Source organism: Chionomys nivalis, chromosome 8 (assembly GCF_950005125.1).
Source record: "Chionomys nivalis chromosome 8, mChiNiv1.1, whole genome shotgun sequence".
Classification (NCBI taxonomy): domain Eukaryota; kingdom Metazoa; phylum Chordata; class Mammalia; order Rodentia; family Cricetidae; genus Chionomys; species Chionomys nivalis.
The window spans coordinates 20,435,517-20,507,285 of NC_080093.1; the positions used below are offsets into that span (position 1 = coordinate 20,435,517).

The window sequence follows — 71,769 nt, forward strand, 5'->3', positions numbered from 1 at the left end:
CTCCTTGCAGATGTCTTTACCTCACAACCCATCCAAATCTATACACTTTCTTTTTCTCTCTCATTAGATAATAAACTCATTAGATAAAACCAAAAGCAAGCTGTGCGGTGGTGGCACACAGCTTTAATTCTGGCACTCAGGAGGCAGAGGGAGGTGGATCTCTGTGAGTTTGAGGCCAGCCTAGTCTACAGACCAAGTTCCAGAACAAGCACCAAAGTTAGACAGAGAAACCCTGTCAAAAAATCAAATCAAAACAAAAACCAAAAAAGCAACCCCCCAAAAACAAACAAAAGCAAACAACAACAACAACAATAACAAGAAAAATTCAAACAAGTAGCAACAAAAACAAACAAACCAGAATAGAACAGAGAAAAAAAGTTCCAAATGAAAAGCACATGGAACACATACAGATGGACGCACAAATTCACGTGCACAGAAACCACTTGAAAACAAAATCAAATACCATACTATATACACCAAAGACCTGAAAATAAAAAAAAGAATTCCCAGGGAAAGCATTAAAAAACAAACAAACAAACAAACAAACAAACAAACAAACAGAAAAGCCTTCCACAAACACTTGAGTTCTTCTTGTGTTGGGCATCTACTGCTTGACATTGGTCCTGCCTGAAGTGCGGTTTGTTTCCCTACTGAGACTGTTGGAGGAAACTAATTTTTCCTAAGTCAATAGCTGTTCATTTAAGATAGTTTCTGGGTTAGGGATTGGGACTTATGTCTGCTTATCCCTTCAGTGCCAAGAACTCACCTGGCTTAGACCTGTTAAAGTACTGTTCATGCTGCTATGGTCTCTGTGACTTCATATAACTTGCCAGTTCTGTTGTGTCTAGAAGGCCTTGTTTCCTTGGTGTCCTCCATCCCCACTGGATCTTACGATCTTTCTCTCTACTCCTCCACCAAGTTCAAATGAATTTTCAATGGCGTTGCCCTGTGGGATGACACTGTTGAATGTGTCAAGACGGATGCACTTCAGGGAGCTTCTTCAATTCTGTAGATTCCTGGCATCAGAGCACAAACTAGAGATATTGGTTGTGATGAGGTCAATGCACAAAGTCCCTGAATGAGAATTATTGGATACAAAATCTGTTAGTACTGGTATTGATGTTTTTTGACAAGAAAAAATGACTTCTCTTTCTTTCCCTCTTTGCCTCAATCTGCTCATCATCCACAGAACAAAGAGATCAAATGAGAGACAATTAATTTTTTTTTCAGGTTCCAAGGCCTCCTCCATAAATTACTTTTGTTCTTTTTCTTTCAGGGCACAAGTGTAATGACATGTCTGACTTCTGTCCTACATGATGACAAAGAATTTCCCCACCCGGAGAAGTTTGACCCTGGTCACTTTCTGGATGAAAAAGGCAACTTCAAGAAGAGTGACTACTTCTTGGCTTTTTCAGCAGGCAAGTGAGCTTTGTTTCCATGTGTGTTAGGACCCATGTGAGGTGAGAAGGGTCACGTATGGAGGCTTCTGTGGGTGGCGTGAAGAGCCATTTCCATGAGGCCAGAGGCGGCAACCCCAAGATGAAGGCTGCTTCTCATTGGATTACAGACTCCACCTACTGACCCTGCTTCTGAACCTATAGCTGAGTTTCTCAAGAGCTCTTTCTGAAAGAAATGCTGTTCTTCTGAGGCATTTCTCTCTACCCAGAGGAGTCAGGCCACTGTAGACCCAAGAAACACTTTACATGTAGCAACTCAGTGCTCAGATCCAGGGGTTCAGTTTTGGAAAGAAACAAAGAGGATAAACGAATAGGAGAAGACAGTACCCTGTGAAAATGTGCTTTTCTCAAGTCCTCCAGGGGAGTCCAGGGAGAGTAGTTGGCAGAGTTGGTGTTTTTGAAGGACACCAGGCTGAATGGTCAGACTGCAGAAGTTGCTCAGAGGAAGTACCATTTAAGTGCCTTCTTTCAATTTGAAAGGGTCTAAAAAAAAGAAACATTGATCCACTCTAAGGTATGATTAAAATGTTAAAATGATGATTAAAGTGATTAAAAAGGAAGAGACTATTTCCTTGGGAACAGAGGAAACAACAAGTCCGACACAAGCAAGTAGGCTTCAATAGACCAAGAACCAGGCGGGGCTGGAACCTGTCCTGCTGAGGCCGAATTTCATATTCTAGGAGAGCCAGGGCTATTACATAGGGAAACACTGTCTCAAAAAAAATAATAAAGTTTTGTATTTGAGAGTGAGTGAGGTGGGGTACATAAAAACTTGGAGTGGGAAAGGAAGGCTTAAAAATGATGTAAATATATTAATTTATGAAATATAAAAATTTAAAATTACCTCCCCAAAAAGAAATAGCTGAAAAGAATAGAAAAGCAAAGCAAAGAAAAAAGAAAAGAAAAAAGAGATTTGTCCCGAGGAATGGAAGGACGGGAAAGAAAACAGAACAGTACAAAAATACAGTCAGTTGTCTGGTAATTAGTCTGGGTTAATTAGTTATCATTATCATCTGTTCTACGTGTGTTAACTCAAAATCAGAACTAAATGACTTACCAGTTGTTATGTCTTTTTTAGGAAAAAGAGCTTGTATTGGAGAAGGTCTGGCCCGCATGGAGATGTTTTTAATCCTGACTAGCATTTTACAGAATTTTACTTTAAAACCTCTCGTGGATCCAGAGGACATCGACACCACCCCAGTTCAAAATGGCTTATTGTCTTTGCCTCCATCTTATGAGCTCTGTTTCATTCCAGTCTGAAGTGGGTGGTCTTTCTCATTGATGACTGAGACTCTGCTTTTACTTGTCAGCAAACAGGGTTTTTGTGTCCTATGTGCCTGCATTCTGTAGTTCTTCTTAGTGGCAGACCTAAATATTCTGAAATATTCTAAAATTTCTTCGTAAAATTCTTTATGAACAAGTTCCAGTTTCCACATATGAAAAAAGCCTCACCGATTCAGTAATAATAAATTTTTTGTTGTAGTGTGTGTCAGATCATTAGTTACATTTTCATTTGAGTACATTCCAGATTGGAAGTGCATCATCAAATCATGTCGTTCTAGTAAGAGTTAGCAAGCAGACTTATTCTGTGATTTTACAAGAAAACTAATGGACAATGGAACTGAGCCATCATTCATTCCTGTGTCATTATCTATGAGAATATCTTTTGACAGTGTGTCATGTATATACTTTGTCTTTTCTCCATAAATTATAAAAGTGATGTGCATGGTTATGTAAACATATAGGCAGATAAATATGTATGTACATAAGGAGATGACAATGGAAAATCATGCTCACCAAGGGAAGTAGCATGAGATAAATTTAAATTTCCCAGTTTCCATGGATACCCTTTTCTTATCTTCTTCCAGAGCTACCTCTACACACTTGATGTATGAGTCCATATAACCTCATATATACAAACAGAAATATCTGCATATGTGGGTTTTAAGTGAACTATGATTTAGAAGTGCTATTTGTATAACAACATATCATAGATGTTTTTATAAACACATAAACATAATTCATAATATCTTACTCTTTGTCTATTATGTAATTTTCAAACTTATTTCCCATTTAAATACACATCCATATTTAATAATTTTTAGACTAGTTTTGAAATATTACCTTCATATGTTACAATAGCCACATATCTTTAATGACTTCAATACTATTTCTAAGTGGCTTGCTAGCTGTGCAATGGCCCCTCAACAGTTAATATAAATTGTTATTTTTGAGATACTGAATATTATTACATTAAAATTATGTAATTATTCATCTAACTTACAGACCTAGTTAAAAACTACTTGATCAAACATGTGAACATGCTAAAAATTGAATTCTTTGATATATTTTTAATGTTGGTTGCCTTGCAGTGACATTTTCTAGTACAAAAATCCTGTCATATGCAAATGATAATTTATTTAAAGTTTTAGAAATTGTTTTACATGTATGTCTGTATATGTTCTGCCTCTGTGAACACTTATATGTACATGTATACACATACTGCCCCTTATGCATTCTTACATACCTCTGCCCCCACACCATTGCTTGTGTACATACATCAGTGATAGAAATTGTAAGTCCTTGTGAAGACAAATAGAAGAGAGTGATTGGGAAATTCTTCTTGGGAAACCTAATCTTAGTCTAAATTTTAGATCTAAATGACTGGATTTGAGATCAGGAGATGAGAAGCTGAAAAAAAATGACTGTAAAATGGCATTTTGGGATGTTAGGACAGAAATAATGTTTGTTAGTGTGGTAGCTTGAATGTAATTGGCCCCCATATTCTCATAGGAAGTGGTACTATTAGGAGGTGTGACTTTGTTGTGATATCACCACAAATCAGTTTTTTATTAGTCCAATTAGGTGCTTTAAGCAGCCACAGAAAATATCTTTACACAGGAACTGCCAAATGACAGATTTCTCCGAGGCTATACAAGAGTTAAATGGACTCCTGTGGAAATACTAGATTTAGGAAGATTCAAGGAGGTGATAGTCTCATATGGCACACATTCACCTTTTGTGAAACAGATGTTAAACTTGTGATAGACTTATCCCTAGAGACTGGAGAGACTTGATTAAAGTGGTCTTGGAGTTTGGTCCTCAATAGAGTAGACTACACTGTAGAAAGAAGAGGCTAAGACCATTGGACAATGTAGTAGGGCTAGAGGTATGGAAATCTCCCAAAACCAACTTCTTGGAGAATGATATTGTACTGATGTACAAAGGCAATCTCTATACGATGGCCACATTCTAGATTCATGTCACACAGCAGCTTTGAATGCTTGGTACAGAACTGGAGAAGTAGGAAAGAAAATTGAGTCCCTTACTGAATTTATCCAGGGCTCAAAGGAAACTTTCATAGATTTCTTACAAAGACTAATTTTAGCAGAAAATAGAATGATACCAGATTATGAAGCTAGAAAAATAATAATTGAATCTCTGGCATTGAAAATAATAATTCTCAATGCATAAATGGTAATTAGAACGTTAATGGAAAGATCAGTGTCCTGGAGAAATGAATTCAAGATACAGTCAATATTGATCTCATGACCATGGTGATGCTTGGATAGGAGAGGTGATTTCCTCTCCAAAATGTCAAGTGTTTCAGTTGTGGCAAACATGGGATTTTTAAACAGAGTGTTCCTAGAAACAATCTGCCTTGGCCTGTGATAGGATAGAGTAGAGCTGGGTGGGGAAAACTAAACTGAATGCTGGGTGGGGGAAAACTAAACTGAATGCTGGGAGAAATAGAGACAGACAGGTTAAAAATTTGCAGGTAAGCCACAGCCATGTGATGATACACAGACTAGTGGAGATGGATTAGGTTAGGATATGAGTTAGCTGGAAATACACTTAAGCTATTGGCCAAACAGTATTGCAAATAATATAGTTTCTGTGTGGTTATTTCGGGAGTCTGGGCAGCTGGGAATACACAAGCAGACTCTCCTACAACAGGGAGAGTGAGCTTTAGATGCTTTGTTGGCTTATGGGCAACAACAAGAGTATTTTTTCTTTTTCTGAGCACGTTTTAAAGGATTCTGTACTTTCCTTTGCCCTCCCTGGCTACATATACAGTCTCTCAGGTTTCTCTCATTACTACTGGGTCCTCTCACACTGGGACCAGATATCCATCTGACAACCCATGGGAGGGAGCAAGGTTTAGACATCATCTATAGATGAGCTTGGGGAAGGCTCAGCATGCCCTCATCTTGATGGTCCTGCACTCCAAATCACAGGAGACATTCTTTCTTTGGAAGAAGTCTACAGTCTAAGCTTCTGTAATTGCATTATATTAATTTACTTATTTATTAAAATGCTTCATTAAAATGTTTGCATGCTTAAAAACTTTTGATGGCTTAGTGCTTGAGAACAAAATTGCTCTTCTAAACGACCCAAGTTCAATTGCTAGCATCCTCATGGTAGCTCGAAACTGCCTGTAAATCCAGTTCTAGGGAATCTGATGACTTCTACTTCTTTGGGCACCATGCTCACACGTATCCATAGACACAAAAGCAATTTTAAGTTTAATTTCAAAAGTTACATGTATTTAGTGTGTATGTGTGCACCCATGTATGTACAGGTATGTGCATGTTGTGCTATGCTGAGGGAAGGAAGTTCAAAGGACAACTTGTAAGACTTGGTTTTCTTCTTCTATCATGTATGTTGTGGGGTTCAAACTCCGGTTTGGCAACAAGTTCCTTTGCCTGATGAGCCATCTCACCAGCCCTAAAATGTTTGGAATTGAACTCAAGACCTCACATATGCTAAGAAAGTGCACTACAGCTGAGCTAAATTTCCAGCCCATAATTGAGTATTTTAATGGTTCTTTTAGTTTGATTTTTGGATTGGTTTTGATTTGATGTTTTCTGTTTGTTTGCTTGCTTGCTTGGTTTATTGATTGATTGATTGACTGATTTTTGAGACACGGTCTCTCCATGTTGCCCTGACTGTCCTGGAACTCACTATGTAGAACTCTCAGAACTCCACCTGCCTCTGCCTCCCAGGCGCTGGGATTAAAGGTGTGTGCCACCACACTGGCCCCTTTAGCTTTCTATCAAAGGCAATCAATCTCTTCACCCCATCCAACCTCAGCCCTACACGAAGGCATCTCAGAAGGGCCAGAGTGAGCAGCTGCTCCAGGCATTCTGCCCCAAGCATAGCAAACAGACTCCCTCACTTCCTGACTGAAGGGGAAGAGCAGTACCTCTGCACTCGTGGACAGGGTGGAAGAGGCTAACTGACCACAGAAGGGACCAACACAGCAAAGGCTGGGGTCTCAAATATAAGATAACCTCCTCCCATAGCTCACTCGGTCAACAGGAAAACCACCAAGAAATAAGAGAAAGTGCAGAATGGTAAAAATTAGACTGAAAGAGACCAGAGTCAGGATCCCTGGAGTCCTCATTCTCAACCCTACAGCGACACCTGCTGGCTCTAGGTTGTTAGGAGACCGCTTGAGAAAGCGACCTCGGTTCAGCACTCCCTGCCATATTCCCACCGCCATACACAGTACGCTGCCTGGCAGACTTAGCTTAAAAAAAAAAAAAAAAAACAAAAAAAAAAAACAAAAACAAAGTTTATCTTTTCTCATTTTGCATACCAATCCCAGTTCCCACTCCCTGTCTCCCTCCCATTCCCCTGACTTTTTCCCCTACCCCAACACAATCTACATCCACTCCTCCGAGAGGGTAAGGTTTTTCTGTCCTTTCCCCATTTTGACCATCCGGATCCCTCAAGTTCTTCTCCACCTCTTTTCTTCCCTCCTCCCCTCCCATTGTCCCTTCTTTCCCCACCCTCATGATCTCAATTTTCTCAGGAGATCTTGTCTATTTCCCCTTCCCGGGGGATTCATTTATGCTTCTCTTAGGGTTCTCCCTGTTACCTAGCTTCTCTGGGATTGTGGATTATAGGCTCATTATTCATTGCCTTATGTCTAATATCCACTTATGAGTGAGTACATATGATGTTTGTCTTTCTGGGTCTGGGTTACTTCACTCAGAATTTTTTTTCTAGTTCCATCCATTTGCCTGCAAATTTCAAGATGTCATTGCTATTTTTACCATCAAGTAGTACCCCTGTTTAAAAGATATTTTCTTTATCCATTCTTTGGTGAGGGAAATTTAGGCTGTTTCCAGGTTCTGGCTTGCCTGCTATCTGGCTAATGAAGATAAGGTAGGTGCAGGGAGGGGCCTGGGGTTGTGCCCCAGGACCTAGGGCCTAGAGACTGGGCTGCCCTGCTCCAGAACTGATCACTCAACTCTTGGTTTGCTGTGTGCAGTCACAGCCTGTACCTTAGAGTTCCTCTGACATTGCGGGTGATGGGTGGTTTTGGGGGTGGAGTGGGACTTGTAGCTTACAGGGTCCAATTGATGGGGGGTGGGTTGAGCAGCCTACCTGCAGGAGACTTGCTTGATGGCTGGCTAGCTAGTGAACCTGAGGCAGGTGGGTGGTGCCCAAGGTTTTTACCCAGGACCTAGGGCCTAGAGATTTGGTTGTCTAGCTGGAGAGTTGGTCACTCTCCTCTTGGTCTGTGGATTTTCTTCATCCATTCCTTGGTTGAGAGGCATCTAGGTTGTTTCCATGTTCTGGCTGTTATGAATAAAGCTGCTATGAACACAGTTGTGCAAGGGTCTCTGTGGTATGATTGGGCATGTTTTGGGTCTATTCTATGCCCAAGAGTGGTAATGCTGGGTCTTGAGGTAGATTGATTTTCAATTTACTCAGAAACCACTATGTTGATTTCCAAAATGACTGTGCAAGTTTGCACTCCCACTAACAGTGGAGGAGTGTCCCCTTATGCCATATCCTCTCCAACATAGGCTGTCAACAGTGCTTTTGATTTTAGTCATTTTGACAGGTGTAAGATGATATTTCAGAGTCATTTTGATTTGCATTTCCCCGATGACCTATGATGTTAAGCAATTCCTTAAATTTCTTTCAGCCATTTGAGATTCTTTTGTTGAGAATTCTCTGTTTAGATCTGTACCCTATCTTCTAATGGTATTTTGATGTCTAGTTTCTTGAGTTCTTGATATATTTTGGAGATCAGTTCTCTGTCAGATGTGGGGTTTATAAGGATCTTTTCCCATTCTGTAGTCTAGTATTTTGTCTTATTGACCATGTCCTTTGCCTTATGGGAGCTTTTCAGTCTCAGGGGGTCTCATTTATTAATAATCACTCTTAGTGTCTGTGTTACTGGTGTTATATTTAGGACTGGAGTGATAGCTGAGCTATTAAAGGCTAGGCTCACAATCAAAAATAAACTTTCAACCTTGACTGTTATAACCTGCCTAAGCCAGGGCTCAGTGTGGCATCATCTTGGTTGGGTACCATAAAATCTTTAATTCCTGTTTCCCTGAGTAAATAGAATCTGTCTAAGGGCTCTACTCCTTTTACGGCTATTGTTGCTTCTTGACAACCCTGAGACCTCTCACTTGAAGATAAGATAACACATGTCCACTTGGGTTTGGTCTCCACCCTGACTATTAGGACAACATATAAGAAATTAATATAACAGCCCAGCCATGGACACATTGGACTTGATCAGAGAAACAGCTTATACCCATAAGTCATTATAGGATCAAACAACATACACTAGTTACAAGGAAACTTGGATCCGAATCTGAAGTTGCTGAATTAACGAGAACCAAACAAAAATGATGGGCCTCTAGAGATAGTACAGATATGGAGTTAGCATGGCTCTTAGGATAATGGAAAGGGAAATGACCCAGACCTTATAAGACAGAGAGAAATCCATATTTGATGTGTCAGAAGTAGAAGCAGGGATTACATGTTTCAGAGATTAGGTGTGCTGAGAGGGATGTGGTAGGCAGGAGAAATTCCCTAATGACTGTTCTGTGGGAAGGACTGGAAGATGTGTGACTTCCCATAATGGTACACTGTGGTGCAATATTAGAGCAAGTGTTTTCATGGCTTTTGTTTTGCTTATTTTCCTGTCCTCTGAATATAATTGGCATAAGCGTTCTTGGTGATGGATACAGCATCTACTTAGTCCCTTGGCCAATGTGGCTTACTGCTTCTTGGCGAGAAGTATGAGTAAAGAAACTGTTCAGAATTGACCTTCCTCTGCAGCTTGGGCAGATGGCTTAAGCTGCAAATACAGAAGCAGGCTCTCTAATGGCATCAGGGATGCTGATGCCTGGAATAATAAAGAACTGGAAATGCTTTGGGTTCCAGATGAAGGTTTGTGCATTAGTCAGAAGAAACGGAAAGGTTAGATTGGCTGTTGGAGCCACCTGTGCTGGTTGAGAAGATAGGGATGGCTAACAAGACAAGGCAAAACTAACAGCAAATGGGTGAAACCCACAAAGGTACTGCACAAAGCGAATAGCCAATGAAGGCAAGAGTGAGTCAGTAGGAAAGCAAGGACTCTCCACAGCAAAAATTGTTCTTTATCTACTGTCCAGTTTCCATAGCTCTCAGTTATTAGAACTGAAACTTAGCACTGAACGACAGTCCAAATTTTTTATTATTTATTTATTTGAATTCTTTTTTAATCACTTTGCTTCAATATCAGGGTAAGTGGTTTTTCTTTGTTTCCTTTATCATAAGTGTGTGCGTGTTTTGTCTGTATGTACATGCACCGAAGAACATAGAGTGACTGCAGAGGTTAGAAGCGGGCATTAGATCTCCTGGAGCTGGAGCTGCAGATGGTTATGAGCTGCCATGTGGATTCTGGGAACTGAACCCAGGTCCTCTGGAAGAACAGCAAGTGCTTATAGCTGCCGAGCCACCTCTTCAATCCCAAGGCAAGTGTTTATATCAAGAAGTCCCCTGCCTTTTTCCAAAGAGATCTGTGTTAGTTAGGGTTTCTCTTGCTGTGATAAAGCACCATGGTGAAAAGCGGCTTGGGGAAGAGTTTATTTCACTTCCACTTCCACATCACAGTTCATCATGGAAGGCAGTCGGGGCAGGAATTTCAACAAGGTGGGAACATGGAGGCAGGTCACGGAGGAGTGAGTGCTGCTTACAGGATTGCTTGCTGTGTTATTGTTATCAGGACTTGTAGCCGAGGTTGTCTCCACCCTTATGGGCTGATTACTTCTACATTAATCAATAACTAATAAAGAAAATACAGTGAAGATTTGCCATGAGGCTAATTTTATGGAGGCATAGTCTCACCTGTGATTCCCTCTTCTCGTATAATTCTAGCTTGACAAGAAAAGTAGTAGCCAGCACAGGGTCCTTAGCCATTTTCTCAGACAACCATATAGTTGAGGCAGGGGGAGTCAGAAAGATATTTCTGAAGACTGTTGCTGGATACAGGTTGACAGCTGTTGATATTCATCAACTCAAAACATCAGCATGGCTTCTGCGTTATATTGAGGGAGTACAGGGACCAGTATAATTGACATTTGCATACTTGGTGACTGACACAGAATCTTCTCAGTTCCTTGACCAATGAGGCAAGTACTGTGCGGTTAGTAAGCAAGTTTTAAATTTCTCATCTTCCCTTGTATAATAAAATGCCCTCCAAAAGCCCAATCCCATCAAATAAAGAAATATTCTCCAAAATCCTTAAGGATCACAGTTCCCAAAACACCTTGCATCTCAGGGAAGGGGTTGGATTGGAATGCCGTAATTATTACCACTCTTCAAAAATTCAAGGCTCTGGAGGTAATGGTCTTCAACAATACGTTTATTTATTTTTAGTGTTTGGGTTAAACTCAGGGCTTTGGGCTTGTTAGGCAAGTGCACCATCACTAGTCTCTACTCTCAGACAACACTTTCATCTAATTCATTTAATTCCTCTGATCCATGTGACTATCCAAGACAGGTCCTGGAAAATGGCAGTGAACTCCTGAGACATCCACCGAGAGCTTGCAGCAACTGTAGCTTCTGTATCAGATGTTGTGTCCCTGCGGACAGATGATCAAGATAATCTCAAGTACAGAGTATTTGAGTACTTGGTTTGAGAAATGAAGAGGATCCCTAAAGGGAAAAATGATTGCATCTTTTAATTATTTCATCTTATCCCACAGGGAAGGCCTCATTAGGTCGTGGGTTTGTAATATTCCTAGCTTGGAACACTGTCAGTATTCACACACTGGGGTGTTGTAGAACATTCTAGGCAAAGATGTGTTACATTTGTGTGTGCCGCAGAATACTACTTTAACTGTGTAAAGGCGTGTTACATTTGTTTAACAGTGTAAGGATGCTGACTTCAATTATTTAAAGATGTGTTGCGTCTCTTTCACCTTGGCTTCCGAAGGCACCCAATTAGCATAATAAGAAACTAAACAGACAGTGACTGAGGAGAGGAATAGGTGGGGCTATCAGGGAGGTGTAGTAAATAGGAGGAGAAATCTAGCTTTGAGAAGGGAAGAGAGAAGAGAATTAGGAACACACCCGGGGTTAGCCCCAGGCCATTGCCAGCCTGCTAGACAGAGAGATGGAAAGAAAGAAAAAGTAAAAAGAACCGAGGTAAAACATAAAGAGAAACAGTTTAAGTTAAAAGAGCTAGGCAGAAATGAACCTAAGCTAGGATGAATATTCAAAACTAATAATCCTAGTTCTCTGTGACTTGATTTGGGAGCTGGTTGATAGTCCTAAAAGAGAAAACCTTGGTACACTGGGGTAACAACTTGGATGAGGCCCAGTGTGGGAAAATATCCTTAAGCAGGTTCAGGCTGTGCTGCTACTGCCCAGCTGCTTGTGACATATGCCCTCACATTATACCCTCTGACCTCAGAGTTTCGAGAATAGGATACCAATGGGAGAATCGAAAGGCAGCTTTCTTAGGTTCCTGACCAAGGAGATTCAAAGAATTTTATACTTTTTGTAAGACAGCTCCTGGCAAGATTCAACACAGGGACTGGAGACACAGACCCTGACTGAGATACGGCAAGTGTCAGAATGGTCAATTATGACCTGAATTCTGTTATCTCATCAGTCAAGTCAGGCATCTGCAAGATCAATCCTTCATGAGGTGGAAAGGCTGAGAATATATGCAGCTACCTTAGCCCGAGCCCTTCTGTCACTTACGTCTGCTAGATTTGTGCCTTCATCTTGGCTCTTTCCGGTGTCTGCTAAGCATCTCTTGTGACCTTATGGAGGTGGAGGAAGCAGACCAAACTTGACTCATGGATGATTTAGTTTGGTATTTGGGTACATGGTGTAATGGTGGCTGCTTGCAAGTCAGTTGGGTTAACCCTATAAGGGTAAATCTTCTTCCTTGGCAGAGCTTTCAGTGGTGCACTAATGTGAATGCTCTACCTTGTGTGGGAAGAGGAACAGCTCTCATTTAAGTGTGTCTGGACTTGTAGACACTGGTAAACACATTTTCTATTAAATGTCTAAAAAGTTCAAAGTAAGAGAAGTGTGCAGTAGAGAAATAGGAGTTGACATTTGGTAATGCTCATTTTGAGGCAATCAGTGGACAAGAGGGTTGAATGACCAGGTTGACCAGATGAACCTGGTAACAACCGGGTTGACAAAGAGTCTGCAGTGTTGAAATCCCTGTAGATGAAAGTTCCAGGAACGCAAAATCCTTTGGCAGTATTTTCAGGGAAACAGCTACAAATACAAAGTTACTTACTCACTGTTTGCAAAAAACAGGCTAAAGTTCAGTTTTAGACTGTAGCAGAAAGTTTGTCAGGACAAAATTTGATCCCATAAGACATTTAAAGTCACATTTGTGCATTTCTCTTTCTTGTCTACATCCCTGGGAAAGCACAAATGCCTGCCATGCAGGGAACCACAAGCAACAGGAGAGTGATTCCATCCTTCTGCTTCTAGCACAACAGGCAGAATCTAAGGCAACAAACTGAGGACGAGGAGCAATGAGCTGAGGTGGTGTTTCTGGTTGTTGGAGGAGAGAGCCGCTTGTTCTTCCTGGCCGCCCGGCTAGCTTAGCCCTGAAATAATCACACAGAAACTGTATTAATTAAATCACTGCTTGGCCCATTAGCTCTAACTTCTTATTGGCTAACTCTTACAACTTAATTTAACCCATTTCTAGTAATTTGTATGTCACCATGAGGTTGTGGCCTATCAGCAAAGTTTCAGCACGTCTATCTCTATGGCTCCATGGCATCCGTATGACTCCGCTCTTCTTCCTCCCAGCATTCAGCCTAGCTTTTCCTGCCCACCTAAGTTCTGCCTTGCTATAGGTCCAAAGCAGTTTCTTTATTCATTAATGGTAATCTCAGCACACAGAGGGGAATCCCACATCAGTTTCTGGGATTTTTTCTTTGTTTTGTTTTGTATATTTTGAGATATGTTCTCACTATATAGTTCTGACTGTCCCAGAACTAACTATGTGGAGAAGGCTGGTATGAAACCCAGAAAGATTCACCTGCCTTTGCCTCCCTAGGAGCAGGCACTAAAGTCATGTGCCTCTATAACCCTCAAAAACAGTGTAGACCATTGCCATTGCCTTGGATGCCTCTTAATTTTGAAGGTAAGATTCTTTCTGAAGACACCACTCCCTTTGGATGCAGGACTTGGAGGAATCATGATGGGCCTGACCTGGAAGCCTCATACTTGAGGACCAGTTCCTTTACAGAGGGTGTAGGCTTGTAAGGGCATTTGTCTTTGGACTCCATTCACTTGAACATGTCTATGACTAGAGCTGTGACAACAACTGCCACAGTTCCTAGTGCCCTTTAAGTAAGCAATACCAATGGCCATGTGAGGAAGAAGTTCCCCACAATTCTCAGAATGGGTGTGTGAGATAACTGTGCCTATGGTACCAGAATACACGGTCTGCAACCACAGATCTGTATAGGATACTTTCCAAGCCCCACTATATAATGACAGGTATGTTTGGCATCTGTGGCACCAATAACTGGTGACTTGAAATTTTGGGATAAAATGGATGCATTCCCTACATCCATTAGGGATTGGTTACAGTGGTTTCTAAGGTTTTCAGAATAGAGAACAGCTTTGTGGAGCCTAAAGATTCAGAAGGGATATAGTCTAGGTACCAGGGAAAGAGACAATGACACAAGGTTTTTGGAACTGATATCTGTAGCCCAAAATTGTTAAGCTATGTGGATATTGTGCAGGTCATTCAGGGAATGTGAAAGTAATGTTTGGGCTTGTGCCCGGATACACCAATGAGGGGTAGAAGAGGGAGACAGACCTTCACTAGGTCAGCCACACTGAGCATAGGTGATTCTGGGGAATATGAGCTTGCTACCTGAGTGTCTGGGTTTAAGGACTTGAGAAGGGGTGTCCTTAGGTTAGGAGAGAAATGCTTTGGTGGCATGAGGCCCTAGTCATTCTGGGCCTGAGGAATATGAAGGGACTTCCCTCTGATTCCAGGGATAAGCCTGGGTGGCCCTAGGCTTTTTGCGCCAGCAGTTGTAGTCACAACGTTGTGGGCAGAGAAAAAATTTGCTATGTGTCATGGAATATTCCTTATGCTTTGTGAAGATGTGTCACTGTGATTGCTTTAATAAAGGGCTAAATGGCTAACAACCAGACAGATAGAGGTTAGGTTGAACAACTGGGGACAGAGAGCTCTCGGGGAAGAAGAAAGGTGGAGTCTCCAGCTGGATACAGAGGGAGGAAGTCATGCAGGAGGAGAGCTAAAAGCCACAAGTTATGTGGCAATTTAAGTGGGTTAATTTAAGTAATAGGAGTTAGTGGAATAAGCCTAAGCTATATGCTAAGTTTTCATAACTAATAATAAGTCTGTGTCATTTTTGTGATCTGTCAGTCCAAAGGAAAATCCACCTACAGCTAGATCTTGCTGTTCACATGAGAGAGCTTTGCTGTGGGGCTGGGGAGTGGGTCAAATGCATTCCTGGAGCTAGAGGGCTCAGCTGGAACACAGAGTTGGTTGAAACTGGAATTTTGTGAGTATAGAATCTCAAGGTGGGAAGCTGGAAAAGGGACCTCTTGATCTTTCTGGATCAATGTAGGTATTTGCTAGAGCTGGAGTGGGGCTACTGAAAGCATTTCTGGTGACACATGGCTCATGTGGGAGCTTTCTCAGCTCTTGATCAGAGCCATCAGTGAAACTAGGATTTTGTCACTGTGGTTCGTGATTCCAGGGTTTGTGAGCAGGAAGACAAGCCCCCTTTAGACTAGGGGAAAGTGCAAGTGTTTACCTACTTGGGAGAATTTGAGCTGCTTCCTGGAGATGAGGAGAGGGGCTTGGTTTAGTCTTCCCAGTTCTTGAAGCACAGCCACATGAAGCTGGCTTTTCCAACAGAGGCTGCAATAGGAAAGCTGTGGTCCAGACAGGAGCTCTTTCCCACTTCTTCAGGTGAGGGTAGGGGCGAGGGTGGTCCTTAGACTTGCGGCTTTGGCAGCTTTGGATTCTACAGATGCAGGATGCTAGGCAGTTGTCTTCTGCCCAATAGGTTGTGCACCTTTTAAGTCTCCTGGCATGGTTATCAGTTTAGCTGCCTTCTCTATGCCAAGAGGGCATAGAACAGGGCTTTTGTGGTAATACGAATTTTGAGGGTTGTGGGAATTCCAAAGTAAGCCTCCCTCCTGCAACTGGATTGAAAGCTTGGGAGCTGCTGATTTCCACACTTGGGAGCGCTGCTCTGCTGCTATGATGTGGACTGCTAGTGCTTGCTTCCTTTAGAAGTTGTTAATGGCTTTCTTTTTTCTAGGCTGAGTTTCTAAACTCTCCAGCTCCATGTACTGCCATATCTTCTGTCATATATCAGGAAATTTGAATTGTTATCCCCCCTTTTATTATAATACTTGTTTTTCCTTAATGCCCCAACTCCTTTCTGTGTTCAGAGTTGTCCAAAGAGTTCTATTCAGCCTTTTGACTTCTTCCACATCTTTTCCAGTTTTGGAGTTTTCTTAATCTTAGAGAGTTTCTAGACAGTTTTACACATCCACAGTGTTTCATGCTGGCTGGGAAGGGGCAGAACAGGATCCTCACAGGAACCATGTGCAAGAGGGGCAGCAAGCACAAAGCCAAGAGATTTATTCTTCTGGGTCTCACTAGAGTTTTTGACATCGTGGGATCCTGTCAGTTGTCCATTGACCCTGAATTCCCTTTGGGAATATTTATTTTTTATTTCCTTTTGATGTAATAAGGCCCTTTGGAGAGAGTTGGGACACTTCTAAGACAAGTCTGACTCCCTACCCCTAGTCCTTTTGTCCTGGTCTTTTCCCTGGTACCTGCTTATGTGATTGTTGATCTCCCCACCCCCAAGGAATGTTCTTTCTAAATCAGTTGTCGAGATCATGGAGTTCAGCTATCCCATTGAAAATTGGATAGTTTTCAACTTTACTGTTCAAATATTGTCTCACTGTCTTTGAAGAAGAAAGAATCACATGTTAACTCCCGCTCCAGTTAAGAGAATTTTTTGGCAAAAAGGCACAACATTTGTTCAGCAGACCAAAGTGTACTGATGATAAATATTTGTTTTTTAACTCAAAGTTCCTAGACTTTGAACTTTTTTGAAGCTGCATGTATAGACTCTCGGAGTGTAAGCTTCACAGTGCACTTGCACAACATGTATGGCTCTTTTCATGATCCTGGGGGCTTGCTTTTCTTGTTTGATTCTTCTTTCCTTATGGAACCAGTGCCATGACAAAGAAAAGCTCCCACCTGGACCACCCCCTTACTAATTGTTGGAAATACAGATACTGAGCAAATACTAAGTATCCACTAGCAAGCTGTTATGAGAATATCATCAAGTGTTTGGGCAATTGTTTTTGGTGAATGGATAAGACAACCCTAGAGTTATATAAAATATACTTTTGGATATTACGTCTTAAAGAGAAGTGTTCTTAGGCCACTGAAACTTGATGGTAAAATATAACAATATGAAAAGAATGTGACTTCTAAGATGATTGTTGCAATGATCAAAAGCAGAAATTCTCTGTCCACCTTCTAACATTTTATAGGGTATTAATTATTCTTGATAATCTCTAATGGACATGAAACCTTTAGTAAAAACAATTATTGTTTAACATGTCATGACACTATTTTTTTTCAAGTTTCAAAGATTTATTCATCAGTTTAATAAACTCCAAAAAATTAACGTGATTTCATGCAATCAGAGGAGCATTTCCTGGTCAAGTGGAAAATTGTGCGGATGCTTCTGAAAGACCTTCATTATAAGAAGCTTTATCGTGAGCTTCACGGTTTAGAAGTCAGGGCCTTCTTTCTTCAGTTTGCTGTAGTCCACATTCACTGAGTAGAACTTATATTGTTCATTGGGACCCAGTTTGTTCCAAGGCTCTGGGTTATTTTTCCTGTCCCAGCTGACATCTGGATTGAACAATGCCAGGTACATCACATACAGTGCTGCTCCAGTACCTCCTGCTCCAATAAATACGAAGTGAGGAATAAAGCTGGGATGCTTCTTGGCTTGCCTGATGATCTGACGGAGCATGTTTGCGGCAGAGGCCTACCTCCACGGAGACAGGAGATCGAGCGCGGGACACACACCAAGCAGCTTCTGCCATGACACTAATTTTTATGAAGCACCCATTGACATGATGTCAAGGACAAAACAATATTCAGGATTTTATTTTTATTATTATATTTTCTGAATGAATGAATCAGTATCCTCTCTTCTCCATTTATTCACATGACAGTCATTCTCTGTGTCCTGAAGGAATGACCAGAAATCTCTCTTTTTCCTGGGACAGTCAGTCAGTCGGTCACCAGAGTTCTCACTGCCCCTAGGAGCCTCTTTTCCCTGATCTTTGAGCTCTGAGCTAACCCACAGCTACCAGTAAGATTCAAAGTCTCCCCAGGCTTCAATTTCTGCTTTTTTTTTTTTTTTCATGCTGTTAAGATTGTCCACAGTTTGTTTGAATGTGTTTACATTTCAATAGCAGTGAATGACTGCTTGGCATCAGTGCACACAGCTAATTTTGAGGGTGATTGGATTGTGTAAAGACAGTAGACTTATAAAAGAGACACTTTGTAAGCATGTAAGAGTAAGCATGTACTGTGTCCGTCCTGCTGTGTTCTCAGTGCTGCTAAGTCAGAGTCCTCAGTGTGAAGGACAATATGGAGAATGGGCAATGAGTGACAACTCTTAGTGTACAGGTGGTGTGACTGGGAGAAACATCCCTTAATTAGGAGGAGAAACACACTGCAAGAACAGGAAGGCCCAGCACTTGGGAGGCAGAGGCAGGCGGATCTCTGTGAGTTCGAGACCAGCCTGGTCTACAAGAGCTAGTTCCAGGACAGGCTCCAAAACCACAGAGAAACCCTGTCTCGAAAAACCAAAAAAAAAAAAAAAAAAAAAAAAAAAAAGAACAGGAAGGGGAAATCTCATGCAAATACTAGTTTGGCAAGACTGGTTCCTTAATCCTTAGATTTCCTGTTAAAGTTAATAAAAGCATGCGTAAAAATACATAATATAATTCGCTATAACTTAAGAGAAGAATAAAAATGCTAGTGATGGCAACTTACTAATTTTTTAATTATAATTACCATTTAAATGTAGTTTCTTAAAATTACTGGTTCAAAATGTTGTTTTTTAATAATGAATGGATAAGTACTAAAATATCTCTTCAGAAAGAATGAAAATATTTCCCTCATTTACCACCATCCAAGTTTTGAGGTTCTAACTTTTTTTCCATCTCCTGTTCCAGTTCCAGCTATCAAAAGAGTATGTTCTTGTGTTTACTCTGTATTTTGGCATGAAACCTACTGTGTTGCTGAAGGGATATGAATGTAGGAGGAGGCCACTTGTTTGTCCCGGCCACCGGGAGCCAAAATAACCACACAGAAACTGTATTAATTAAAACACTGTTTGACCCATTAGCCCTAGCTTCTTATTGGCTCTTACATCTTAATTTAACCCATTTATATTAATCTGTATATCGCCATGTGGCTGTGGCTTACCAGCTAAAGCTTCGGCACATCTATCTCTGGCGGCGGCTCCATGGTGTCTCTCTCTGCCTCCCCTCTCCTAGCATTTGTCCTGTTTTCCCCGCCTACCTAGGTTCTGCCCTATCAACAGGACAAGACAATTCCTTTATTCATTAACCAATAAAAGCAACACATAGACAGAAAGTCCTCCCACACCGTATGAAACAGCGTAAGAAGCTCTGATTGACCCGGGAGAAGAGTTTGCTGGCAGAGGGATTTGCTCTGTCGCGAATGAAATAATCCGAAGCTTAGTTTTGGCTCTGGTTTGAGGAAATGGTCATTGATTTACAAGATGCAAAGAACGTGATAGGCCCAGAAATTGAGAAAGATCTAGAGAATCAAATCAAGTACACTAAAATAAGCCCAAAACACTCATTGAAAAACTAATAAAGAAACTTTTAATTTGGGTTACTGGTCTATTTTAGAACCATTTAGCAGACTTTTGATATCAACCCAAGGCCTATCACTCTCTAAATATTGTCCAGTTATGAATCTCTGTGTTAATTTCCATCTATTTCAAAAATAAGCTTCACTGACAAGAGTTCAGAGATATACTGATCTATAGATATAGCAGTATGTCATTAGGAGTAATTTTATCTCTATGTTAATTTATCATAATTATAGTAGCTTTTCCCTTAAGACCCACAAACTTTCTAATTTCAGGTTCTTAGCCTCAATAATAGTGTCAGGTAGGGTTTCACTGCAAGGAATCAGCCTTAAATCCACTGAAAATGTGATTGGTTTCTCCCATAACATTTGTGTCACTTCAAAGCAAGTTGTTATTGTAGGTTTCAGGGTTTGTAGATGGGTGAGATTAATGATCACTTTTCTTTTTAAAATTTCTTCTTTTTTCTTTTATTCTTATCTTATACATTATATCCCGAATACAGTCCTCTCTTCCTCAAAGTCCCCACATCCCAACACCCCTCGCCCCCAGATCCACTCCTCCTCCTTTCACTTTCAAATAAAAGAGCAACTCTACCAGGGATAGCCGCTGAACATGGCCTAACAAGTTACAAAAAGACTAGGCACAAACACTCATATAAAGGCTGAATGAGGCAATCCAGAAGGAGGAAAAGGGTCCCAAATCCAGGCAAAGCAGTCAGAGACACCCATTGTTGGGAGTCCCACAAGAATATCAAACTACATAACTAAAAGATATATGTAAGAAGTCCTGGGATGTTATATAAAGCAAACTGAGAGAGACATGGAGAACAAACCAGGAAGCAGCATTCCTCCATAGTCTCTGCTTTAGTTCCTGCTTCCAGTTTCCTGTCTTGGCTTCCTTCTCTAACTTCTTTAAGAGATGGAGTGTGACTTGAGAATTGTGAGATATGATAAACTATTTTCTTCCCAAGTTGTTTTTGGTCAGTTCTATATCACAGCCATAGAAAACAAACTAATTCAGTTATCTACTGTAAAAAGAAACTTCTCTGATGAGGCTTGACAGGTGTATTAATCTATGGGTATAAAGATAAGAACTTACGAAGAAGTTTATTACTACGTCCAGTTAGCAGCATAGTAATAACAAATTTTCACATAGGGCTTATGGCATTGTCACTCATGGGTTTTAAGTCCATTCAGAAGGTGGTTGGTACCCATACAACATTTATACCAGTATTGTGCCAGTAGGCATATCTTGCCAGGTACATTGTTAGTATACCTTGTAGAATTCACAGCTGTGTTGCTGGGGTTTTCTGTCCTGCTGGGGTTTTCTGTCCTGCATGGTTCCTGCAGTAGTTAAGCCCTAAAGAAATCACACAGAAGTATACATTTGTTATAAACTGATTGGCCCATTAGCTCAGGCTTCTCATTTACTAATTCTTTTAACTTATATTAGTCCATAATTCTTGTCTGAGTTAGCCACATGGTTCGGTACCTTTTTTGGCAAAGCAGTCACATCTTGCTTCTTCTGTGGCTGGGTCAGGACTGCAGACTAGGATGTCCTTCTTCCCAGAATTCTTCTGTTCTCATTGACCCACCTCTACTTCCTGTCTGGTTGTCTGACCTACACTTTCTGCCTGGCTACTAGCCAATCAGTGTTTTAATAAAATACAGTTGTCCCACAGCACAGCTGGATAAAGCTGTTGATGATTTTTCTCTTCCAGTAGCTTGTTCTGTAGAACCTTTTAGAATGCTGAAAACTAGTCACTAAAGATGAAGCTTTTAGGTCAGTATCACCTTCATTTCTTCAATGTTTTATGACTCAATTGTTTGGTCATAATTCAATTCAACAATAGGGCTTACAATCAAGTTCTTGAGGGTAAGCAAGAGCAATAGAAATAGCCTGCAATGTGTGTGATCTATGGTCATGGACTTATCTTTTAAAAACTGTTCAAGAGTCTCATATTACAATGTTCATTTCTACCTCTGATTAAGATACTTATACATTGTTTACATTTTGAGGTCATTGTCCTCATTTGTTGTACAGTTGTTTATTGTATAATATTCTAATATGAGGTCTTAGTCTTTAAGTTATATAGGCATTAAGAATTGTAGATCAATAGTCATCTATGTTTGTCATACTTAGAGTTAAACTAATCAGGTTCTTTAGATACACAGAGATTATATTCTACATAGATAGGTAATCTTCAATCACTTCAAAGAGCTGTAGAAAATGGCATTTAAATAACTTAGGGTTCTGTTGAACTGAGACATGATTGCTTCTGGCATCACCAGTCTATTCCCGAGAGAATGTTGAGCACCAGAGACACTCCACTTGGAGCTTGTTTTCTTCTTGGAAAAACTGGCCTTTAGGCAAAGAAATGCCTATTCCTCAACCACTGACAAGATACATGCTATCCAAAAATGGATACGCAGGACTGTCAAATCTTGCCAAGACAGGGTAAGATGGTTCTGAAAAAATTTTCTGCCTCTGAAAATAATCTGTCAGTTATTCTAGGTCTTAACCAAAGTCGGTTGCTTCAATGTTGCAAATGAGACTTTAGGTGATTGCCCAGGTAGCCAGTTGTCTCTGTCATTTGTTGTACATTTTGGAAGTTGCTTGATTGCACTTCCTGCTTAATATTATTTCCCTTCTCGGATCTTCGATGGGAATTGAAGATTAGATAGTTGTAGTTACTTTCTTCTCATGACTTGGCCAAGTTGTTCATTATACAAGACTTAAACTAGTTAGGATAGGATAATTATTAAATATATTTGTTCTTATTGTATATAATTTTGTATTAGGCTTAGAACTCTCTTATTTAAATAAAAGGGGGAAGTGCTGTAGGAAGTCTTACAGCCAGTGGTTACCCACCCACTGTGGTGTGTTCTCTTATACTATATAAGCCGATATAGAGCATGTGTCTGCTTCCTTTTTCCAGCTGCAGGATTCAGTTTCTGGTCTCTGTTCAAGCAGAGGATTCTGATTTGTGAGTCTACCCCTAAATAAATAACCATCTAATTCTCAGTTCTGAGCTAGTGTGGGATATCTTTTAAGTGTCTTTCTTCATTCTTCAATTCCTTTCTTCAAAGACTTAAAGAGTTTATTGTACAAATCTTTCACTTGGTTAAAGTTACTTCAAGATTTTTTTTTATTTTTTGTGGCTATTGTGAAGGGTTCTATTTCTTTGATTTCTTTATCAGCCTGTTTGTCATTTGTGTATAAGAGGGTTACTTTTTAAAATTTAATCTTTTTTACATAAAATTCCTTTTTTAAATTTCTTGTTCTTTTAAAAAAGGAAATAAACTAACTTTTTTATCATTTACACACCAATCCCAGCTCCCATTCCCTCTCCTCTTCCCATCCCCTCCACCTACCCATCCCATTCCCCATTTACTCCTCAGAGAGGGTAAGGCACATCATTCTGGGGAAGGTCCAAGGCACTCCCTACTGTATGTGGGCTGAGCAAGGTATCCATCCAAAGAAATAGGTTCCCAAAAAGCCAGTATATTCAGTAGGGATAAATTCTGGTGTCACTGCCAGTGGCCTTGCAGTGTGTCCAGCCATATAACTGTCACCTGCGTTCAGAGGGCCTAGTTTGGTTCTATGCTGGTTCCTTCCCTATCTGACTGCAGTTGGTGAGTGTTGAAGGAGATCTGCTTTCTGGTTCCCAGCTGCTCAGTCCTGAAATAATCACACAGAAACTATATTATTTAAATCACTGCTTGGTCCATTAGCTCTAGTTTCTTATGGGCTAACTCTTATATATTAATTTAACTCATTTCTATTAATCTATGTATTGCTACATGACTGTGGCTTACTGAGCAAAGTTTCAGCATCTGTTTCTGGTGGGGTTATATGGCTTCTCCCTGACTCCACCTTCTTTCTCCCAAAATTTGGTTTAGTTTTCACCATCTAGCTCTGCTTTACCCTATCATGGGCTCAAGACAGTTTCTTTATTAACCAATGACATTAACAGCATACAGAGGGGAATCCTACATCACCTTCCCTTTTCTGTTTAAATAAAAAGGTTTTAACTTTAACATAGTAAAATTACAAATAACAAAACAGTTATCAAGTAAGAATTATAGTTAAATATTTATATCTACTTTATCTTTTATGATAACTAAGGAAAACTATAACTATAACTATACACGCTTTAATTCTATCAAAGACTCCAGAAGGATATAATATTACCTAAGTAAACAGGAAGTACCATTGTAAGCAACTTGCAAAACTCTAGAGTTGACAGAGACATCTCACTGCCTGGACAGTCACCCAACATTGTTCTGTACCATTGGGGCATCCATCTTCGGTCTGTAGGCCCATAATGTCTGGCAGACTTTTCCATGAAGAGGGTAATTTCAAAGACAGTTCTGCCTATATTGGCAGTTTTCAGCCACTTTCTTCTGTGTCCTATAGAATGTCTGGCAGAGTCTTTTATGAAGCAGGAACCCTGAAGGATCATCTCATCTTTAGGTATGTTCAGCAGTCATTTCTCTGTGGGTCCTGCACATCCAGTTCATCAAGCAGACTAGGCAAGAGCAGTTTATTGCCCAAATGGCTAACAAACTCCACCTTCTTTCTTCCAGCATTCAGTTTAGTTTTCTCCACCTTGCTCTGTTCTGCCCTATCATTGGCTCAAGATGGTTTCATTATTAACTAATGGTATTCACGGCATACAGAGGAAAATTCCACATCAGGTGAGCTCCCATTAGCTCAGGTAAACTGTTTCAGTGGGTGTCCCCATCATGGTCTTGACTTCTTTGCTCATATTCTCACTCCTCCCACTCTTTAACTGGACTTTGGGAGCTCAGACCAGTGCTCCACTGTGGGTCTCTGCTTCTGTTTCTATCAGTTTATGGATGAAGGTTCTGTGGTGATATTTAAGCTATTCACCAGTCTGACTACAGGGCAAGGCCAGTTTGGGCATCTTTTCCTCTATTACTTAAGGTCTTAGCTGGCATCATCCTTGTAGATTCCTGGGAATTTCTCAGGTGCCAAGCTTCTTGCTAGCCCCATAATAGGTCCATCTATCAAGATATCTCTTTTCTTGCTCTTATCTCCATATTTCCTCCATTATGACTATCCAGTTCCCTTAAGTACTTATCCCCTCTCTTCTTCTTCCCTCCTCTTTCCCTTTCACCCTCCCTTCTCTCCCCCCACCCCGCCACACTCCCAATATTGTCAGGCAATCTTGTCCATTTACCCTTTCCAGGTGGATCTATGTATATTTTTTATTAGGGTTCACCTTGTTACTTAGCTTTTATAGGATCATGAACTATGGGCTTAATATCCTTTACTTTACAAGTAGTATCTACATATGAGTGAATACAAAATATGTTTATCTTTCTGAGTCTGGGTTGCCTCACTCAGGATGTTTTTTTCTACTTTTATCCACTTGCATGCAAATTTCAAGATGTCATTGTTTTTTACCACTGAGTAGTACTCTAATGTGTAAATGTTCCACATTTTCTTTATCAATTCTTTGGTTGAGGGACATCTAGGTTGTTTCCAGGTTATGACTATTACAAATAATGTTGCTATGAACATAGTTGAACAAATGTCCTTGTATTTATGATTGAGCATCATTTGGGTACATAACCAAGTGGTATTTCTGGGTTCTAAGGTTGGTTGATTCCTAATTTTCTGAGAAACTGCCATACTGATTTCCAGAGTGGTTGTACAAGTTTGCATTCCCCCTCACTCCACATGTTTTATTATTCATTTTGCAATATTTATTTGAATATTTTTCATCAATACTCATAAGGAATATTGGTCAGTAATTCTCTTTGTTCATTGGGTCATTTTGTGGTTTGGTCTTTACATTGAGTTTGATTATGAATTGTTATGAATTTGGCAATAGTCCTTCTATTTATAATTTGAAGAATAATTTGAGGAGTATTGGCATTAACTCTTCTTTGAAAGTTTGCTGAATTCTGTTCTAAAATTGTCTGCCTCTGGTTTCTCTTTCTTTCCTTTTGAGACTTTTAGTGATGACCTCTATTTCAGTAGCAACCACAGCTCTATTTTAATTGTTTATCTAATCTTGCTTCAAGTTTGTAGTCTATTCCTCTTGAGTGTGCTTGTTTTTTTTTTTGTGCTGTTTTCAAGTTTTCAGATGTGCTAAGTTGGTATTAGAAGATCTTTCCATTTTATGTAAGGACTTAGTGTACGAATTGTCCTTTTAGCACCACTTCATTGGGTCCCACAAGTTTGGGTATGTTGTGCATTCATTTTCAATGAATTCTAGAAAGTCCTTAATTTCTTTATTTCTATCTTGACTTATTTTTCATTCAGCAGAGAGTTGCTCAGTTTCTATAAATTTGTAAGCTTTCTGTTGTTTCTGTTATTGTTGATATCCAGGTTTAATCCATGCTGGTCTGATAGGATGCAGGGAATTATTTGAAATTTTTTTGTATCCATTTAGACTCAGTTTATTTCTGAAAATGTTGCCAGTTTTAGAGAAAGTTCTGTGAGATGCTAAGAAGAAGGTATATTCTTTGGTGTTTGGGTAAAATGTTTTGTAAATGTTTGTTATGTCCATTTGGTTTACAATGTCAGTTAGTTCCAGCATTTCTTTGTTTATTTTTTGCCTGGATGACTTGTCCATTGGTGCATTGAAGTCTCCTACTATCAGTGTGTGAGGTTCAGTATGTGATTTAAGCTATAGCAGTGTTTCTATCAGAGAAGTAGGTTCCCTTGTGTTTAACACACATATTCTAAGAACTGAAAGATCACGAGGATAGATTCTTCCTTTTATGAAAATGGAATATTCTTCCTATCTCTTTTGAATAATTTTGGTTCAAAGTATATTTTGTTAGATATTAGAATGACTATGCCAGCTTGCTTCTTAAGCTCATTCATTTGGAAAATCAATTCTAACTTTTTTCCTGTTTACTCTTGATTTTGAGGTATGTTTTCTGGATGCAGCAGGAGGATGGATGCTGGATTTTTTTTCAAATCCATTTTGTTAATCTTGTCCTTTTACTGGAGAATTGAGGTCATTGATGTCGAAAGATATAAATGACTAATGATTGTTTATTCCTGTTATTTTGTTGTTAGTTTTGGAGTATGTGTATGTGTTTTGGTTTCTTTTGGTTTCTCCAGTATGAGATTACTTTTTCCCATGATTTCATGTGTGTAGTTAACCTACTTGATTTTCATTTTTCCTTCTAGTACCTTCTGTAGGGCTGAATTTGTACATAGATATTGTTTAAATTTGATTATGGAATTTATTGTTTTCTTCATGTAGGTTGACTGAAAATTTTGCTGAATATAGTAGTCTTGATTGGAATCTGTGAGTCTTTTAGAGTCTGCAGCCCCTCTGTCCAGGCCCTTCTGGCCTATAGAGTCTCTATTAAGAAGTCAGGTGTAATTCTAGGAGGACTACCTTTATACATTACTTGGTCTTATCACCTCGTAACTTTTAATATTTTTTCTTTGTTCTGTATCTTTAATATTTTGATTATTTTAAATTGATTTTATTGAGGTATACATTTTTCTCTGCTCCTCTTATTCCCCTCCCCTCCCATTCAACCCTCTCCCATGGTCCCCATGTTCCCAATTTACTTAGGAGATTTTGTCTTTTTCTACTTCCCAAGTAGATTAGATCCATGTATGTCTCCGTTGGGGTCCTCATTGTTGTCTAGGTTCTCTGGGATTGTGAATTGTAGGCTGGTTTTCTTTGTTTTATGTCTAAAAGACATTTATTGTAGGAAATAGCTCAATTTGGGATATAACCAAGCTAGCTAAAGGATAACACAATTATATTTTTATTTATTTTAAGGGGAAAACTCATGAAACAGGAATGAGAAGTTCAAGCTCAGGTGTGCCCCATGGGAATCACACAGAGAGAGTGCACCTTGGTTGTGCCCCTCTTTTTCTTTCCCAATGCCAGAAAGCTACACCTTAACTTAGATCCACCTCTTAAAGATAATTGGCTAACAAGGTTTCCCCATCATCTCCTTCTTTGGTCTAAACAAGAGTGATCCAAACCCAATATAAAACTATATAGATTAGGAACATATATTAAGTATAAAATTACAAAACAACATAAGCAATATTAAGCAAGAACACATGACAAATGGTTTAATAACATTTAGACTATTTTAAAGGTTCTAAATCTTGCATTGGAAATAAGGTTAGCTAAATCATGAGAGGAAGGTAACTATGACTATCTAATCTTCAACTCCATTGAAGGCCTGAGAAGTGAGATAATATTACTTGAGTTGGTAGGAAGTAGAATCAAGCAGTTACCAAAGCTAGCAGTATATGACAGAGACAATTGGCTACTTAAGCAATCACCCAAAGTTTCATTTGCCAACTTAGCCAACTTAGCCAACTTTGGCTAAAACCTAGCATAACTGACAGACCATTTTCAGAGGCAGGATTTTTTTTTTTTCTGAGCCATCTTAGCCTGTTTTGACAAGGTTTGGCAGTTCTTTTCCTTGTGTCCTGATTATCCAATTCAGAAACTATGTACTTTGTCAGTGGTCAGGTATGGGCAGTTTCTTGCCCAAAGGCCAATTATTCCAATAAGAAAACAAACTCTGAGTGGAGTGTCTTCAGTATTCAACATTCTCCCGGGAATAGATTGGTGCTGTCAGAAGCAATCATGTATCATGTCAACAGAACCCTAAGTTATTTAAATGCCATTTCTACAGATCCCAGAAGTGGTTGAAGTTTACCTGTCTCAGCAGAATACAATCTCTATGTATCTAAAGAACTTAATTAATCTAACTATATGTATAACAAACACGAACAACTATATCTATCTATCTATCTATCTATCTATCTATCTATCTATCTATCTATCTATCTATATGCTTGTTCAATTTAAGGACTCAGACTTCATGCCAGAATATTAATTAATCTGTAAACATATGTGCAGCAAATGAGGACAATGACCCCAAAATATAAATAATGTATTATTATCTTGTTCAGAGGTAAGAGTAATATATAATGTAGTATGAAAATATATCCTAATAGTTGTATTAATATACAAAATGTCCTAAACAGAGGTAGAAACATGCATATATACAATCTGACAGAATAACTTTGTATAGGTGTACAAATATTGTAAACAGAAATAACAAATATAATTTGAATTTGTATCAATATACAAAAAACTATATCAATGTAAATTATCCATAAATAATAACTCACAAATATTCACTCTATTACCCACTATTATTATCCTTTTTTTTTTGACTTAGCTGTGCCCCTTGGGAATCACACAGAGAGAGCACACCTGGGTCATGTGCACATTTTTCTCTCCTGGACCCAGAAAGCCATGCCTGAACCTTTTAAAGATCATTGGCTAACAAGGTTTCCCCATCAACTTATGAGTGAGTACATATGATATTTGTCTTTCTGGGTCTGGGTTAACTCACTCAATATGATGTTTTCTAGTATTTTTATTATTATGTGGCAAGAAGACTTTCATTTCTGGTCTAATCTATTTGATGTTCTATATGCTTCTTGTACCTTTATAAGCATGTCCTTCTTTAGGTTAGGAAGTTTTTATTCTATGATTTTTTTTTTGAAAATATTTTCTGGGGTTTTGAGCTGTGATTCTTCCCTTTCCTGTATTTCTATTATCCTGTGTTTGGTCTTTTCATAGTGTCCCAGATTTCCTGGATGCTTTGTTTCTGGAATATTTAGATTTAACATTTTCTTTGACTGATGTATCCAGTTATACTGTGGTATCTTCATTGATTGAAATTCTCTCTTTTTTGGGGGTAATAATTATAGTCTAAGTGCTGATTTCTAGATTTGTCTTTGTTGGGTGGGTATTTTGTTTCTTGATTTTGTTTCCTTCTTGATTTTCAGAGTATGTTGACTAAGTCATGTCTGTTTTACTATCCTTCATTTGGTCTGTTCATGGAATTTCTTACCATGTTGGTCATTGTTGTGGCTAATGGGCTTTACAGCTAGGTAGGACTTTCACTTGTTTCCTCCCTTGTCAGCTTGCATATCACCATCAGATTTCATGAAAGATAGTCCTTATGGCAGAGGCTTTCTGGTCAGATTCAGCAACTCAAAGGAAGTTTTGCATGCCCCAGTACTTGGGTTTTCATTAGACAGTGCAGGGCACTTTGGGGAGGTGTTAACATCCAAAGGGCATAGGCATAGCTTCATTTGCTCACTCACCTTACCTGTCTGTCTGTCTGTCTGTCTGACTATATCTGTCTATCTGTCTGTCTATCTATCTATCTATCTATCTATCTATCTATCTATCTATCTATCTATCATCTACATCTTACATATATTTTACATGAATCATATGTAATTTAACTAAATATAATATAATGATTCTCGATGGCTTTTGCAAACATCTTTAGTGTTGTTTATCCCTTCTGCCTCCCAATCCTTCTATATTGTTCTTTATGTCCCATTCCTAATTAAAGCCCCTCCTATTCTTCCCATTTCATCTTTCATAGCACCCGTGTCCTGCTACTCCCTTCTCTAGAGCTCCTTTCCCACCCCTATAATCACATTTTCTTTTTTCTGGTCTCTCTGATTACTCCAGTTTATATACTAAAATCTGAAGATTTGGAATTAGGAACCACAAATGAGAGAGAACATGGAGTGTTTGTCTGTCTTGGTCTGGATTTTCTCATTAAATATTTTGGTTAACATTTATTGAGTTCTAAATTTTCTGGAAATAAAGATGTGTTTCTATAGGAAGACTCTTTGAATTCTCAGCTCCCAAATAATGTCATGGAGACTTCTTATTAGTTACGTACACTTGGACTTAGCTTAGAGTTGTTCCTAACTATCTCTTATAACTTAAATTAACCCATTTATATTAATTTACATTCTATCATGTGGTTCTGGCTAGTTATCTCTCCTCCATACTGTAAGTCTGACTTTCTCTGTGTCTGACCAGCTTACTCCCACACTACTTAGATTTTTCCAAAGTTCCTCTTTCTTCCTGGAAGTTATCCCTTTTCTCTCCTGCTTAGCTATTGGCCATTCAGCTATTTATTAAAACAATTAGAGGGTGCCTTTGGCAGAAACACATTTTCACTGTGTGCAAAAAATTGTTGTAGGAGGCATTGGTATGCCAATGTGGTTGACTAAATCCATGTAAAACTTGAGAAAGCTTGGAAAGGAATTCTAGACACAAAAGAACAGAGATAAACACAGCTTAACACCATTGATCCTTTAAGAGAAGTTTTCCTGCTTTAGTGGTAGAAAAAATGACAACAACAACAACAAAAAAAACCACGCTGTTTTGAATGGTGACTTCCTGGGCCATGCTGCTATCACAAACTCTGACTCTTTTGGGAGGTCTGGCTACGGAGCATTTAAATGGGTTTGTGAACAGAGGGTTATAACTTGTTTAATGGCAACTCAGACATGCTGCGACCCCACCCTAGATCTGGGGCAGAGAGAATGACTCTCAGATACAATGAATGGGTCTCTGACATGTTGGACTGGGTGGAGTCAAAAGGCAAAGCAGCCTTAGTCCTAATAACCCTGCTTAACATTTTAAAAAGTATTCCTTGACAGAAAAGAATTTCAGATACACAATAGAACAGATTCAGACTTAAAAGACTTCTAAACAAGACACAGTGTGTTTAAAAAATGTATGTAGGCTTGAGAGAAAGAAGAAAGAGAGTAAAGAGACAGTAAATGTAATACAAAAGAGTACAGACAGTCATATATTAAAGGAGTAAAGATAACAAAATAAATATTAAAAAGTAAGAGTAAAAACAAATAAGCCACGTAGATGAAATATATATTGAGGGTCTGGATTATGTATAATATTGTGTTTTCTTTATTTTTTGACTGTGAAGGAGCTAATCACAGAGAGACTTTTTTTTGGTATGGGCTGCTAAGCTTAACTGACATAATTATTTTAAAGATATCTTGACTTCAAAATTTGGGTCTAACGATATGTTGCTTTGGAAAAGAGGTTCTGCTTTTGTTTACACAGAAGATTAGAATTTGTGGATTAATTTCAGACTAATGTTGTTTGATAAATCAGGACCTCCTGAAAGATCACTGAAAAACTACTTTGCCCAAAAAAAGCAGGAAGCAGTTTGAAAAGAACTATGTCCATATTTGTAAATGTTGTTTATAAATATTTGTTTACATTTAAAGGAGGATATGTTATAGAGATTTGCTTGGTATGGACCTTGGTTTATACAAACTTAAGGTCAATTTTATTATATGTATATTTTTGCTCTTGATTAAGGTATTGTGTTTGTGCAGCTCATTTAAAAATGTATTGTATAATTAAGAAATATTGGTTAATAGATAACTATAATAATCAAGCTTGTAGTCATGTTAATTAGGTTTTCTAGATATATACAGATATATTTCAGTTAGATAGGTATTCTTCAAATCTTTCAGAGATCTTCAGAATATGGGCATTTAAAATGTTTTAAGAGCTTAAGACTTTTCATGAAATGAGACATATTTGCTCCTGGCAGCACCTATCTACTTCAAGAGAATTATGGGCATCAAAGAGACTTCTTATGAAGTTTACTAGCCATTTGGGCCAGAAATTGCCTTGACTGGACTGCTTAATGTTATGCTGTATGAACTAAACATGCAGAACCCACAGAGAAATGACTGCTGAACTTTTCTAAAGATGAAATATTCCTTCAGGGTTCCTGCTTCATGAAAGAATCTGCCAGACATTCTGCAGGACACAGAAGAAAGCAACTACTGAACTTTGCCATTACAAGGCAGAACAGATCTTCATATTTTCTCCTTCATGGAAAAGTCTACTGGATACTATAAGCCTGTAGGCTGAAGATTGGATGCCCACAACATTACAGAAGAACTTTGAGTGACTGTTCAGGATGCAAGATGTCTCTGTCAATTCTAGAGTTTTGGAAGTTGCTTACAATGTACTTCCTAATAACTTAACTAATATCACATCCTCTGGAGTCTTTGATGGAGTTGAAGGATAGTTGTAATTATAGTTTTTCTTAGTTATGATAAAAGATAAAGTATATATAAATGTTGTAACTGTAATTCTTGCTTGATACCTGTTTTGTTATATGCAATTTTACTATGTTAAAGTTAAAATTTTCTTTTAATTTAAACAGAAAAGGGGAAATGGTATGAGAAGTCCTTCTATATATATGTTGCTTTTGTTGGTTAATAAATAAAGAAGCTTGCTTGACCTGTGATAGGGAAGAGTAGAGGTAATAGGAAAGTTAAACTGAATGCCAGATGAAAGAAGGCAGAGTCACTAGATGCCATGTAGCTGCCAGAGAGGGAAGACAGAGCTGCCACCTAAAACCTTGCTGGTAGGCCACAAGCCTCATGGTAAAATATAGAATAATGAAAATCGGTTAATTCTAGATATAAGAGTTAGCTAGCAATACATTTAAGCTATTGGCTAAACAATATTGCAAATTATATATTTTCTGTGTGATTATTTCAGGCTGAGCATCTGGGGAACAAACTAGCAGCCTCCTACAACATTCCCCCTTTTTGTTTACATAAAAAGGAAAGGCTTTAACTTTAACACAGTAAAACTATATGTAATAAGATCAATAATCAGATAAGAATTACATTCACAATGTTTTGTCCAGTAGTATTTGGCAATTTCAAAGAAAATACTCTAATATATATATATATATATATATATATATATATATATATATATATATATAATCTTTGTAGTCCAAAATTTTATACATAAACTTCTTTTTATAATAACTTGTATTAACAGCCTAAAATGTCCTTTTAGACCTTAAAACATTGTCTTAGATAAACAACTTAAGCTTTTATGTTTCTCAATCTTATAAACTTTGTATCTTTTTTAAAAGTTTCTTTTCTAAATTTGGTAGCAAAGAAAATAAAATATTTGTCTAGTCTTAAACCCCAATCAGAGACCTATGAATAATAAAATGTTACCAGAATAAACAGGAAGTATAGGGCAAACAATTTCCAAAATTATAGAAATGACAAAGACAATTTCCTGCCTGGGTAGACACCCAAGGTTCCTCTGCAAAGTTGGATGGGGAATTCATTTTCAGTCCAAAGGCTTAGAGTATCTGACAGTTTTTTCTCTGAAGCAGGAATTTTGAAAGACTGTCCTACTTTGTCTTGGCAAAGTTGGGCAGCCACTTTCTTTTGTATTCCTCTTGTCTAATTAGAACAGCATACTGTAAGCAGTTGAGGCAAGGGGAATTTCTTGCCAAGTGACTAGCTTTGCCACATTGAAAGCAAACTCCAAATGGAGGTTCTTTGGTGTCCACCATCCTTTTTTCTTTTTGAGGTAGATTGGTTCCTCTTTTTTTTTTTCAGAGTACAAACATAGTAACATCTCTGACTTCTGTCTTGTATGATGTAAAACGAGCTTACCCACCTAGAGAAGTTTGATCCTGTATCCTTTCTATATGAGAGAGATAACTTCAAGAAGAGGGACTGAATCATGAATTTCTCAGCAGGCAAGCAAGTAATGTTTCCATATGTGTTAGGTGAGAAGGTGAGAAGAAGTATGCAAAGAGGCTCCTGTGGGTGGCATGAAGAGTCATCTCTATGAGATGAGAGATACATTTTTGTTGTTCTGCTTTCAATAGATAGCTAATAATTATATACTTATGAACATAATGTCATCTTTTCAATACATGTGTATATGTGATATAAGCAAATCAGGCTAACCAGAATGTCTATTCAATACTCTAATACTTATCTTTCATTTCTGGTGAGAACCCTTAAAACCGTGGTCTGAGAATTTTAAGTATATACATTATTAACTTTAGTCACCATAAAATGCAATGCAAGACTAGACTAATTCTTCCTATAACTTATACTCTTTGGCCTCTGTCTTTTCTTTCTCCAACCTTCTACCTTTATTGTGTGAATTGGCTAATCATAATGTAAAGGATGAGATCCAAAATATCCATAGTTGCTATGGTGACAAAGATTAGAAGACTGGCCAGCACAAGGGTTGCTGAAGATGAGAAGCAATTGAAGCTTATACAGTGCTGGTGGAATATGACTAAAACCAGATACACTGAATCTGAGAGAAGAGAAAGTGGGTAATAGCCTCAAACTCTTTGGTAAAGGAAAAGAGTTTCTGAACAGAACACATTATTATAGGCAGTAAGATCAACAATTAATAAATGAGACCTCATGAACTTGAGAATCTTCTGCAACATGAAGGACATCATCATTTGGACAAAGTAATAGCCTACAGTATGGGAAGAGGTTTTTAACAGCCACATGTCTGATAGAGAGCTAATATGCAATTTTAAGAAGAATTCAAGAAAATAGATAATAAGATAACAACCCAGTTAAAAATGGGGTATGGATATAAACTTGGAATTCTCAATAAAGAAAACTGAGAAACAAAGAAATGTTCAACATCTTTAGCAATCAAGGAAATGCAAACAAAAACTACTTTGAGATTCCATCTTACATCTGTCAGAATGGCTAAGATCAATAACACAAGTGACAGCTCATGCTGACAAAGATGTGAAGAAGAACACACTCCTTTATTACTGGTGGGAGTGTGAACATGTATAATCACTATGGAAATCGGTATGACTTTCCTCAAAAGATGGGAACTGATCTACCTCAAGATTCAGCTGTATGACTCTTGGGCATATACCCAAAGGATGACTTGTCCACCACAAAGTGACTTAGTTCAACCATGTTCATCGCTGCTCTATTTATAATAATCTGAAATAGAAAACAATCTAGACATCTCTCAACAGAGGAATGGATAAAGATAATCTGGTACTTTTAAACAGTGGAGTGTTACTCAGCCATTAAAAATGACATCATAAAATTTGCAGGCTGTTAGAAAAAAATCATCCCAAGTGCAGTCTCCCTGACCCAGAAATAAATACTGTATGTATTCATTTATATGTGAATATTAGTTCTTAAGTCTGTGATAATAAAGCTATAATATTTAGAACAAGTAGGTATTGAGCAAGGGACCAGAGGATACCTATAGATCTCACTAGAAAAGGGAAATAGAATAAATGATTGTGGAATGTTGGTGGGTGCTGTAACAGGAGGATAAAGTGGGGAGGAGGAGAGGATTGAGGAAGAGAATATGGGGATAAACAGCTAAACTTGTAGGGTATTTGAGTGGTAGTATGGAAATCTAATACAGTAGAAACTTCCTGAAACATATATATTTATGATGGCAATCTAAATGAAATCACCAAATAGTGGGGAAGTCAGAGTTTAAATTGGTCATTTCTTGTCACCAAATGAAGTTTCTCTTGCTGGTATTGGGTTGTTGACAAAAGGAGTAGAGAGAGATAAATGCACAGAGAGGTTGAAAAAGGTCAAATTCTGAAGTCTAATTTTAGTTTTCACATAATTGCTAATATTTTATACTAATTTATCCCTCAATATCTTTCTTTAATTCTTTATTTTTATTTTTTTAGTTTTTCTCTTTCTTTAATTCTGATACTAATTCAAAACTGATTTACTTCTTGTGAGTTAGGAATTTTATCATTTTTTTCTCTGAGATGCCTCTAAATTCCACTTAAAGTAGGATGCCCATTTGCTTTCATTTGCTTTATTCTATAGAACTTCCAGGTTTGCAACCAAAAATATCAATTTTGGAACATCAAATATTCCTCATAGAGGGAACAGTAAGGCTATTATCTTTGGTTACAACTCTCTATTTCTTTATATATTTATAAGATGAAAATCCATAGTCATAACACATGCCACAGGTTGGAGTTCCTGATGGTGGTTATGTATAAACACTTCTTTCTTCTTTAAATGTGTGTCTTCTATTTCCTCCTAGAAAACTTCAAGCTTTTATATGCCAAATAGGGAATGCACATTATGGATCAGGCTAATGGGATTGGCCTTTGGGACTGACTGTCTCAGGTATTATGCCAAGATCATTCCCACACCATTGAAATTCTAATCTGTTGATCAGCTTTTATAACTCAATAATCTTTGTAAGAGTTTTTATTCATATAGACAAGCTTTTGGAAGACAAATTTTGCATTCAGGACTTCATCTTTTCCCTTCCTCTAGGCTGAAGTTCCTCATGATATTCAAATACTTTGCAGATCATAGTTTTGATAGTCTGATGGCCAAAGGGAGGGCAGCACTCATCTCTGTTTAGAATATCTTCACTATTGCCCAGAAAGTAACAAATAGTATTTAACTTTATTTTTTTAAAGCCATCTATAGGATTAGGTGGGGGAGGGAAGGATGGGGGGAGAGAGTACAAGGAGATATGACTAGAGTTGGGGGGGTCATTTGAGGGGTGATATGGAATCCTAGTAAGTGGAGAGTTTCTAAAATCTATGAGGTGACTATAGCAAGGACTCCTAGTAATTGAGGATATGGACCAGCCATCTTCAAGGTAAGTCTTCAAGTGGTGGGATTGGAACATTAACCCAGCCTCACAATCTTCAACCTACAATCTGTACTGCTGCAAGATACCCTGAAGAAATGGTGGCTCAGAATTTGTGGGAGTAGTTAACCAATGACTAGTCTAACCAGATATCCACACCAGGAGAGGGAGTCCTTGTCTCACACTGCTTGGATGGTCAGGAACTGGAAGCTGGACAGCCCAGAGTCTTAGGGAAGAAACAAATACAATTGGCCAAAAAATAGTCAATGAAATGATTCTTGATGATACTCATAGATTGGCGCCTAGCACAATAATCACCCGAGGGGCTTCTTCCAGCTAATAGTTGGAGCAGAGGTGTAGACCCACAGTCAAACTTAGAGTTTGGGGAAACCCGAGGGAAACTGGAAAGGAAATATTGTAGGAGAAGAGGGCTCAAAGGCACAGGGAGAACAAGGTTTATAGAACCAACTAAGCACTGCTCATAGGCACTGAAGCATGATTGCTTTGCCTGCTTGTAGGACCCTTTTTCTCCTGCTAGGTTGCCCTTTCCAACCTTGTTATGAGGGTTTGTGCCTAGTCTTATTGCATCTTGTTACTCCATATAAGTTTGCTATCCTTGGGAGGCCTGTTCTATTCTGATAGGAAAAGGAGAAATAGTGAATCTGGGGGGCAAGTGTACTAGAAGGAGTGGAAGGAGGGGACACTGTGGTCAGAATGTATCACATGAGAATTGAAAGAGTAAAAAGAAAAAAGAAAAAAACAACCAACTATACGATACTTTAAAAAAGGTATTGTTGTGTTAAAATGAAATGGCAAACACAGAAAAGTGTTAGGAAATGGGCGGTTTTATTTATAGAGACCAAAGTGTACTAAAGAGAGAGGTCCCACCCCCAGTGCAAATACTGTGTACTTTTTGGAGCTGCATTTATAAACTCTTGGATAGCAAACTTTCCAGTGCATTTGTTCAAAGTGAGCCAATGGCTTTCTTTGTCATTTTGGGGATTTGCCTGTCTTGTTTGATCTTTTTTTCCTTATGGAATCAGCATCACAGCAAAGGGAAGCTCCCACCTGGACCCACTCCTCTTCCATTTATTGGAAATATTTTGCAAGTGGATGTTAAAAATATCAACAAATCTCTGAGCATGGTAAGTGTGATTAGTCTCGTTTCAGTGGTTTTTAACGAATGAATTATACGTCCTCAGCACAAATAAAATGTGATCCTAGACTCCTGGAGATGCTACCAGGGCTAAAGAGGAAATTATTGACACTTGGGGGTCCCAACTTAACAGTCTTAGCCACTTGTCTTAATAGACGTTAACTGCACAGCAAGGAAAGGTATTTTGCTATTACTGTGGCCACTCTGAAAGAGAGAAATCCAGAGGCTTTCTTTGTGTTGACAATCTTGAGGTTTTTTTACATGTGAAAAAGCAAGGACGAGACTTGAGGCGTTTGCATAGCACAGTCTTATTTGTCAGTACTGAAGAATTTTCTGGTTCTTGAGGGTAGAGGACAATGCTCATTTGGTGCTGAGGAAGCCGATTTCATTTTTGTGTTTAGGAAATTGCTAAACTGGTCACGGGCAATCTCCTGGGATTCTGGAAGAAGTACTATAGTTCCCATAACATAACTGCCCCTTTGCGGGTATCTCCTTCAGAGAGTGAGCTGCCTACAGAGCTCTGCTGCTTTTGGTGGTTTAGGATTATTATGAATGGCTTCTAGGGCTCTGTAACAGAAGCTGTGAGGTTGAGGAGACTTCAGTCACTCAAACACTGAAACAGAAGGATTAGTCACTTCATACAAACACTTGAGTGTTTATATTCCAACAGGAATTGAACCACAATTTAAGGTCAAGGAGACAGGTATGAGTTGAAGGCAGAGATGCTAAGATTTATATTGGTTTTAGTTACTCATCAGGTACCTGAAAGCCCAAGTGAACAGTGACTGTGTGTCTGATGTGTATACATGTATATATGTGTGCATATGTGTGTTTGAGTGTGGGCACATAGGTACCACAGTACCACAGTGATCATGTGGCAGTCAGAGGACAATCTTGAGTGTCTGTCCTGCTTGCTACGTTATTTGAGACAGTGCCTTTGCCAGTCACTGCTGTGGATCTCAGGCTGACTGGCTGTGAGCTTCTGGGGTTCTCCTGTCTGTGGGAGAGATTGGATTGCATATGTGTTTGACTGTGCCTGACTTTATGTGAGCACAGCAAGTCCTTTACACATGGAGCCATCTTTCTAGCCAAAGAATGAAAACAAAATTTTTAATGGAAACTCAAGTCAGCTCCTAAATCTGTGTTCTACTGAGAGCTAGAAAGAAATGGGATCCAAGAGTTGATCTGTGATGCTGTCAGGAGCAGAACAGTCAGCCTTCATGTACTCCCCAAGGTCCTCTTCAGTACAGCAATAAACTACAGTGCAGATGGAACTGTGTTCAGTTACAAAAACCTATTGATTTATAGTTCTCAAGTCTACATTTCCCTGGAGAATAGATTGACTTAAAATCAAGGACGTAACTAAGAATTCAGGAATTCTGAGAGTTCCTACCATGTGTTCTGGATAACGAATCAAAGACTGCTCCATTGATCCACATGGCAGCCATTCCTGAAACCTGAAGGGGTGACCGGAAAGCTATCTTTTGCCTGAGACAGGAAGTCACCAGAGCACTCGCTGCCCCGACAGCTCCTTCCTCCTGGGCTGGGAGTTCTGAATTAACTCATAGTTTGGTACAAGATTTAAAATCTCCCTGGGATTTAATTTCTGTCTCTTTAATATGTAAAGATTCCACACAGGTTAGTTGGCCGTGTTTATACTCAACAGTAATGAATGGCTGCCTGGCTTCAGGCACCATGCTCTGTGCATGCAGCTGATTGTCAGGGTGATTGGAATGTAGAAAGCCTTATGGAAGGTTCAGTCTGGAGAGTAGACATGTCTGTCCTGTTGTGTTTGCAGTTCTGCTAAAACTCTGAGACTTCAGCATGAAGGATGACATGGAGAACGGATGACAGAAGATGACTGTTAGTGTCCAAGCGGGATGAGTGGTACAGACGTCCACACTCGGGAATGAAACACATTGTTTATTGTAAGAATAGGCTGGAAGAGAAATCTCATGCAAATGTAGATTTGACAAGAAAGCATAAAAGTAAAATTTGAGCAAATACATATCACAATCTGTGTTGTATAGAAGATGACGAGTAACAGCAGCGTCGGCAAGAGTATAATGATAATGGCTGTTAACTGTCATTTGTTATTGAACTATTGGGTCTAAAGTCAAAGAACATGTGATTATTAAAACGTCTCTTCAGTATGAATGAAAATATTTCCCTCACTGACCACTTATGCTCTGTTTGCAGCTAGCAAAAGAATATGGCCCTGTGTTCACCGTTTATCTTGGCATGAAACCCACGGTGGTGCTGTATGGATACGATGTATTGAAGGAAGCTCTGATTGACCGGGGAGATGAGTTTTCTGGCAAAACACAATCGTCAATACTCAGTAAAGTCAGCCAAGGGTTAGGTATGGCTCTGTGTTGGGGCACATTCAAATCTACACATGTGTCAATGAAGTTACATAGGCAAGGAAACCGAGAAGCTAGAAGTATTTATAAGTTCATGAATTATTTTTGTAAAAATTGAAAACAATTTAAATATGGCACAGGAAAATCATTTCCTTATGTCATATTTGTGAAACCTCTGTTCTTTCTGATTTGTCATCTGCCCACTGCTCTCCCCCTTCTTGTTTATGTTACTGATTCCCTTTTCCTCCCCAGTAGCCCATCTCTGCTTTCATATATTAGCTTCTTTTTATTCCCTCCTCCTAGATCTCTTCTTCCCCCTCATAGTCTTTCTTCTTTCATTACACACAGACACACACATGTGCACAATTCACCCTATAGATTCTCTATAACAGAAAACTTTTTTTTCTTAGAATTTGGTTTCCTTTATTGAAACAAATAATTTATAGTTTCATTCATATCTTAGTCATCATTTCTGTTGCTGCAATATGACCAAAAACAAGTTGCAGGGGAAAGGATTTATTTGACTTACACTTCCAATTTGCTCTTCATTATTGAATAAAGTCAGGATAGAAACTCAAATAGGGCAGGATCCTAGAAGCAGGATGCAGACACTATGGCAGGGAATTGGGGATGGTGGTGCTGCTTACTGGCTCGTTTCTCATGGCTTGCTCAGCCTGCTTTTTTATAGAACCCAGAACCACCAGCCCAGGGATGGTACCACCCACCATGGACTGGGCCCTCCTGCACTGATTGCTAGTTGAGAAAATGCCTTACAGCTGGATCTCATTGAGTCATTTCCTCAAATGAGTCTCCTCTGATGACTCTAGCTTGTGTCAAGCTGACACACTAAACAACTGACTACACCCTGTAAATGTGTTTATTTTTTCTATGTTCGGTGATTATCATTCATTAGCAGATTTTAATGGCATTTGGCGTGACATTTCAGTAAACAGATATAGCATGTACTGATGAATTTGGCTCATTTTTCTCACCTTTCCCTGCCCTCTTCTGACCTCTAGTGATAGTTAAAAACAACAATAAAAATGTGTTGTTTATAAGGGATCGTTTAGCCATTTTCAAAATTGATTAACTTTACACACCATCTCGCCATGAAACATTAAGTTTGAACTTGTGACTCTGTTGTACTTATTTTATATTATAGCGAAAAACATAATGATAAATATACTGATTCTAAGAAAGGGACAAAATATCTAGTCACCAAATATTCTGTCTCATGGCTTGAGTATGTATCTCATTGATTTTATGTTTCTATAGTGTGAGGACCAGTGTAGATATAAATATTTCCTGACTTTTCTCTTATCTTTAAAAGGCATAAGGAATATTTGAATATAGTGTAAAGACAAACCATAGCCGTACTCCTCTAAGAGAGGCTCAGGGAAACTCAGGGTTTGTGTACTGCCCTACATTGAAAATCTTTTCTTCCTTTTAAATTATTTTTGAGATTATAATAATATAATTATAACATTTCTCCCTCCAAGTCCTCCCATATATTTCCTCCTTGTTCTTTTTCAAATTCATTACCTTTTTCAGTAGTTGTTATTGTATAAATATAAATATATCACTAAATATAACCTGCTAAGTCTGTATGATGTTACTTGTATGTATATTTTCAGGGCTAACCATTTGGTATTGAGTAACTAGTTAATATTCAGGGTTGTGGAGCCCAGTTCCAATGGAAACATCCCCAAAATATTCCTGCACCCAAGATCTAGGGAACACTGTGGAGGAGGAATAGGAAGAATGGAAGAACCACAGAATCAGGGAGTTTGCTGTGAGAATGTGTCTCTTAATAGTGTCAAAAGATATATCCATAAGTCTTACTAACGTGACTTCCCAAATGTGAGATAAATAAGGATATCACCAATAGACATGCCAAAATGGATGGGGGAAAAGCCTGTAAGGCCTCAACACTACATACAGAACTTCATGCACATGAGGAATGGAGAAATTGTCTTCCCTTAGGATACTGTTTCCATCAATTGGAAATGCTTTTAAAACAGTTCAGAAGTTTCTCGGGTCACACTGAGATTACATCCCTGCAAATCCATCTAAGCAAAAATTAGTCTAAGTTGAAAATGTATTTACCATAGTTTGCTGTAGGAGGCTGCTTGTTCGTTTCCCAGCCACCCAGAACCAAAATAACCACACAGAAACTATATTATTTAAATCACTGGTTGGCCAATCACTTAAGCATATTGCTAGATATCTCTTATAACTTTGGTTAACCCATTTTTATTATTTTATATTTTACTATAAGCCTTGTGGCCTATTGGCAAGGTTCCAGCTGGCAGCTCACACCCTTTTACTCTGGTGGCTCCGTGGCATCTCCTTAACTCCACTTTCTTTCTCCCAGAATTCAGTTTAGTTTTCCCTGCCTAGCTCAGTTCTGCCCTGCTATCGGCCTAAAACAGTTTCTTTATTAATCAATGGTAATCACAGCATACAGAGGGGAATCCCACATCAATAGTTAACCTAACAAATACCATGGCCTCACATGGCACATTATAGAACATGGGTTACTGTTTTCCATGGTTGCGTGGCTGATTAGGAGGTGTGGCTTGCTGCCCAACATTAGGGGAGCATATTATAATAGAATATAATAACCAAAGAAAGAGGAGCATTCTATCTTCACATTACAGTTTACACTGATCATGTAGCTATTTTCTATTAATTCAGAGGTTGAAACTGATATTGGAAACCAGCTGTATATCAGTTATTGATTTTGAGCCTGGCATAAAGCTGTCCAGTCTTCAATTGGAGCACTGAGTGCTGACAAAAGTGATGAGAGATCTTTGGCTCCTCTGTATTGTTGTCTAAAACTTCCTTGACAATTTTATTTTTATGGTCTTACCTTTTGAATTAAGAGAATTTATGTTGAACTTCTAGATGCATAGATTACACAATACATGCAAGAATTTATGCAAGCTCAAGAGTCGATATTATTTCCTGTGATAAATACTCTCCACTAGAATTCATGATAATTTTTCCTCTACAGGCATCACTTTTAGCAATGGAGAGATATGGAAGCAAACACGGCGTTTCTCCCTTATGGTCTTACGGTCTATGGGAATGGGAAAGAAAACTATTGAAGACCGAATTCAGGAGGAAGTCTCTTATCTATTGGAAGCACTGAGAAAAACCAATGGTGAGTATCTATTTCTAGAATTACTAGATGAGCAAGATGAACTGTTATTATAAATAGGCTTTTTAGAAATGTCATGGAGTCAGAAGTATAATTGAAGGTTACTCTGATCACATAAGGACAGTAAGAAATGATGCTGCCTGCCTTCCCAGGACCCAGGCTCACAAGCTTTCGCCCAATTAACTTTTAGTATTATCCATGGTTCCTGGTTTCATGTGATTCTGGAGGGAGAGAAAAGTTACAGGAACAGGAAATGCTTTGTAGATTAGCTATGAAAGCAGCACTGAGAATTCACCTTCCATCGGCAGGCTCTGTCTAGAAACAGGACCACACTGACCTGCACGAGGAGGGTGAAAACATGACTGGCTGTGTACCTGGGAGGAAAAGAAGTAAGAAAGTGGTTCAACAACTTTTTGAGAAATGTTACAGGGTGACCATGCATTTTCCAAAGACTGAAACAAGCATTCCAAAACACAGATACAACAGGAACAACTCATGGCCCTTCAAGTACATCATGATAGGCTTGATACATCTCACCCCATGGATGAACTCTCAATTTGAGGGTGTCCAGGCTGAAACTTCAGATAGGGGTGGTCCTAACCTGTACTCTCTCCCCAGTGGGCTATTCTGGCCTGGTGACCAGGATAGAGGGTGGGCTATAAAACAAAATGGGTGAGATGTTGGACCAAAATTATCTCAGGGTCTGTACCTCAAGGCCTGTAAGACAAGAAAAAAAAACCTGTCTTGAGTTCAGGGCCTATATTTCGAGGCCTGTAGGACAGAGAAAAGCCTGGCTAGAGTTTGAATGAGGATGAGACAGCAAAATCTAGGTAGACAGAGGGAGGGTTTGGCTGCCTCTCTTTGGCTGGAGGTTCACTTAAACTTTATAAGCATATGCTCGCAGTAATAAACTGAGTTCCTGCTTTGACTCAATTCCCTATCCCATCTGATTGTCCTGCATCATGAGGCTGCAGAATGGGCGGATAGTGCACTCACCTTTCCCTGGGGAATAAGGAAGCTCAGGAAGCCTAATACTCTGAGATTTTATGTGGATGTAGCTCACCCATGTTAGTGCACCAATTTGTTGGTGGAGACTGCTCATTCATTTTCCGACTGCCTAGTCCTGAAATAACCACACAGAAACTGTATTAATTAAAACATTGTTTGGCCTGTTAGCTTATGAATATTTCTACCTAGCTCTTATATTTTCAATTAACCCATTTCCATTAATCTGTGTATCATCATGTGGTTGTAGCCTACCGTAAAGTTCTGTCCGGTGTCCAACATCTATCTCCTGCTGTAGCTACATGGCGTCTCTTTGACTCCACCTACTCTCTCCTCCTCTATCTGGTTGGAATTCCTGCCTTGCCCTATTATGTGCTGTAATAGGCCCAAAGAAGCTTCTTTATTAACCAATGGTATTCACAGCATACAAAGGGAATCCCATATCAGTATATTACATATTTTAGTGTATTTTCTAAACTACCATATATATTTTCAAACATGTGACTATACTTGTACTTTCTATCAACCTTACACAAGAAGAGCCCATTTGAATTATCTTAAGTGTGCTTTCTTAAATGTAGTGTACATTTTCTCTGTCTGTTGATCCCCTCCCCACCCAAAAAATTACTGATGTCTTTTAGTATGATTTTTTCATGCTATATTATATGGGTTTTGTAATTTGGAAGTACATCAGACTTAAAAATTCTTTTTTGAGAACTTGATTCTAGTCTACATCATTTCCACAGCCTTCCCCAAATAATGATATCCTCTTTTGTAATTATTGTTACATATATACATATACATATGTATATAAATGCATCATGCATACAAAACCTACTTAGTCTATTTAGCATTGCTTGTATGTATTTGTGTCCAGAGCTGAATACTTGGGATTGGACAACCTCTGTGGGAATTTTTCCTTGAAGGAATGATTCTCCTCTCTCAGTAACCATTGATTGCTTGTAAACTGGGCCAACACAGGGACACCTCAGATATCTGTAGCAGTCTCTATCTACTGAAAAAGAAACTTCTGTGAATTATTATAAGGATAAACACTTATGAAATAATTAGAATTATTTTTAAAAACTACTTGAGATGTGTATTTAGAAGATAATTATAAATCGATATTTTCATTCTCTCTAATACCAGAAGGCTATCACTTGCTATCTCAGCTTTCCCATAGTTTGCATCACAGATCTCAACCTATTGCCCTAAATTCTCTCTTTCCTGTCAATTCCCACTTAGTGCACTTCCATCTTCCTTAGAAAATTGTGGAGCAGTCATTCTCATGAAACTGCCTGTGGCATTGTCAATGTAGATAAGCTGCATATATAAGATGTATCATGGGTTTACCGAGATTGTAAATTTAAAATATTTCACACTTGTGAGCTGTTTTGAATGCTTGGGATTTAATAAAACATATTATAACTATTTTTAGAAGAAAAGAAATTGATTTAAAAATTAAGTTACTAAGATTTGTATGTGCACTGTGAGGAACTGTTTACACATAGATTTAAATTGCCCCCATTTATAAATATTTTTAAATGATCTAAGTTCCTGTTTTTTCCTCTTTAGAATGAGGACTTTAGAATTAGGTGCCTGGTGAAAAGAAGAGAATATTTGTAAACTGCAAATTAGATGAAGCACATGAGACAGTTTCTTTGGGAGACAGAGAATAAAGTGTCTCTCAGGTTTACAGAAGTCACAGCGATGATTCCTCTCTAGTATCTTACACTCCCAACTATTTTAATGTAAAAGTTCTAGGTCTGTCTGAGGATTGCCTATTAACTTCTAACTTCCTTTGTTCTAGGATCCCCCTGTGACCCCAGCTACCTTCTGGCCTGTGTTCCCTGCAATGTGATCTCTGCTGTCATTTTCCAGCGTCATTTTGACTACAATGATGAGATATTCCGAGAGTTCATGGAACATTTTTATAGAACTCTTAAAGTTTTAGCCTCGCCTTGGGTTCAGGTGAGATCCAACTCTATCTATATGTGAAAATGTTATATGACCCAAATCTGTACCATCACCATCTAAAAGCTATCACTCCAGTTATTAGCTTTGTCTGTTATCAGGTTTATTGGAGAGCTGTTATTCTGAGAAGATGTGGGCAGTTTTCAATTTCAAAATGAGGCTATATGTGTAAAATTTGGGAAAATGAAAGGACTTTTGCAGGTGTAGAGTGCAATAAGAAGATTGCCCTGACTTTTGCACTCTGTTTTCTTGGTGTACTGATTTCGTGGAGAATCTTTTCTTCTCTTCATTGAGTCTTTTCTTCCATTCCTCCTTCCTTTCTTTCTTTTCTTTCCTTAATTTCTTCCTTCCTTCATCCATCTTTCTTTCTTTCTTTCTTTCTTTCTTTCTTTCTTTCTTTCTTTCTTTCTTTCTTTCTTTCTTTCTTTCTTTCTTTCTTTCCATTATATAACCCAGGCTAACATTATAGATCCCAAGTAACATGTTAATGAAACCTGCCAGTTACTAACAGTGTGGAGCAATTTTGTTTCATGGAAATTTTTTTTGTAGGCTTTTTATCAGTAAGATACCATTTTTATGAGCTCTCACCTTAGAATATTTAATAATTTAACTGAGAGTTTCCAGAAAGTAACTTAAAGAACAGAGCCAGATCCTCAGTAATGGTGAACAGATGGAATATACCTAATTATATAGTTCAAAATTATGAATTTTTCTCTTTCATTTTTATCTACGATGGTGATTAGCCATCCATTTAAGCATTAATTAGATGATCCAGAGAAATGATCCTCCATATAATGAATGACTAATACTGTTGAAAATTTAAACAGCATTGGCTTAGAACTTTACGCCCTAATTCCAATTGTTTTTGTACTAGAAGCTGAACTTATCTTACATTTTCCTCCCATGAAGGGACCATAGATATTGAGTTATCCTTGTTATTATGGAAAAAAATACTTCCCATGAAGGGATCTTTAATATTGAGTTATTCCCTTAGAATAAAAAAATTGAAAAAAATCTATTAAACAATAATCAATCAAACTAAAAGAAAATTGTAAGTTCTGGACTGGCTGTGTTGGCTCCAACTACAGCAGTAGAGCCCATCCTGCCATTCTTTGGCATTCAGGTGTTGCTTGTCTGCTCTGCTGGGCCCTTGCCTGGTAGAGCTGATAGGCAGAGTCCAGCCAGGGAGCTCTGAGTTCCAGTTGATGTTAATTACTTCCAATCTTTTAGAATAATTCTGTTCTCAGTAGCCCAGTTATTTAAAATCTGTGTCACACAGAATGAATGCATTTCATATGGTACCACTAGTTCTTTAAACCGCTTTAGATCTGTCATCTCTGTAGGATTCCAACTAATAACTATTTATTTTTTTTCAGGAAGAGCCTTTTTCCTTCCTCGAATGTTTGTCTCTTGAGCCTTTGTGTTTGAATGCCTTGAACATTTTCCCTTCTTCTATTGGGAAAATCATCTTTCTTGATTAAACACTTCCTCCTTTTCCCCCAAGGAGGGTCTTTTCCTTGATTTATTCTTTGTCTCAAGAGCCATTCTATTTGTATCTGTAATATTTGCAAATGTGCAGTAAATGGTTCTCCTTTTAATAAATGTATATATTGCCACTCTTGAGATGGGGGAACTCCCCATATCCCTGCCAAATCCTGGAGTCCCACTTATCTGACTTCCAGTCCTGGAGTGTTCAGATGGCTCTTTCCTCCCTATCCCACAGCATTGGGTGCCATATGTATGTGTTCTGTATGACTTGAGTAGTCAAAGAAAGAGACTCACCCTAAATTGTAATTCAGCTTTGCTAGCAGCAGGGGAATCAGCTTCTCATGAACTGAAGGCCTAGCAGCTTCACGTAGCCTCTTTATTGTTACATAAAGGCACTTTTAGCACGCCAATTTCCCCATTCTAAAATGCTTATCTGGTCTAGGAGTTGTCTGAAGGAACCTTTGCCTAAGAAGTTACCAGTCATACAAGACTTTCTGGTTTTCCAGGCATGTCTGGAGACTAAGCTATGAAAAGGCTCTGAAATTCCTTCAGGAAGAGCAACCCAAATAACCACTGACTATTTAAAAAATGTTATTTCAAAGCCTAGGTTCCATCACTCTGGAGTTTATGCCAGATACAAAGGATCATTATAACTCTCATTTATAATAAGATAGTAGTTGAATATAGAATGTCCCTATGTCATACTTTTCCCCCAAAATAAAAAAATAAAAAAGTAACAGATTTTAAATAGCTAACCACCAGTTATACTTTATGTTTTTGTATAAATATATACATATTTATATATAATAATATATTTACATCATTTGAAAAATAGGCATTCATTTTAATATTAATTAGGTGATCAAGAGAAGAAAACCTCCTGCATTTAGTGAATAACTAATTTGAGATTATAATATCATTTCCCCTTTCCCTTTCTCCTCTCCAGCTCCTCCCATGTACCTGTTCTCTCTTGCTCTCATTCAAATTCAATGTGTCTTTTTCTTTAAGAACACACACACACACACACCCCAATATGTAGGTATAGACCCATGATTTATTTAGTGTTGCTTGTAGAGATATGATTTCAGATGAACCACTTGGTGTTAGGAGACATCCGCAGAGACAACATGTTCTCCCACTCTTAGCAATCCTGACTCACTCCTGAGTGGAACCTCATGAGATGTCCCCCTTCCACTTTCTCATGTCTATTGGAGTTGCAGTTTTCAGGTGACTGGAGAAACATGTGAAGGATAAACTGGGGAAAAGACTGCTTCTATTCTGCTATCACTGATATGTGGTCTCATAATTTTACAAGTCATTGTGCATCTCAGTGTTCTCAGTAGAACAGAGGGGATATTGGGATTGGCTTACACATTCCACTGGTGATCTGCTGTAGTGACATTTTATTTGTGTTTCAATAAATTAAGTGTGCCTGAATATCTTGATTAAGGACAAAGCTAAACCACTAAAGGCCAGGCAGTGGCGGTGCACATTTTTAATCCCATGACTCAGGAGACAGAGGCAGACAGATCTCTGTGAGTTAAGACCACCCTGGGCTACACAAGATCGATCCAGAAACTGATCTAGGTGGCTCACACCCTTAATACCAGTGTATGGGAGTCACACACCTTTAATCCCAGCACTAGGGAGGTGGAGACAGGAGTGATATGGCTGGGAGGAGAGGGGAATATAATGGGGAAGAGACAGGAACTCACCATAGAGTGGAATATTAGGATTCATGGACATATGATCTCACCCTTTCAGTCTGAAGATTTAATAGAGTTATATTTCCAGGCAGTGGATGCCAACTTTATAGTGTTGGACCTTTATGACCTGGAAGGTGTGTTGTTTACACTAATGTAAGTTTGTTTCTCTTCCAGCTGTGCAATGCCTACCCTGTTTTGTACTGCCTCCCAGGAATCCATAAAAAATTCTTTAAACATGTGACTGAACAGAAAGAGTTTATTTTGAAGGAAATAAAAAGGCATCAAGAGTCTCTGAACCTCAGTAGCCCTCAAGACTTTATTGACTATTTTCTGATTAGAATGGAAAAGGTACAAGGAACCCCGACTTGCTACATCATATTTGTGGGAATTCTCAGTTTTCTTTTTCTTAGTAAAAGCGGGATGTTCAAACCAATTTTTCTTCTAGTGATATATTCATTGCTTGTTGAATCAATTTCTTAAGGTAACTCATTTAGAATATATTGGGATCATTAAGACTCTCAGTTATTTAGAATTAGGAAGTCTACCTTTGCCATGTGCTAGATTTGTTCTTTATTTTGAAGCAAATGAAAACACATACACACCCATTCAAGAGTGACGAGAACTTGCCGTTATATGTAAACAAACCTTCATGAGCAGCAGGTGTGAAGACTTAGGGAACACAGGACTCTTCTTTAAAGAGACTCTAGAAAACCTTTGCAGTGGAGCTTGGCTTCGAGGAAACTCCAGTTTAGAGTACCAGGAGTATAGGCTAGAGAATCGTAACTGTAGTCTTCAACTGAACTCTCTTTGAGAAGGTAATATTGATTTGAATTATGATGGTAGGTGTAAGGGCTGAATTGATACACACTTTTCTTGGGCAGAATTAAACAAGCCCCTCAGGGTACAAAAGAGATTGTACAATAAGTGAAGGAAAAGAATTCTCTACTATATAATTTTTCTGCATTCTTTATTCTTCTGCCCTCCTCCAAAGTTTCCAGTTTATATACATATACAGACACTATCAATTCTCTGGCAATAACAAGGATACCAGGCATGCATTTCTTGGGGCCATGAAAACAGATAAGGGCTAGCAATGTGGTACCTGTATTTTACTTATTGACTCAGGGGTGCCTGACTTATAAAATGCTGGGCATATCTGAAAAAGGTCAATGAGGGAAGTGCCTATGATTTCATTTTTTTTTTCCAAGACAAGATTTCTCTGTGTATCTCTAGTAGTCTTGGAACTCACTCTGTATATCAGGTTAGCCTCGAATTCACAGCGATCTTCCTGCCTCTGCTTCCCTGAGTGCTGGAATTAAAGGCGTGCACCACTATTACCCAGCTGGTGTTATGAATTTGAAGAGGGAAGAAGGGATATTTGTGTGTGATTACATTTGTGTGGGTAGTTAATCCAGAAGTTTATGCTTCAATAAATTTAGAGAACGGGAAGAAAATGTGCCAGTGCTGTGCACTTTCTGAGCACTTTTATTTCCAAGGTGGGCGGGAGCACAACAATGTGGTAACTATGGTAACCAGATGTATGTAAACAGTGGGAGGAAGGAGGATGGCCTTTGGTTCACATTAACATTTTCATCACATGATGGATGACTAAAGTGGACCTCTCAGTCTTAGAGATTACATCTACAGTGGCTAGATAAAAGTGTAAAATCCAGAGGCTGATGCTTCCAGCCTTAGGCTAAGTGGCACCGGTGCTTGTTCCAGCAGATGCCAGAGTAAGAAGGGATTCTTTTCTCTGGGACTGGTTAATTGATCCATAGCTTTTCCCTGTATCTTTAGGAGTAAAGGCACAAACAGTTAATTTCCTAGACTAAGATCTTGTATCAATAAAACTGAGGTGAAGGTAAGTGCAGACTATTGGTAGCTTGGTAAGGGGCCAGTCGGCTGCACTCTCCTAAGTTGACTGTTAGAGAACTCAGGGTGTACAGATGAACTGTATCCTCCTTCTCAGTGCCTGTTCTTTGAGCTCCAGCTAATCACAGGAGCTCCTCTCCTGTTGGATGTCCTGCCATAAAAGATAATTGTGGGAAGCTAATTTCTAAGTTTATATCAGGGAATGGGCATAGAGTTAACTGTGAAAACAAAGGTTTCTAGGCTGTGAATACTGTTACACCGGTACCCCATGGTATGAATGAAGGTCATCCAGTATAGCCATACATGAGGGAGTTATGCCCAATAACTGATTAACACATTGCTGTTTTTTTGACATGTCCCAATATGTAAAAGGAAGTGTTATGACTTCACATGGGTTTTACAGAAATGACAGTGACTATTCAAAAGTCAAATATTCCAAGTGCCCTGCAATTTAGGTGTCCCCCAATGAAATGTGTGGTCCTTGTGGGTCAGTCTAGTGATTTTGTCAGCTGTATTCTCGCCGTATAATCCTACAGACCACAGCACACATCATATTTGAAAAAAGTCACTGCAGAAGTGATTTTTGTTCCCTGTGGGTGAGAAGTGAGGAACAAGAAAAACTTGGAATTTTGTATCTTCAATTATGTTTTAAGGTTGTTAAGGAATTCTAAGGGTCACTTTATTTCTTCATCTTTAGGTAGAATACTTTCTATTGTCTAGTTTACCTACAAAATGTTTTTTTTCATAATGAATTATTTTATTATCTGTAAACCTTTAAAGCACACAAACATACAAACAAGCAAAAACTAATTCCTATAACTTATAATTGTTAGGAAAAAGAGAATAAAAAGTCAGAATTTACCATGGAAAACCTGGTCATCACCATTTTGGATCTTTTTGGTGCGGGCACAGAGACAACAAGTTCCATAGTGAAATATGGGCTTTTACTCCTGCTGAAGCATCCAGAGGTTACAGGTATGATCATAGATGGGCAGATGAATGTCCAGGTAGATAGCATTAGGCACTGTCTCACCGTTTCCTACAATAGACACTATTTTAGCAACGTTTGCATAATTAGTGCATTTACCTCCCACTGAATGAATTTAATTCAACTAGGCCATAATAAATAAAAATATAAAATATTTAAGCTACAGCAGGGGATGAAAGGGCAGTGACCATTATTCTCCCTGCTATGATTCAGAATCCTTGATTGGGACAAATACATAGCAGTTTTCTCAGCATTCAAATAGAACTAGCCTCTCCTCACAATTTCCCTACATCATAATAAATAGTTATTTTCTCAAAAGTATATATCATTTAAACTGTTCTTAGAATATATTTTCATACATATGCAATTATTTGATTATATCCCACTGCTTTCTCTTTCTCCCCCCTCTCTTCCAGTAATTCCATTCCTTCTCCCAACTAGTCTCAGTTTTACTTTCATGTCTGACTGTTTCCTTTTTCAATAAACCAATTAGGGTTATTAACCCGATCATTGGTGAGATGCTATTTACTGTATTATCAATAATTGACCAATGGCAACATTATTCAAGAGAACGTTTCTTTATATTCCAGGAAAATCACCTCCCCATAGATCTTGTGAACCCCTTGCCTCTCAATGAGGGAAGGTTGATGGGACCAGCCTTGATTAGATAGTTTGTGAGTTACCGAGCTGTTGACAGTTCAAAGGTGAAATGGCTGTGTGTCATACGGTTTCTATTGCTGTGAAGAGACACCATGACCACTGCAACTCTTATAAAGGAAAGCATTTAATTGGGGCTGGCTTACAGTTCTGCAGATTAGCCCATTATCATCATTACAGAAAATATGGTGGCACACAGGCAGACATGGTCCTGGAGAAGTTTCTGAGATCTACATCTGGATGTCAGGCAACAGGAAGAAATTACGATCCACTGAGCCTGGCTTGAGTTTCTGAGTCTTCCAAGCCCACCCACTGTGACAAACTTCCCCCAATAAGACCACACCTACTTCAACAAGTTTACACCTCCAATAATGCCACTCAGTATGAGTCTGTGGGAGCCATTTTCATACAAATCATTGTACCATACTTTATAAAATGCTAACATGCTACTTGCGCTTCATTTTTCAGAACTCTTTTCAGAACTATAGCCTATGTTTTGATTTTATTACTTGCTTCATGTTTAGAGTTTCATGTTCATTGTGTACTCTCGATGTCAATCTTACATCAGATGTGTAGGTGAAAGGGATTTTTTCTTATCCTATCAACTTCCTCTTCATTTGATTGACCACTTCCTTTGCTATAAAGAGTTTTTTTGGTTTTATGATGTTCTCATCAATTGTTGACTTTATTTCATTAGCAACTAGAGTCCTATGTATTAAGTCATTTGATCCCTCATTGTAGCTTTACCCAAGCCTCTTTTCTTCCCTCATGCTCATGCGTTCTTTTTACCAATATTCCACTTTCTTCATTACCTAATAATAACCCTGCTTTGTCTCCACATGTCACAACTGTTTACATGCATACACACAGACACAATAGGTTAGTGTCCTCCTGTGAGGGAAAACATGCAGTTTCTCATTTCTGAGTTTAGTCTACCTCAATATTATATTCTCCTTATCCATTTATTTTACTGAAAAATTTTATGTTGTCATTTTTTCTACAGCTGAAAAGTCTTCCATTCTGTATATGTAGACATTTTCATCATCCATTCATTGGTTGATGGGCATCTAAGCTAGCTCCATTTTTTGATATCAATAAACAAGGATGTAAAATGTGTCTGTGGTAACATATGAGGTTCTTGGATAAATGTCTGAGAGTATTCATGTAATAGATCTCTTTTTAGCTTATTGAGGAACTGCCATAATGGCTCTACTAATTTGCATTCCTGTCAGGAGCGCAAAGGGTTCCTTTCCCCACATCCAGAACTGCATTTGTTGTCAGATTCCTTAATGATAGCCATTCTGACTTGGGTAAGGTGTTATCTCAAAGCAACTTTAATTTGCATTTTCTTGGTGACTAGAAATGTTGATCATCTAAATAAATACTTTTAGCCAGTTGTGTTTCCTCTCATGAGAACTTTATATTATTCATTTCATCTGTTCTTTTGCTGATTGGCAGAATTTTGTGTGTGTGTGTGTTTAATATTTATAGTTCTTTGTAATTTCTGAATTTTTGAATATTGGTCTGAAAGACAGTTGGCTATGAATTTTTAATATTCTGGGAATTCTGTGTACACCCTCCTGATAGTTTTTTTAATTCTTTTCTTTTTTTGCTATGCAAAATCTTTTGATTTCATTTGGTCCCATCTGTTAATTCTTGAGGTCAATGCCTTGCTTTCAGAACTCTGTTCATAGAATTCTTTCCTGTACCTGTTTCTTTAAGTTCGTCTTTGATGTTGTCCCTAGAAGTCTCAACATTTCAGGCTTTAATTAAAGTCTTTGATCTACTTTGAATTGATTTTTGCATAGTGTAAAAGATATGAATGTAAATTCATTCATCTACATATAGATATCCATTTTAACCAACATTTATAGGAAAGACTGTCTTATTTTTCCCCACAGCATGTAGTGTGTGTGTGTGTGTGTGTGTGTATGAGGCTACTGTGAATGTGTTTATTATACTAATTTATTTCTCAGTATGTTTTTTACTGGTATATGGGAAAGATAATGGTTTTATACTCTAACTTTATATTCTGACGCTTTATTGAAAGTGTTTATAGTCTTGAGCATTTTATGTTATAAACACTGGTGTCTCATACTTAGACTCTTGACATCTGTGTGTTAGGTTTTCTACTCTGTAGAAATGGTGGAATTTGTTTTCCTTAACTCTCAACTTTCTACTACAACTTGAAAATGATCAAGTATTATATAAAAGATAATTCTTTTCCATTTTATAAAAACTATGATTTCTGCCCTGGAAGCTAAAATTCAGGAAGAAATTGCACGTGTGATTGGCAGACATCGGAGGCCCTGCATGCAGGACAGGAACCACATGCCCTACACAGAAGCTGTGCTGCATGAGATCCAGAGATACATTGATTTTGTTCCCATTCCCTTGCCTCGTAAAACAACACAGGATGTGAAATTCAGAGGATACCACATTCCCAAGGTGAGATCTATTTCATCTGTGTTCCTCACCATGCATCTTTGCCTGTCAACAATTAAGTAATGAGATTACATAAAACCTGACCTTCCACAAATCATACACCAGCCATCTCAGCCTCCTCATGATTTGCTCTTTTGTTTGTTGATTTGGTTTCTAACATGACTGGGTTCTCACAAGCTTTTCAGTCCATTGATATGTCCATATGCTTCCTGTCGGTTAAGTCGATCTGCTGTGCACATCCTTGCTTTCCAGTGGCTTTTACTACTCCTGTCATAATTCTATATTCCCTCCTCCCTCCATGCTTTCCCTTTGACTTGCTTACAAGAAACCCAGTCAAACAATGTCTTTACTTTTGCTTGGTTTAGTGGAACTCATCTATGTAGTTCAGTAAATTAGTATCATACCAAACACATTGGTATTGTTTTTATATACATAATTTTTTGAGACTTCATTTTATTCTGGACTTAAAAATAACCTCCTGAGCACTGGCATTTGCAAGGTTAACCACCATTTTCAACTTAGTTTTAAACAACATTGAATGTTTTGTTTATCAATAAATTCATTTTATTTCTATTAACTCACAAATTGGAAATATTATATAGCTAGTTTAAGAAATCCATTCAAACATATGCCCTGTCTTTACACTTGCTTGGCAATTACCTTCTCCACTGCACCATCTCCCTGATCTCTATATTATAAATATTATTGATTAATATTAGTTAGTGTTAAGTTTGCTGGAGATAAAAACATAATTTCCCTCTATCTGGGACTGTTTTTTTTTTATTAGCTAGAAGTATCAGTGTATGTTTTGAATAACCCATTACAGGTTTTAATGTTTGGCCGAAATATGCTTAGTTCATGAAGTCTCCAGATACATTATAGTTCTCATCCTCAAAATTTAGGACTCTCCTACTCTGGCCTTTTTGTTTCTGGAATATACTCCTTTTCTTTTTGGTTTCCCTGTGCACTTAGAGAAAATTCTTGACACTGGTTATTTAAACAGGAAGTATAAAGCTGGAAAGCTGAGATAAAGTCATTGGAACCTGCCCTCTGAATAATACCAAGATAATTGAAAGAATACTCTGTATCATTTTCATTTTTCAAGAACCTACCATATTTTCCCCAGTTCCACTCTAATAACATGTATGTGTGCTATGATTATAGATCATCATGTCTCACCTGACTCCCCATTTACGTATCTCTAATTTCACTAATGCCTTTATGTTTTGTCTTCTCATGCTTTCAATTTTATCTGGGAAATGTTCAAATATGCTCATTCTAATTCTAGAATTTATGTCTTTATAGTTTCTATTTACAATATTTGATACTTTATAATACTTTATGCTAATGACAGTTCCTTTCAGTTGGAAATGTAGTGCCTCCTGTATTCTTTTACAGTTATTCTTTCTAGTGCTCAAATATAATCATAATAGCTGTATTTCAAAGTTTTGTATGACCACTCTAAATTTAGGCAATCATACTGATATGTAGTACAAGGCTGCTTGTTTGTTTCCAATTGTTCAGCCGTGAAATAACGCACAGAAATCATATTACTTGCAATACTGTTTGGCCAATAGCTTAAGCATATTTCTGGCTAACTCATAACTTAAATTAACTCATCTCTATTAGTCTGTGTATTGCCATAAGGTTGTGGCTTACCAGATAAAGTTCCGGCATCTGTCTTAGGCAAGGGTTCCATGGCTTCTCCTGACCCTGCCTTCTTTCTCCCAGCATTCAATATTGTTTTCCCCACCTAGTTCTACTCTGCCCTATCAACAGGCCAAGGCAGTTTCTTTATTCATTAACCAATAAAAGCAACACATATACAGAAGGACCTCACACACCACTGATAGTTTTTGACTTGTTATGATTTACATTTTTCTTTTTCCATGCTTAAAAATAGGAGGTTCTTAATACTTGCTTGGCTTACGTAAAATTGAAAGCTGTTGAAGAAAATGTAGATGAGATTTTGAAAAATGACTTTCATTTCATTCTAGAGTCAATGAGATGAATTTACTTTTTTAAAATTAGAATCAATTTTTTCTTATAATGTATTTTAATTATGTTTACCCTCCCTTAACTCCTCACACATATCTCCACCTCCCTACCCACCTAAATCTATACCCTTTCTTTTTCTCTCTCATTAGATAGCAAACTTATTAGATAAAAACAAAAGCAAAACAAAACATAACAACTACAAAAATCCAAACAGTAATAACAAAAATCAACAAACCAGACTAGAACAAAACAGAAAAAAGTGCCAATGAAAAAGCACTTGAATGACATAGATGTGGAGAGACACACAAATTCACTTACATAGATGTTACTTAAAAACAAAATTAGAAACCATAGTATGGAAGTCAAAGACCTGAAAGAAAAAAAAAATTCCCAGAGAAAGCACCAAGAAACAACAACAAAAAATCGTCTCCAAACATCTGACTTCTTTTTGTACTGAGCATCTACTGTTTGCCATTGTTCTTGCCTGAAGTGTGGTTTGTTTCCCTACTGACACTATGGGAGAAAACTGATTTTTCCTAAGTTAGTTTTTGTTGATTTGAGATAGTTTCTAGGTTAGGGAATGGGGCTTATGTCTGTTTAGCCTCTCAGAGCTGAGAATTTATTTGGCTTAGACCTATTAAGGTCCATGCTGTGATGGTCTCTGCGACTTCATATAACATGCCAGCCCTGTTGTATCTAGAAGGCCTTCTTTCCTTGGTGTCCTCCATCACTGCTGACTTTTACAATCTTTCTATCTCCTTTTCCACCATGTTGATATGAAATTTCAAAGGCAATGCCCTGTGGGATGACACTATTGAATGTGTATCATGACTAATCCACTCTAGAGAGCTTCTTCAATTCTGTAAGATCCTGGCATCAGACCACAAAATAGTGATGGTGACTGTGAGGTCAATACACAGAGACCATGAATGAGAATTATAGGATATAAAACCTGTTAGATCTGGTATTGATGTGTTTACATGAAACAAATGACATTTTTTTCTTTCTTCTTCCCCCCCCCCGCTTTTTTGCTTCAATCTGGTCATCCACAAAACAAAGAGATCAAATAAGAGACATGTAATTGTTTTCAGGTTTCATGACCTCATTTATAAATTGCTTTTGTTCATTTTCTTTCAGGGCACAAGTGTAATGACATGTCTGACTTCTGTCCTACACGATGACAAAGAATTTCCCCACCCAGAGAAGTTTGACCCTGGTCACTTTCTGGATGAAAAAGGCAACTTCAAGAAGAGTGACTACTTCATGGCTTTTTCAGCAGGCAAGTGAGCTTTGTTTCCATGTGTGTTAGGACCCATGTGAGGTGAGAAGGGTCAGGCATGGAGTTTCCCATGGGTGGCATGAAGAGCCATTTCCATGAGGCCAGAGGTAGCAACCCCAGGATGAAGGCTGCTTCTTTCTCATTGGATTAGAGGCTTCACCCATTTTTCCTGATTTCTGACTGGGTGCTGAGCTTCTCAAGAGCTCTTTCTGAAAGAAATCCTGTTCTTCTGAGGCATTTCTCTCTGCCCAGAGGAGTCAGGCCACTGTGTATCCAAGGAACAGTTTACATGTAGCAACTCAGTGCTCAGATCCAGGGGTACAGTGTGTGAAAGAAGCAAAGAGGATAAAGGAATAGGAGAAGACAGCACCCTGTGAAAATGTGCTTTTCCTAAGTCCTCCAGGGGAGTCCAGGGAGAGTAGTTGGCAGAGTTGGTGTTTTTGAAGGACACCAGGCTGAATGGTCAGACTGCAGAAGTTGCTCAGAGGAAGTACCATTTAAGTGTCTTCTTTCAATTTGAAAGGGTCTAAGAAAAGAAACATTGATCCACTCTAAGATATGATTAAAATGTTAAAATGATGATTAAAGTGATTAAAAGGAGAGAATTTTCCCATGGGAACAGAGGAAGTGACAAATTCCTCAAGTCTGACACAAGGAAGTAGACTGCAATGGACCAGGAACCAGGTGGGACTGGAACCTGTCTTGTTGATGCAGAATTTCCTCCATTGGAAATTCATGTTTCAGGAGAGTAAGGGTTATTACATAGAGACATTGTCTCAGAAAAAAATAATAATTAAAGTAGTCATGGGTTTGAGAGTGGGTGGGGTATGGCACAGAAAAATTTGAAGTGGGGAGAGGAAGGGTTAAAATGATATGCATATATTACTAATATATGAAAAATAAGAATGTAAAATACCCCTCCCCCAAATGGTTGAAAAGAAATTTTGTCCTGAGGAATGGAAGGACAGGAAGGAAATCAGGACAGTACAAAAATGCAGTCAGTTGTTGGGTAATTAGTCTGGGTTAACTAGTCATTCATTAATAACTATTCTATGTGTGTTAGCTCAGAATTAAATGACTTAGCAGTTGCAATGTCTTTTTTAGGAAAAAGAGCTTGTATTGGAGAAGGTCTGGCCCGCATGGAGATGTTTTTAATCCTGACTAACATTTTACAGCATTTTACTTTAAAATCTCTCGTCAATCCAGAGGACATCGACACCACCCCAGTTCAAACTGGCTTATTGTCTTTGCCTCCATTTTATGAACTCTGTTTTATTCCAATCTGAAGTGGGTGGTCTTTGTCATAGATGACTGAGACCCTGCTTTTACTTGTCAGCAAACAGGGGTTTTGTGAGCTATGTACCTGCATCCTGAACTAAGCTAAAATTTCCTCAAGTCTTCATGAACCAGTTCCAACTTCCACATATGAAAAAAGTCTCACTGTTTCAGCACAAATAAAATTTCTGTTGAAGGGTGTCTCAGATCATTAGTTACATTTTCATTTGAGTATATTCCAGATGGAAAGTGTATTCTCAAGTCATGTCTTGTTTTAGTAAGAGTTAGTAAGCAGACTTATTCTGTGATTTTTCAAGAAAACTAATCAACAATGAAACTGAACCATCATTCATTCCTGTGTCATTATCTAAGAGAACAATCTCTTTACAGTGTGTTCTGTATACATTTTGTCTTTTTCGATAAATTTTAAAAGTATGATTATTTGTAAATATATTCATAAGTGACATGCATGTTTATGTATGCAAATGCACAGGCAGATGTATGTGTATGTGTTCACAGAGATAACAATGGAAGATCATGCCTACCAAGGAGAATAACTTGAGGTAAAACTTGAATTTCCCAGTTTCCGAGGATACCCTTTTCATATCTTCGTCCAAATCAAGACCAGATAAGCAAATTAAACAGACCTATAATTGCTGAAGAAGTAGAAACAGTCATCAAAAGTCTCCCAACCAAAAATGCCCAGAACCAGATGGTTTCAGCTCAGAATTCTACAATATTTTCAAAGAAGAACTAACACCAATACTCCTCAAATTATTTCACACAGTAGAAACAGAAGGAACAATGTCAAACTCTTTTTATAAGGCTACAATGACCCTGATACCCAAACCACAGAAAATATTCCTAAGAAAGAGAATTACAGACCAATCTCACTCATGAACATTGATGCAAAAATACTCAATAAAATACTGGCAAATCAAATCCAAGAACACATCAGAACCATCATCCACCATGATCAAGTTGGCTTCATCCCACAGATGCAGGGATGGTTCAATACAGGAAAATCAGTCAACGTAATCCCCCATATCAACGAACTAAAAAATAAAAATGATGTGATCATCTCATTAGGTGCCAAAAAATATTTCAACAAAATAAAACATTCCTTCATGATAAAGGTCTTAGACAGAGCAGGGATACAAGGAACATACCTAAACATAATAAAGGCAATATACAGCAAGCCAACAGCCAACATAAAAATAAATGGAGAGAAACTCACAGAAATTCCACTGAAGTCAGAAACAAGACAAGGTTGTCCACTCTCTCTATATATATCTATTCAATATAGTTCCTGGGGTCTTAGCAATAAGACACCAAAGGAGATCAAGTTATACAAATCAGAAAAGAAGAAGTCAAACTCTCACTATTTGCTGATGATATGATAGTTTACATAAGCAAACCTAAAAATTCTATCAAGGAACTTCTACAACTCATTAAACACTTTCAGTGATGTAGCAGAATACAAGATTAACTCAAAAAAATCAGTAGCCCTCCTGTACTCATATGATAAAAGGGCTGAGAAAGAAATCAGAAAAACATCACTCTTCACAGTAGCCACAAATAGCATAAAGTATCTTGGAGTAGCTCTTACCAAACAAGGGGAAGACTTATATGACAAGAACTTTAAATCTTTAAGAAAGAAATTGAAGAAAACACCAGAAAGTGGAAAGATCTCCCATGCTCTTGGGCTAGGTAGAATTAACATAGGGAAAATAACAATCTTACCAAAAGTAATCTACAGATTCAATGCAATGCCTAGCAAAATCCTAGCAAAATTCTTCACAGACCTTGAAAGAATGGTACTCTACTTCATATGGAAAAGCAAAAAACTCAGATTAGCCAAAACAATCCTGTACAATAAAAGAACTTCTGGAGGCATCACAATTCCTGACTTCAAACTCTACTACAGAGCTACAGTACTGCAAACATGATGGGGGAGAGTCTTTTGTTTTGTGTTGATTTTATTGGTTAATTAATAAAGAAACTGTCTAGGCCCATTTGATAGGCCAACCCTTAGGTGGGTGGAGTAAACAGAACAGAATGCTGGGAGAAAGAAGCCAAGTCAGTGAGTCGCCATGATTCTCCTATTCCAGACAGACGCAGGTTAAGATCTTTCCTGGTAAGCCAGCTCGTGGTGCTACACAGAATATTAGAAATGGGTTAGATCAATATGTAAGAGCTAGCCAATAAGAGGCTAAAAGTAATGGGCCAAGCAGTGTTTAAAGGAATACAGTTTCCGTGTAATTATTTCGGGTGAAAACTAGCTGGGTAGGTGGGCGCTGAGGATGCAGCCCCGCTGCTCCTATTACTACACAAACAGCCTGGTATTGGTATAAGAACAGATAGGAGGACTAATGGAACCTAATCGAGGACCTGAAGATTAATTCTCACACCTGGTCTGTAAGGCTGATCAACGTAGCTGTTTTACTTTCTGAACTTCAGACAATCTTTATTTATTAAAATACAAATGAAATATCCCAACACTGATAGCCTGTGCTTGCTATCTTCTGTAATCAGATTGATGACTACCATATTTGCCATCAGAGAATTTTCACTTAGTGACTGATGGAAACAAATGCAGCGATCCATAGTCAAGTACTGGGCTAAGCTCCAGAAATCCTGTTGAAGAGAGCGAGGAGGGACTGTATAAGCCATGAGGGTGGTGGTGGTCAAGGTCATCATAAACAACTAATGTGGGCTCATAAGAGATAACAGAATCTGGACTGACAACTAAAAAGCCTGAATGGACCTACTTAGGCTCTTTACGTATGTGTGACAGTTGTATAGCTTGGTCTATTTGTGGGACTCCTAGCGGTGAGATTAGGACATGTCTCTAACACTTGAACTGACTTTTCAGAACTATTTTTCACACTGGATTTCCTTGCTCAGCCTTAATACAACTGGAGGATCTTAATCTTACCTCAACTTGATATGCTATGATTTGTTGATACCCATGGGAGGCCTGCCCCTTTCTGAACAGAAACAGAGGAGTGGATGTGTGTCAGGGAGAATGGGGGAGAAGAAACTCAAAGAGAGGGAAAGGGAGGATATGGGGGAGGAGAAACTGCCATTGGGATGCACAATAAATAAAAGTTTAATTAATAAAAAAATCACTATCAATGAGCAAGGACTACAGACTTGTTATTGCTTTTGTCTTTACGAGCAGAATCATAACCTGTTAGCTTCAATTTGTGAAGTCATTTCAGTTTGTGCTTCCACAGTGACTGACAGTGATGAGCACCTTATGTGAGTTGTCATAGGTATCTCTTCCTGGAGAAACTTGGGTTCATGATCTTTTCCCACTTTTTCTAATATTTGTTTTTTGTTATAGATTGGTTCTCTTTATACCTGAATGTTAAAGTCTTATCATATATAAGTACTTATTATTCTGGAGATTGTCTTTTGTTTTTTTTGAAAATACCCTTGAATACAAATAATGGTGTAATTAAAAATTTTTGCTTTTTTTTGACACAAGGTCTTTCTATGTAACTTGTCTGGCCTGGAACTTCCCATATAGCCTCCAGCTCACAGAGATCTCTTGCCTTTGTCTCTGTAATGATGAGATTAAGGTGTGTGGCACCACATCAAGTGAAATAGTGATTTAAATTTTATAAAGTCCAATTTTCTTTATTGTTCATTTTTGCTGTTGTCATTAAGTCTAAGAAAGTTCCTGACAAATACAAGATCACTAAGAACTAGCATAGGAGTGATGCCTTCTTCTAATATCTTTATAGTTTTTCATATTATATTTAAACTCTAGTGCCAATAAATTTATCTGTATACAAAAAAAAAAGTAGAAAAAGCAGTCTCTTGATGTATATTCAAGTGTCCCTGAACCAATGGTAAAGAACTGTGCCCACTAGAGGGTGGTGGTCAACCTGTGGGTCATCACCTCTCTGGGTTGCAAATCAGATATTAACAGTAGAAAAATCACAATTATAAATGAGCTACAAAATAATTTTATTATTGCAATTACCACAGACGAGAAACTCTGTTAAAGGGTCACAGCATTAAGAAGATTGACAACCACTGCAACTGATTATCTTGGGGTGTCTGTGGAGAAATCAACGGTTCATTGGATTTTTTGCATTATTTCTGGACCTTGATTGAATTCTGTCCCACTGGTCTCTAATTGTATGTGTAGGTCAATTCTATAATATATAAAATATGCATTATGTATATCATATGTACATATTGTACTGCTTAAGTTTTTTTTTTGTCAATTTGACTCAAGCTGAGTTATCTGGGAATAGGGAATCTCAGTTGAGGGATTCTGTCTATCTGATGGCCGGTAGGCAAGTCTGTGGGGCATTTTCTCAATTAATGATTGATATGAGTGGACCCAGGTAGTACCATGCCCCAACAGGTGATTCTGGTGTGTATAAGAAAGCAATCTGAGCAAGCCATTGGGAGCAAGCTAGCAAGCAGCATTCCTCCATGGCTTCCACTTCAGTTACTGTCTTTTTTTAATGAAAAAAAAATTTTGTTTAGCTCACAGTTTGAGAAGCTAGGAATCCAAACAGTATGCCATTGAGTCTGGCAGTGTCATGCCTTAATGGGATGCCTTGCATCTCTGCACATAGACTCTTTTCCTTCCCCCAATAATGTCACTAGATTTCATTATTAGGGATCCACTCTAATGATCTAAATGACTTCTAATGGTTCATTTCTATGCTTCCACCCTCTTACTACCATTAGTGCAAACTTAAGGGTCAGAAAGGTCTGCATGAGTTTAGGGGACAAACAGCAGTTTCCATTCTTGGTTCTTACTGGCTCCTGAAACTTGTGTCCTTTTCACAGAGAAAAAAAATCCATTAAGTAGTCCGAAAGTCTTAACTCATCCCAGCATTGGTTCACAAGGCTCATCAGAGACAACTGTAAACCTCTTTGAGCAGAGAGCCTGAAGTATCAAAACAAGTTATGATACAGAGTGTGTCAAGTGGGTTTTTCTGAAGTTCTTGTTGGAAGTTCTGGACAGAACATTGTAAGAAGGTACACCACTTCAGCCAACCAAGTTGGAGCTATCTTGAGCAGCTGGTACCCCAGTCTTGTAGTTAGCGCTATCAGCATCATGATGTCATATCAACCAGGTGGAGGTCGTTGTTGTGGGGCCCCATCTTCCTTCTGGAAACTTCAAAGATTACTGCAGGAAAACCTGTTGGTCAATGTGGAAAACTTAAGCATTATTCATATAGACAAATATTCAATGAAAGGTACAATAAAAAACAGGTATGAAGAAAAGTTAAACTTTCCTAAATTCTTTCTTCTGTTCTGTACCATATGGCTCCTGACATGAGACAGAAACCCTGAATTTTTCTTTTAACAATATGCTTGAATTTAAAGAATGATAGCCATTGTTCAACTCCAAATCCAGCTTTGATTTTTAAGTGATTTTATAACTCTATAGACTTTGTTCTACCTTACTTAATTCTGATTTGTAACCTGATTTATTTGCATCAGTACAAAATACACAGGCTCCAGTTATTGGTACATCATGCACAATTTGAGGAAGAATCCAGTAGTTCTCTTTGTATTTTTTTCAGGAGCAATTTGTAATCTCCATTTAGGCAAAACTTTCTTTACCTTCTATGTATTCCAGAAGGCTGAGACCGCCTATTCTTGCCATTCCCTGAGGAGAAATATATCTTGGAATTCCTTGTCTATAATCCTCCTTACATGTCCTATTCTACCACAATGAAACGTTTGTCTCCTCATACCTTTGGAAATTGTGTCTCCTACTCATACCTCAGTATTATAATCAAATGTCTCAATGTTCATTGAATGCAGGATCTATTCATCCATTTTGTGCTGATCTAACTTTCATCAGTCCAAGTATCTTTTTGCATTATAAGTTGGCATTTTCAAAAGCCAGAGATTCAATAAGTATTTGTCTAGCATTTGGGTCTGTTACTTCTACTTGTATAGCCTTTGTTAATCTTTGTAAAAGTCACTAAAGGGTTCTCTCTCTCCCTGTTTAACCCTGATATATAATTCAGTTATCTTTGTTGATTTCTGAATCCTGTCCCAAGCACTTAAAGCTGCTGTGCTACATAGGGACAAGGTATGTTCATAGTATAGAGCCTGGTCCTGAGAATCAGAGTAATAGCCCTCGTGAAGAATTTTATTTTGGGAAGTCTCAAATCCCTTTGCTTTTCCCAGTTGTTCTAAAAGTTTTGCCTCTTCTTGCCAATAGAATTTCCATAGCAGCTGAGGTCCATTTTCTAGGACTGCTGAAATTAATTGAAACCAATCTTCTGGGGTAACCTTATTTCTTGGAGCCCACGTTTTCACCATTTCCCTAACACATGGTGAATTTAGGGCATATTATTTCTTGCTTAATTTCTTTTGAATTGCTCATATCTATAGGTTTTCATGGATATTTGTTGACTACCTTAGGGAATTTTGTGTCAGATGGCTTCTCAGAGAAAATTACCTGATAGGCAGCTAAACTCTGGGTAAGTCATCCTGGAGTCTGGAACGTACTTACTGGTGAGGCTAAATTCTGTCTTTGTATCTTCTGTCCCTGCTCATCAGTCTTGATAATTTTCTCAATCTTTTCAAATCTTTCACCGCTGCGTTTTGTAAAGTCTGACTCTCCTGTTGAGTGTTCCATTCTAATGTCCTCACTGATGACTCCAGGGTACGAATTTGTTCAGTAAAGATAATGTCTCATCCTTGGACATAATTTTGATGGTGTGCATATTACCTTCCTGGACAGATAACTTATTTGTTAACCTATCATAACTTTTCAACAGATTTTGATTATTGAATTCAGCAGTGTGAATTTTTTCAGGTAAGATAATGTCTCAGTACCCTTCAACATTGACTGTATTTTGTCTGTCAAATTAATGTTTTCCTGTTCCACAATATTAATTTCTTCAACTAGCTATTCATTATTAGTCTGTAAAGACTGTATCATTTGTAAAAGTGCCTCATTCTTGGCTCTGTTATCAAACCATTTTCTTATGATATGAAAAAATAACTAATTCCCCAAATCAAATAAATAGATGTATAAAGAAAATCACATAAGCCTTGCAGAATACCGTCTATTGCCTAATAAAAATGGCTATTAATTATCATGTAATTTTTTGTATTAATCATCATGTATTTTTTTTTTTTTCAAATCTTATCTGTTATAAGGCAATTACAATGAATTGGAATAGGTGTAATAATTTTACTGGCCAGCAGGTGTCATGGTTGTCCTGCATGGTGGAGAGATGCAAGCAGTGGTGAACAGTCCTGGTTTGGTTTTGTGTGTGCAACCTACTTAGATACTGACAAATATACTTTGTTTAACAAATTAAGAGCAGTTATTTAGGACAATTAAAATGATTACGTACAGGGAGAAAGTTTTATGGTGGCTTTCCATCAGTTGTGAGCCACCGTGAAATGGTGGACCTGCAGGGATAATCGGAGTCCTGCGCAGCAGCTGGAGCCGTGGGCCGGGAGAGTCAGGGTCCTAAGCAGCTGCAGGTGAGCTGCGAGTGGGCAACAAACGTGCCCAGGCTGGCGAGCCAGGAGTGCCGCAGGGGGTGGGGGTTACTGATAAGCATGGACCTGTTCCCACCTTGGGTGGCCCGATGATGCAACATGTGCCAAATGGGGGGGGGGGAGGTGGGATGGGACATGAGTCAAATAATACCAAGCTAACTCCGAATAGAGTATTCTCAGGTTTTTCTTTATTAAAAGGGAACTCACACATCACAACGAGGAAATGGAGTCTGACATTCAGGTGTGGCTCATGGGAAGACGAGACTGAGCAGAATGGACCTCAGCTTTTTGGTACCTAAAGTCACACTCCAACCTGATCCAGCCTCTTAAAGGCCATTGGTGGAAAGAAGTTCTCAATCAAAGTTTCATTCTTCTAAAATAGAGGTGGGGTTGGAGGTGTGGATCTAACACAGCATAAACAAAGTTACTAAAGGAAGGAATGGGCTAGTAATGAATAATAAGCTCAAGTCCGAAGCAAAGTCAATGGTGCAAACATATAATTCCAAACCTCCAAGTCACCTTCTCCCCTGTGGGCTTTGCTGGCCTGGGCCCCTGTTCCGTTCCTCACAGGCTGTAGTCTCTCTTCCCAGCTCTGCCAGGCTGGCCTTTCACACTGGATTTTCTAGGCAGTTATTTTGGTGAGACTTTATGGGTATAGCTCCTGGCATTCATGGGAAACAAAATCACTTGAGTTGTTCTGTTTTGTTTGTTTACATGAGGAAAGAGTTTATTTCATTTTTTAATTCTCAAGCCACACTCAATCACTGAGAGAAGCCAGGGCATTCACTCAAGACAGGAACTCAGAGCCCAAATAGTCAGCTCTGAAAACATAAGGCCCAGAAAATCTTGTTTTCTTTTTCTGTTTCAAAAGTTTTATTAGTTCTTTGGGAATTTTATGTCATATACCCTGATCCCACTTTTTTCCCAGTCCTTTCCTGCCTTCGTTCTACCCTTATAGAAGAAATAAAAAAGTAGAAATAAAAAAGCAATAATGCCTATCTTCTCCATCTTTCCTGCCTCTCCAAAACTTATTTGTTCATGTTAGTGGCACTGAGAGCTGTGATGTATCATGCAGTATATCCTTTGGCCCACACAGCTTTACTTGTAAATGTTCTTTGCAAAGAGTTGTTGGTCTGGTTCAAGGCCCCTGGCTTCTGCTATGCCATCAATATTGGACCCTCAATGAGACTCCTCTCAGGTATTCTGTTGTTCTCCCCAGTCATGGAGATCCTGTGGCTATGATTCTACAGGATTGCTCTCTTCCTGCATTCAAGGAGTTAGCTGTTGGGGTGGGTCAACTCAAAACCCTGGATGTGGGCTTGGGCAGTAATTGGGTTGGTGGTGTAGGAGGTTCTTCTGTCTTTGTGTTACTTTCATTGGTTGAATAAAGAAATTGCCTTGGCCTTTTGATAGGGCAGCACTTAGTTAGGCAGAGTAGACTGAACTGAATGCTGGGAAGAAGGGCAGTGTGGCAGATGCCATGAAGCTCCTACCTGAGACTGACGCTGGTTAGAATCTTTCCTGGTAAGCCATGACCTCATGGTGCTACACAGGTTATTAGAAATGGGTTAGATCAAGATGTGAGAGTTAGCCAATAAGAGGCTAGAACTAATGGGCCAGACAGTGTTTAAATGAATACAGTTTCTGTGTGACCCACAAATATTACAGGTTATTACCATTGTTCTTGATTATAATTTAAAACTCAGTGATGAGATTTCTTAGTTGAAGGAACCTCATTCTTGAGTAATAGACCATGAGAAATCAAGGTAGTTTTTCCATGAGAAGAAAATAATAGAGAAAACTTGTTTACATTTATTTGTTTTGTTTTTTCATTCAAGAGTCTTTTTGTAAAGCATTGTGATTGTTACTAATCATGGAGGAAAGATACTAGATGAGTTGATCCCTTTGTAAATGTTCTCTTGTCCATTATTTGTATGTTTTATTGTGACTTGTCTCATCCACTATCAATATCATATTATCTTTGATCACTGCATATTATAGGAGGCTTGTTTAATTCCTGGCCACCCAAACTCCTGAAATAATCACTAAGAAACAATATTATTCAAATCACTGCTAGGTCCATTAGTTCTAGCTTCTTATTGGCTAACTCTTACAACTTAATTTAACCCATCTCCATTAATCTGTGCATCACCATGAGGTCATGGCCTGTCAGCAAAGTTTCAGCACATCTGTCTCTGGCAGTGGCTCCATGATTTCTCCTTGACTCCACCTTCTTTCTCCCAGCATTCAGTTTTGTTTTCCCCACCTAGCTCTGTTCTGCCCTGCTCTGCTATAGGCTCAAAGCAGGTTCTTTATTAACCAGTGGCATTCACAGCACACAGAGGGGAATCCCACAGAAACTGCATGTATGTTTTTTTATTATTTAAATAATTTATGTAGATATAATTAGCATATGTTTATTTCAAAAACTAAATTGATTCACAATGCTATTTTCATTCAAGTGACTTTTGTACATGATAGTCATTCTCTTGCCTCTATATTGTGTGATTCTTCATCACTCTTCTCTCTTGTCAGTTTATATTTCCAAATAGTTTTATATATTAGTAAGGGTTCTCTAGAGTAGCCTAAATTATTGAATAAATCTCTATATAATGATAAGGAAGTTTATTAAAATGATTTAATTACTTTCATTCCAACTATTCCAACAATGGCTGCCTGTGAATGGGCAGTCTAAGAATGCTGATGTGGGAGTGTCATATATCAATCTGTTGATTTCATTGGTTAAGTAATAAAGAAACTGCTTGGCCCTCATAGGTTAAAACATAGGTGGGTGGAGTAAACAGAGCAGAATGCTGGGAGGAAGAGGAAGTGAGCTCAGACTCGACAGCTCTGCTCTCTGGAGCAGACGCCAGACTCTCCTCTCCAGAGTAGATGCGATGAAGCTCTGACCCAGGATGGACGTAGGCTAGAATCTTCCCGGTAAGCGCTCCTTGGGGTGCTACATACATGAACAGAAATGGGCCAAGCAGTGTTTAAAAGAATAGAGTTTGTATGTTGTTATTTTGGGGCATAAGCTAGTTAGGCAGCCATGAGCCGGGCTGTAGGAAGAGGTCCACAGGTCCTACTACAGAATGCAGTAGATGTTAGGCCTGGTGGTTGGATGTCTCCCTGGTCTTCAATATATGTTGGAATCATAAAGAAATAGGTTCTAATGAAATTGACTTTCCAACAAGGTAAGTATAAGCAGGCAAAGAACACAAGTTTCCTTCTTTCATGTCTATATACTGATTTCCAGCAGAATTTGTGACCCAGATAAAAGAGTGTGACTTCTTAACTCAAGATCTGGAGTAGATGCCGGGCGATGGTGGCGCACGCCTTTAATCCCAGCACTCGGGAGGCAGAGGCAGGCGGATCTCTGTGAGTTCGAGACCAGCCTGGTCTACAAGAGCTAGTTCCAGGACAGGCTCCAAAACCACAGAGAAACCTTGTCTCGAAACCCCCCCCCTCCAAAAAAAAAAAAAAGATCTGGAGTAGACATGGATCTTCTTACTTCTAATTAAGCATAAGTTTTTCACTTGTGTGCCCTCCATTTTAGGATATTAGTTAATTGCATATTTAGTCAAGTTGACAAACAAGATTAACTATCAAAATTCCATTCTTGTCAAATTTATACAATCATAACTCTTCATGCCATGAATAATTTCCAAATGAAAATAATATCCAAGTCCAAACTAATGCCTAAACATGATATGATTACAATGCATAAAATCAGATATACATTATATCTTTAAATAGGTCATAATTATGCCTAGCATGATATTACTCTTCGATGTACAGTTGAGATACATTATGAATATAGAATAAGTCGCAATGTCCCTTGAGGGACATTTATGTAATATCTCAAACTGAAATATGATAACCCTAAATATCTTTTAACTGAT

The 71,769-nt window shown here is 38.4% G+C and overlaps 3 protein-coding genes across 8 annotated transcripts in view; 2 read left to right on the plus strand and 1 right to left on the minus strand.

Annotated features, from left to right (window-relative positions):
- LOC130879615 (cytochrome P450 2C70-like) overlaps nucleotides 1-2,717 on the plus strand; it is a 25,499-nt gene extending 22,782 nt beyond the window's left edge. For all 4 annotated transcript variants that reach the window (XM_057778308.1, XM_057778307.1, XM_057778310.1 and 1 more), the window contains 2 exons: nucleotides 1,277-1,418; nucleotides 2,536-2,717. In XM_057778308.1, the coding sequence (XP_057634291.1) occupies nucleotides 1,277-1,418; nucleotides 2,536-2,717 (324 nt within the window). The remainder of the gene's footprint in view (nucleotides 1-1,276; nucleotides 1,419-2,535) is intronic.
- Nucleotides 2,718-17,497: 14,780 nt separating this feature from the next.
- Nucleotides 17,498-17,852, minus strand: LOC130880638 (cytochrome c oxidase subunit NDUFA4-like). The gene has a single exon (XM_057779769.1). It carries the CDS (start codon nucleotides 17,795-17,797, stop codon nucleotides 17,549-17,551), a length of 249 nt encoding a protein of 82 aa, XP_057635752.1. The 5' UTR covers nucleotides 17,798-17,852; the 3' UTR covers nucleotides 17,498-17,548.
- A 16,198-nt stretch (nucleotides 17,853-34,050) lies between these two features.
- LOC130879223 (cytochrome P450 2C70) lies at nucleotides 34,051-60,369 on the plus strand. Of its 3 annotated transcripts, none has more exons than XM_057777508.1 (9): nucleotides 34,051-34,101; nucleotides 40,345-40,507; nucleotides 43,525-43,674; nucleotides 46,487-46,647; nucleotides 50,019-50,192; nucleotides 52,550-52,691; nucleotides 55,622-55,809; nucleotides 58,942-59,083; nucleotides 60,188-60,369. In XM_057777508.1, the coding sequence occupies exons 2-9, from the start codon at nucleotides 40,387-40,389 to the stop codon at nucleotides 60,367-60,369; spliced, it is 1,260 nt and encodes a 419-aa protein (XP_057633491.1). In that variant the 5' UTR covers nucleotides 34,051-34,101; nucleotides 40,345-40,386. The 3 variants fall into 3 exon arrangements, with proteins under 3 accessions (XP_057633491.1, XP_057633489.1, XP_057633490.1); XM_057777506.1 differs by lacking the exon at nucleotides 34,051-34,101 and adding an exon at nucleotides 37,967-38,134; XM_057777507.1 differs by lacking the exons at nucleotides 34,051-34,101; nucleotides 50,019-50,192 and adding an exon at nucleotides 37,967-38,134.
- Nucleotides 60,370-71,769: the final 11,400 nt, after the last annotated feature.

Coding starts and splice junctions, on each gene's coding strand:
- LOC130879223 (XM_057777506.1), top strand. CDS start 37,967: ATGGCTTTCTTTGTCATTTTGGGGATTTGCCTGTCTTGTTTGATCTTT. Junction 43,675..46,486: donor AGCACTGAGAAAAACCAATG/GTGAGTATCTAT, acceptor CCTTTGTTCTAG/GATCCCCCTGTGACCCCAGC. Junction 59,084..60,187: donor CTTCATGGCTTTTTCAGCAG/GCAAGTGAGCTT, acceptor TGTCTTTTTTAG/GAAAAAGAGCTTGTATTGGA.
- LOC130880638 (XM_057779769.1), bottom strand. CDS start 17,797: ATGCTCCGTCAGATCATCAGGCAAGCCAAGAAGCATCCCAGCTTTATT.